This window comes from Nicotiana tabacum, chromosome 10 (genome assembly GCF_000715075.1).
Source record: "Nicotiana tabacum cultivar K326 chromosome 10, ASM71507v2, whole genome shotgun sequence".
NCBI lineage: Eukaryota > Viridiplantae > Streptophyta > Magnoliopsida > Solanales > Solanaceae > Nicotiana > Nicotiana tabacum.
The window spans coordinates 86067556-86139644 of record NC_134089.1 but is presented as its reverse complement, the minus strand read 5'-3'; the positions used below and the strand labels follow the sequence as shown (position 1 = coordinate 86139644).

The window sequence follows — 72089 nt, the reverse complement described above, 5'->3', positions numbered from 1 at the left end:
ACTATGCAGATCAAGCTGAACTTGACTAGGGTGTTTAGAAATCCTTGTAAGATGAACAAGGATGTACTTTTGTTTTTCTGAATTGTAAATTGGCTTCCAGCGAAACCTTTGTGCTGATGCCTAATAGGCTGTACCTTTCGGCTTTCTCCTGAGGAAAAAAAAAGAGGGGAGGAAGAAGAGTAAAACTACTCAACTGTGTCATTTGAATTATCTAGAAGTGCTTGGTTTTTGTATTGTCAGTGTTTTTCTGAACGTAATAGATTCCGCAGGAGTGAAGTGAGTCGCCGAAAGTCGGTCTACCAGCAGAGTGAAGAAGATAATGACAAGCACATTGTAACAAATGGCCATTAATTGCTCAAGGCACTGAATATCAATAGCAAGTTTCAACAAGAAATCTTATGTTTAGTTCTATAGTTGAGCATCAGTTGGTATATACAACTTTGCTGCACTCTTCTCTAGTCCGAGAATGGAAGACAAGCTGCAACAAGAAATTTACCACCTTAGTTGGACATCAGCAGATATATCAAATTTACTGTATATTCCTATTCTTTAACTTATGCTGCGTGCAGAAATTGAGGTTCCTTGTCAAGCTAGTGACCTGCTTGTTTCTGGAGCGGACACGCCGAACCAGGCTGCCTACAGAGCCCGTGCTTAATAGCATAAATTTTCCTCAACAGTTTTGGTTGTATTTGCTGAAATCGGAAAGGCAGTGTACCCGTGTAAATTTGACATTTGACATTTTGTAAATGAAACTTATACTTGATAGTTCAGGATAAATTCAAAGCAATATCGCCATTGACGATTATATTAGCAAATCGAAAGGCAGCATATTGCTAATAGTTGAAATTATATTGATACTCTTTTGAACTGTTAAGATTACCTTTACCTCAATTTGTTTTCATCGCAAGTGAATTAAATACCTAATGTAACATGTTTTGGGTAAAATTACAAGAAGGTAACACGTGTAATAATAACAAATTATGCTAGTGATATGGTGATGTCTGTACCCTTCCGTTGTTGAGTATTAATATTGTGATTCAAGAATATTAATTTGTAAAAATTGCACGGGTCGTCCTATTTGGTCGCTCCTATTTAACTTATACTTATATTTTTAAAAAGTTTTAATTTGTACCCATTTTTTAAACAACTCCAGCCCCCTTTCTCCTCCTCCTTCTGCTCCGTCGTTTTCTTCTTCTTTCTTCTGCTGTTGTTGGTGCTGCTATGAAACTTAAGTCCATGGGATGATTGCTATAAGTATGTTTATCAGATTATTTAAAAATAAATTATAAATAATTACGTAAGTTAGTAGACAATAATTTGTGAATATTTCCACGTACGGGAAGTTTAAGGTCACACTTAGTGATTCTTTTCATGATAATTTTGTTCTTTTCACGTTTATTGTTTCCAAAATTTATGATTTAGATACTGTTGGCAATCTGATTATTTATCTAGTATGTTAGAAAGCTTTTTCAAAAACTTCAGCTTATATAGTGCTGAAATTTTTACAAATGAACTAAATAACTTCAGCATCTTCTGCTGAAGTTTTTGAAAAAGCTTTATGACAAAATTAATGAATCCAGGACAAAAAAACTTCAGCTTATTTAGTGCTGAAGTTTTTATAAATGAACTAAATAACTTCAGCATCTTTTGCTGAAGTTTTTGAAAACTAATGAATCCAGGACAAAAAAAAACTTCAGCTTATTTAGTGCTGAAGTTTTTATAAATGAACTAAATATTTTGAAAAAGCTTAATGACAAAACTAATAAATCCAGGACAAAAAAACTTCAGCTTATTTAGTGCAATTACAAACAAAAACTTCAGCAAATAGAGAACAAAACTTCAGCTACTATGCTTAAGTTCAGCAATTACAAACAAAAACTTCAGCAAATAGAGAACAAAACTTCAGCTACTATGCTTAAGTTCAGCAATTACAAACAAAAACTTCAGCATACTTGGTTCAATAATTTTTGCTGCTTCAGGCCCGTCTACTAGAATGCTGAAGTTTTGCGTGATTGTCTTTACTACTTCAGCCCCGTATGCTGAAGTTACGCAAAAAAATGGGTATGCTTGCAATTTTTTTTTACAAAGCGGGCACAAGTTAAAACGTGACCCAAAAAAACGGATATAAATGCAAATGCCCCTATTAATTTAGGGATCGGCAATAATAGACGAAAAATAAAAGGGAACAAAGAAGAAAAAAGCATCAGATTGAAACTTATAACGGGCAGACCTAATAGTGTTCCTCCAATCGGTTGCGCCGCCTAATAGTTTGGTTGCGCCGTGAATTTTATCTAAATAAGAACTTGTTGCGGCCAAACGCACATATAAGTATACACGATCGTCAAGTAATAAAGTAATAAGATACAGTGTCGAACCCACGAGGAATTGTTATCAAGTATTAACTAGATCAGACTATCCTAATTATCTAGATTTTTATATTATCAATATAATGAAAACGATCCAGGGTTATGGGCTATCTAACATTCCTATTGTATTCTTCAGTTAAATTAACTAATTAATTCATCTAATTTATTGGTTGACAGGGTTAATATTTGCCCATAAGTATTTGTCGAGTTCTTACTTGCCTATTCAAGCTAACCTAACGCCTAAATGTATATGGAATTAGAACTAACAAGAATTCATTTATAATTCCTGTACATCAACCAAGCAAGGTAATTAGGTATATGTCTATCCCAATCGCGAATATGTTCCCCGATGCCCGGGTTCAAGAACGTGCTCTATTCAATCCTATGTGCAATCTAGAATTCCCGCTTTTGAGTTCAATTCTAGATTCGTAGATAGTATTCAATTGATGATCAAGCAATTAAACAATTAAGTGTAGGATTGAGTAAATAAACCAATACGATAAATCAAGAAAGCAAAATCAATACTCGAATAACAATAATCATGAAAGAACCACAACCCTATAACGTGAAGGTTAGATCTACATTGACATAGTAGCCAAATAACAAATCATACAAAGAAACATAAAAATTACTAAGTTTGGCGGAAGAAAGATGAAATCTGAAGAATTCCGGCCTTCACGGCTGCTCTGTGGTCTCCCTTGGTCAAAAGTTACTCTTAAAAACGTCATCCCCTCCAAAATAGGTTTAGATTTATTTTTATACTAGTTGGGGGTATCTTGGGTCGAAATAATCTTGTTCCGGGAGAAATAGGACAATTTCCCATCACCCAGCGCTCAAGGTAGCATGGGGCGCTAGCCAGGCTTTGGAAAAAAACTTGCTTGTGGAAGTTGGGCCACAGGTAGCGCCCCACGCTAGCCTGGGCGCTACACTGTTCACTTTTTTCCTTTTGTTTCCTTTTTTCTTCAAATCGTATACTTTCGTCCCACATTTCCTCTGGATGACTCCTACACATAAAAATTTCATGAATTAGCACAAATTATTACATTACACATCCTAAATCTACAAAACATGAGTAAAATGCAGACAATATGCATATAAATATACATACTTTAAGCCGGATATCAACATCCCATACTTAAACGCTTGTTCGCCCTCGAGCAATGGAACTCTAAACTACACCCCAACAACATACATATCAACAGTGGAGGAGCAATTCATTATTTTAATATACACTCTACCAATGACCATGGTTAATAGCAATAATTAAATGGCAGAATATGCAATCACTTACACTTTCCTTTACTTATGTCATTCTTCAAAGATATTTACAACAAAGTCAATGTGCTCATAACAATTCTAGCCTCAAAAACTGACTCAATGTCAAAATGTACTCATGGCTTGAACACCTAATATCATAGAGAAACCTAATAACTTCACCTATCCCTTATGAAAATTATGTTCCCTCACAACAAGAACAAGAGAATAAGTTGAATCCACACTCAAATCTCATGATCAAATGTACCTTAAGGACTCACATATGTCAAAAAAAATCTCTCTCTCACAAAGAAGTCATATGCAAGCAATTGGTACTATAGGCTTGCCCATAATATAAATCTACTAATGTAGGCTCACTCGATCTAAAATCAATTAGGACTTTTCATGGTTGTAAGTGGGCTAAGGGACATGTTGGATATATTTAGGAATAGTGGTTCACCCTCCTAAGTAGTTTAACACATCGCATAATCAACTTAAAATGCATAATTCCTCAATCCAACTTCAACTTCACAAATAATATCACCCCCAAAAATATTTTCTTTTTCTTGAAGCACTATCGTCATTTACATTTCACCAGCAAAAATAAGATATTTATTCATCTACATTTTTTTTCGACTATTTTTTTCTCTTTTGCAATTTCCACTAGTGGCATATTCTTTTACAAAAATAAGTTTACCTTTCTTCCTTTCATTGGCTCCACCAAAAACCACCACACACTTAGTTCCTTCTTACTTTTTTTAGCGCTCATTTCACAATTAAAGTGTTTTAAGAGGTAAAATGATTTAAAAAGAGGTCAATTAAAAACAAAAAGGGTATATTCTTGTAATGTGGGTGTCAAATAAAAGTCTATACGCTCAAAAGGATTAACTAGGGATAAATTTTATTTATGGTAAGCAATAAGCTCAAAAAGATTAAAAAAAAAGGCTAAAATCATTTTTCACACCGAGCGTCACCTAAATTTTTGCTTTAACTCACATACCGGTAAAGTTGTAGACTCAATTATAATGACATGGATTACACAAAACTCTCACCACACATTTTACATGTCTCACTAAGGATAGTCCCATTCCGACTCTCAAATCAAAGAAAATATTCACGGAGCCATGAGATATTAAGCATTAAGCACAAAGTGACCATAAACCAAGAGAACGAGACATAGGCGTCAATAACATGCTATCCAGATAAACAACGCATCATGGAAAGTTTTAAAACATAAGGAAGATACTACGCATGCCAAAGTCTAAATATGTTACTATCAAACAATTCAAAGGCACCTTGGTTCATCTTTCTCCTCCAATTATTTTCTAAGTCCCACTCTAAAAAAATCTACTATCCGGTACAAACTACATCCCATGGAAAATAACCGAGGCACAAAGAAAAATTACAGGGGATTATTACCATATAAAAAAAGACAAGTTTTTGTGTTTTTCTAATTTCCAAAATTTTCTAGACTTTAATACCTCAAGTAAACTGTCTAGGAGATACATCGTCAGGAATGTTTTCTATTTTTGTATTTTTTTATTTTTCTGATTTTCCACATTTTTAAAAAAATAAGCTACTAAAATTTGTAACAACCCAGCCGATTGTTTTGTATATTGTAGCCTTGTTCCCCCATTTATTGCTTATTCTATGCTCACTTGTTCTTATGTGACTTGTCGGTGTGATTAGTATAGTTCCAGGGATGTTTCGGAATGAGTTGGGATACTTAGTCCTAAGGTTGGAAGCCTAAGTTGAAGGAGTCGATCGGATGTTGATTTATGTGTAAATGACTCCGGAAGAAAGTTTTGATGGTTCCGATAGCTCCTTATTGTGATTTTGGACTTAAGAATGTGGCTAGATATTGATTTGGAGGTCCGTAGATGATTTCGGTTTGAATTGCGAAAGTTGAAAAAGTTGAAGTTTCGAGAGTTGAGAGGTTTCATCGAGAGTTGACTTTGTTATTATCGGGCTTATATTTTAGTTTCGGAAGTTGGCATAGGTCTGTTATATCATTTATAACGCGTGTGAAAAATTTGAGGTTAATCGGAGTTGGTTTGATAGGTTTCGACATCGATTGTAGAAGTTGGAAATCAATTAGTTTTCTTAGGCTTGAACTGGGGTGCAATTCGTGATTTTGATATGATTTGAGGCCTCAAATAAGTTCGTATGATGTTTTGGGATATGTTGGTACGTTTGGATGGGGGCCCGGGCCTTGGTAGTGATTTGGGTTGAAATCAGAATAAGTTTGGACTTTAGGAAATGCTGAAATGCTTCAAGTCTGGTGCGATCGCACCCGTGAAGGATTTGGTCGCAGGTGCGTGACTACAGAAGCGATCATGGAATCACAAGTGTAGATTTTGTTGGTGCTGAGGGGATGCGCAAGTGTGAGGTTTTGTTCGCATTTGCGGGATCGCAGATATAAGAAATGGAGCGCAGGTGTGAAGTGGCGAAGGGCAGGAGTTTTGGCAAAACCAGAGCCCAGGTCGCAGGTACGACCCCGCAGAAGCGGAGACTGGTTCGTAGAAGTAAAGACAGGGGGGCCTTCATAGAAACTGAAGAAGCAGAGTTTTTTGCTGCACCTGCGGAGCCAACCGCAAGTGCAAAAAGCCTGGCAGATTTATAAGGTCGAGGGTTTGAGTTATTTTCTCATTTTTAGACTTTGCAAGCTCGGCTAGAGGAGATTTTTGAGAGGGGTTTCACTAGATTTCAAGAGGTAAGACGCTTTTAATTATTTTTATTCATTAATATTGAATTTTCCACCTAGATTGTGTGTTATTAAGGTGGAATTTGGGGAACTTTGGATTAGGGATTGGAGAGTAAGATTTGAGAATTTGAGTGACGATTTGAGGTGGGAATTGAGTAATTTTGGTATGGTTGGACTCGTTATGGAATGAGTGTTCGGATTTTGTTAATTGTTTTTGAATTCTGAGGTATGGGCCTGGGGTTAACTTTTTTACTTTTGTTAAAGAACCTAACTTTATCATATGGAATCGATTCCTTTAGCTTGTGTTGATTGTATTAAGTTATTTGTGACTAGATTCGAGTCATCCGGAGGCCGATTCGCGAGGCAAGGGCTTGTTGGAGTAGTGATTTGCACGATTTGAGATTAGTAACTCTTCTAAACTTGGTTCTGAGGGTATGAATGCCTGAAATATGTGTTATGTGGTTGGTGTTGAGGTGACGCACATGCTAGGTGACGGGCATGAACCATGGTAATTATGACCCGGTCAATTCTACGTTACTGTGTAGTTATCTAATCTCGTTATTATTTATGTACTCTCCATGTATTAGAGAAATTGAGCTGTGATTCATGTTATAAATCATGATTGGGCTATATACTGGTACTATTGGGACTAACTGAGGTCATTTTTGTTGTTGAATCATTTGTTTAAATTGCAGTTATGTACTCAGTCGCATTCATCATTTGCATATCATATCTCAGTCTCAGTTATCATTTATTGTACATCATGTGATCCTTATTTGGGCTAATTGGCATGCTAGATTTGTGAGCCTGAGAGACTGGAGAGATTATGAATGAGTGGGGTCTGAGGGTCGGAGTGTGAGTGATATTGATGGGATCGAGCTGCACGCCACAACAAGTTTTATTTATTCATGATGGGATCAGGATGCACGTCACAACAGGTATTATTGATTTATGATGGGATCAGGCTGTGCGCTGTAGCATGTTTTATTAGTGCTTGGGCAGGATCCGCCCCTTCAGAGTCTGATATACCAGGAATGAGCGCATGTACCGTATAATGCTGAGTGATTGAGTGAGAGTAGAGAAAGTCAGATTGAGCACTCTAGGAGTGTGAGTACGCGAGGTTATCATTGTGATGCATTACATGTGACATGCATTCTTGACATGTAGACATAGAGATGTAACATTCCTCATATCAGTCACACCTGGCATATATTATTCGTGTTGAACTTAAATTGTTAAACTTGAAAGCATGCCTACATTTCTTTACTGTGCACAAACTGATTATGAGATTTCTCTGAGTTGTTACTGTTATTTTTCCGGTCATATCCGTACTGTTATAATCTAGATTTAGACTATACCTATCTGAGCTCATCACTAGTTTTAGCCCGAGGCTAGTCCAATTACTTATTGATTATATTGGGTCAGTTATACTCATACTATACTCTGCACTTCGTGTGTAGATCCAGGGTACTTCTGGGCACGGTGGTTGCTAGACTTGGAGCATTTCCTACTTGGAGACTTTTGAGGTGGCTGCTTTCGCGTCCGCAGACCTCGACTCTCCTTCTCTTCTTTTTATATAGTACCGTTCTATCATTCCAGATAGTTGTATAGAAGTTTTAACTATGTTAATATCTAGTAGCTCATGTACTCAGTGACACCCGGATTTTGGGAATTTTATATTTGAGTCATAGTATTTCTTATCGACTATTTATGAGAGTTATTACTGTTAAACCTGTTCATCTTATTTTCAATTTAAAAAATGCGCAATTATTTGTGGTTGTCGACTTTCCTAGTGCGGTGATAGGCACCATCACGGTATGTTGAGTTTTGGGTCGTGAAAAAACTACTACTAAGAAGTTAATGTTTTTACTAACAAAAGGAATTCTCCCACCCCACTGTACCTTAAGGAAAGACACCACCCTGCTAGGAACTTAATCCAAAGTACCCCTCCACTCCACCCGTGGAAACCTTGGCATAGCCAACATTACCGTCTTGGCGTGACAATCAAGAATAGCATGATAGGGTGACAACCAATCCATGCCGAAAACAATATCAAATTCTACCATACTGAGCAATAATAGATCAACTCTGGTCTCAAAACAACCAAGAATAACTAAACATGATCGATATACACAGTCAACACTAATGGAATCTCCCACAAGCATGGAAACATAAATAGGAGAACTCAAGGAATTACGAGATATACCCAAATATGGAGAAAAGTAAGATGACACATAGGAATAAGTGGAGCCTGGATCAAATAAGGTTGATGCATCTCTATGGCAACCAGAACAATACCTGTGATGACTTAGTCTGATGCAACCACCTCTGTCCTAGGGGGAAGAGCATAACATCTGGCCTGGCCTCCCCCTCTAGGGAGACCCCTACCCGCCTGACCTCCACTTCTAGCTATCTGTGTAGGTGGAGTGACAGCTGGTGCGGCAACCACTATTTGAGAAGTTTGAGGACCCGGTGGAAGACGTGGAGCAGGAGTGGTCTGTGGAGGTGCACCCCTCCTGAGTCTGGGGCAGTACCTCACTATATGACGAGTATCACTATAATCAAAACAAGCTCTCATAGGACGTGGCTGCATAAACTGGCTCGGGCCTGGTCAACTGGATTTACCGCTGAAAGCACCCCGTGTAGGAGGTGCACTAGACAGTGGCGGTGCATAATGGTCAACCTGAGACCTAGGAGTAGCCGGAATACTACTGGAAGATGGATGTGTTGAATGAACTGGGTGACTTACATAGACTCACCATAAATGGCTGGCACTGGGGCACATGTACCACTATACGTGCCAGAATCTCGAGGCCTCTTAGACTCCCTAAGCTCTCTCCCGACCCCATATACCCTCCAATCTTTGAACGATCTCCACCACCTACTAGTATGGGGTATCAGTCTCCAACTCTAGATCCATGATGAATCTAATACCATAGTTGAGCCCTTCAATAAATTGACAAACTCGCTCTCTGACTGTAGAAACTAAGGATGGTACATGTCTGGACAACTCACTGAACCTGAAAGCATACTCCGACATGGTCGTAGTACCCTGGCATAACTACTTAAACTCGGCGTGCCATGCATCCCTAAGGCTCTAGGGAACAAACTCTCTTAGGAACATCTCTAAGAACTAAGCCCATATGAGTGAAGCTGCCTCGGCTGGGCTACCCAACCCGTACACTCGCCATCACTGATAAGGCTCTCCCTTAAGCTGGAACATAGTAAAATCAACCCCACTCATCTCCACAATACCCAAAGTACGGAGGATACGGTGGCACTCCTCAAGAAAACTATGTGTATCATTTGAAACTAAGCCATTGAAAGTAGGAGGGTGATGCTTGTTGTACCTCTCGACCTGAGCTGCTCCTCCTCAGATGTTGCTGCCCTAACCTCGGGCCAAACTAGGATAACCAGCTGCACTGGTATGACCTCTAGGACCTGGTCAACCTGGACCCGCTGCTTTAAGGTACGGGCTGCCAGAGTTTGTGCTCCTCCCCCAGCCTGAGATGTGGCCGGTGGAAGTGGGATCAACCTTGCCTGAGCTAGAGTACGAGAGATGCTTAGGAACTAGGCGAGAGTCTCCTAAAGTGCAGAAGTAGTAGCAGGCATCTCAGGTACCTGCCCTCCAACTAGAGCTACTAGTGGCCCCTCTGTCGTAGTTCGAGCAGGTGCTATTGGCTGCACCATGTGCCTGTCCCCGGCCTCTCACGGCTCTAGTAGGGGGTGCAGATGTATGATCGTCAGATCCTGTTGTGCGTGTCCTTACCATCTGTAAGAGAATAGAAAGACAAATATTTGGACTTTGAAGTCAACAAATTCGCACAATAAGGAATCAAAGAAGTAAAGCTTTTTCTAATAGTTCTATAGCCTCCCAAAGATAAATACAGATGTCTTAGTACCGATCAATGAGACTCTACTAAACTTGTTTGTGACTTATAACATATATGAACCTATAGCTCTGATACCAACTTATCACGATTCCAATGTCCCTCTTTAGGATGTCGTGATGGCACCTAGTCTCTAAGACTAGGTAAGCCTAACATACATGCAAAATATAACTGAGATAATGATAAAACTCTCAAATAACTCATCAACTATAATAAAAGAACTCCGCAACTCAAAAAAACAAATTCCCAAATTTCGGTGAGATCAAGTCACAAGATCTACAAGAAATTACTGAACATCCCTATACATCAGTATCTAATAAAAGGGAAAGAAAATAATATAGAACTAGATAGAGGGTGACTCTGAGGCCTGCGAACGCCGACATGTATACCTTGAAGTCTCCAAATCTGAACTCAACTCACTGGTGCTTGAACTAGCACTAAAAGATGTGTAGAAGTATAGCATGAGTACACCACAACGATACCTAGTAAGTGGCAAGCCTAACCTCGGTAGAGTAGTGACGAGGTCAGGTAAAGGCCCTATTGATGTGATTCTTTGAGTTAACAAAGAACCAATTCCGATGTGATTCTTTGAGTTAACAAAGAACCAACCAATCAAGATCAAGATCTTAAAACGAAAACACGGTTTGTGGGTCGATTTCAAGAAACAATATATCTCAAGTTTAGGACTCGGAATCTGATTATTCAAAAATGACGTGAAAGATGACGATTTGTTGAAGGAGACAAAGGCTTTCTGCAATAATTCTTGAAACTTACACGAAACAAAAGTTGAAGACAAATGAGAGGGAGAAGATTGACAGCGAAGATTGATAATAATTGAGCAACATCAACCCAAAATTATATGTAACTCGATCGAGATCGACCTGGGATGGTCGGAGACCATGGCAGGGCAGAGGCTTTTACAGCGATACTGTTAACGCGCAGGTTTTCCTAGCGTCATTCTTCTATATCGTTCTAATTATAGGGTTTGGTTTTTCCTATTTTTTTTTTAAATTGGAGGGTTTTCTAATTGGAGGGAATGTAATTTCTTGTCCCAAAAAATTGGAGAGAAAGGTTGTACGGAGGGAAAGTTAAAATAATAAAAAATTTAATTCAATTAGGGATTTTTAGTGGTAATTTTTTTTATTGTCATTAAAGGATATCTTTTACTGGCTAATGGTCATGTGACACTAATATTTCAGCTTAAATAATTCATTAGTGGCAATTACCTAATTGCTGCTAAATGATAGCCGTCAAAGACCTTTTTTGTAGTAGTGTAAACAGAAGGCATCGGAAGATTTTCTGCTAAAAATAAGGTGGATATGATTGATTGTCTAGAGACTAGAATAAAATCACACAAAGCTGATAGAGTCACTATGAAGTTTGGTAGAGATTGGTCCTTTCATACTGAATATAGTCATACACCAAATGATAAAATATGAGTAGGATGGAAGACTGACAATGTGGCAGTCACCATTCTAGATTTTGCAGCTCAACTAATTTACTACCAACTGGGGGATCTTATTTTACAATTCCATTGCTTGATGATAATTATCTGTGGCCTGAATACTGTAGCTGAGAGGAAAGAATTATGGAACCATTTGAAGATGATACACACTACTGTAAAGGAACCTTGTCTTGTCCTTGGTGACTTTAATGTTGTCTTGTCAGCAGATGATAGAGTGAATGGTAATCATGTTCCTTTCAATGAGACTATGGATTTTCAACAAGGCATCACTCCCTTATTATTATAGACACTAAAGTTGCCAGACATAAATTGAAGACTCAATTCAAATTGTTGTCTATATTGCTTGATCAGGAATCTTTTAAAGATGCTTTGCATGAAACATAGAACATACCAGTAGAAGAGCATACCATGTTTGTAGTATGAAAAAAGTTGCAAAAGTTAGAAAGCAACACCAAAGGGATACAGAGAGAATACTCCTCAGAAGAGAAGAAGCTAGAAAACCTGAAACAATAGATGACGACAGTACAAGAGGCTCTTTCTAGTGATATGTTCATTCATCAACTGATAGAAGAAGATAGAAACACCTTGTCACAATTGGATAAATGGATTGTAGTACAATAAAACATATTAAGGTATGAGTTTAGGGCCACATGAATAGACTATGGGGATGCCAATACTAAGTACTTCCATGCCCACATCAAGGCCAGACATGCTCGAAATAAGGTATCATCCATTTATAAATCATTTGAAGACAGTCTCACATAACCAATGATGGTATATAAAGAGTTCACAACTTTTTTCCAAGGATTGCTAGGGAATTCAGCTACTGAGTTGCCTTGTTTTGATGTAGAAATAGCTAGAGATGGCCCTTGCTTATCAATTCAACAGCATCAAGAGGTAATGATACCTGTTACCAGAGATAAAACCACAAAGGTAGTCAAAGAACTTCCAGTTGAGGGATTGATTGATTCCAAGCTGAATATTTTCAGAAGTACTGGGAGGTGATTGGTAATAAAGTAACCTTGGCCATACAACAATTCTTTGAGAATGGAAAACTCTAAATAAACTGCACCACCATCACCTTAGTGCCTAAACTTCCAAGTCCTAGCTATGTCAAGGACTTTAGACCTATTACCTATTATTCTACTATCTACAAGATAATTGCAAAACTCCTTACCAACAGGCTCAAGAATGTAGTGAATTGCTTGGTTAGTAAGTCCTAATATGTTTTTATTGAAGGCAGGATCATTCTGGACAATGTAATTGTAGCACCTGAGTTGGTAAAAGGATACTCAAGGAAAGAGGTGTCTGCTAGATGCATTATCAATGTGGACATTAGAAAAGCTTATGATTCAGTTGAATGGAGCTTCTTGAGAATGATATTACTTGAGTTTGGCATCCCTTTAGAGAACTTGATTATGACTTGTGTCACTACTGTGAGATATACACTGCTGGTAAATGGAGGCCCAACTTCAAAGTTTCAAGCAAAGAAGGTACTAAGACAAGGAGACCTCATGTATCCATATCTCTTTGTCTTAGCAATGGAGTAATTAAATATATCCCTAAAGCAGTTGAGATACAACCCAAATTTTAACTTCCACCCCAAGTGTGATAATCGAGAATTGATTCACATTTGTTTTGCGGGTGATCTGTTGATGTGTTGTAGAGCAGATAAGATCTCAAGCCAATTGATGTTGCAAACTTTCCAATATTTCTCTTAAGTTTCAGGACTTCAAGTAAATTTGGAAAAAAGTTCCATATACTTGGCAGGAGTCTCACAGGAATTCAAAGCAGAAATCATACAGAACTGGCTATTTACTGCTGGTGAACTACATTTCAAATACCCGGGGGTGCCACTTTCTTTTAAAAAGCTAAACATACATCAGTGTATGCCCTTGGTAGACAGAAATGCTGCAAGGGTCAGATGTTAGACAATAAAGTTTTTAATCTATAGTGTAAGAGTACAATTGATTAAGGGTGTGCCGTTTGAGATGCAAACTTATTGGGCTAGGTTTTCTTGTTGCCAAAAACGATTTTAGCTGTGGTTACTAACATCTACCGGACCTTCCAGTGGACAGGAAGTACTAATTTCTCCAGGAAAGCCCTTTTGGCATGGGATAAACTATGTCTGCCTAGATCTACTGAGGGAATCAACATCATTGACATCCTCAAGTGGAATATAGCTACTTTATGCAAATTACTATGGACAGTAACATTGAAAGAAGATAGACTATGGACTAAATGGATACATGGTATCTACACCAAGGCACAAGATCTAATGCAAATGAAAACACCACAACAAGCTAGTTGGCTGGTTAAAAAGATCTTTGAAGCAAGGCAATAGCTAGATGAAGCAAGAGATCTTATCACAATGCTAGAAGGAATTGTTGACAAAGGAAAATTCAACATTAAGAAAGCCTACATATCTCTTATGCCTCAATATGAAAAAGTCTCATGGAAAATTCTGGTGTTGGCTAAGAGCTTACTACCTAGTAGCCAATTCATATTATAGCTAGCTATCCAAAAAAGACTATCCACACTAGACAGACTAAAGAGATGTGAGTGCAGGTTTCTCAGGGTTGTGTGCTCTGTGCGACTGACTCTATTGAAGATCTTCAATATTTGTTCTTCTCCTGCCTATACTAAAACAACATGTGGAGGATCCTAACAAGCTGGGCAGGAACAATAAGACCTAACTAGGAAGAGGAGGTAGCATGTCACTTCAAGAAAGTTAACAATTATAGACCAAATGCATGTATCCTGGGACTCCTATTTGCAGCAACAGTCTACCATATCTGGGAAGAAAGAAATAGGCGCAGGTTCATCAACCAGAAACTAGAAAGCAAGCAGCTCATCAGAGAGATCATAATACATCGACATATGAAAGTGTGACGACCCGGCCGGTCATCTTAAGAATTAATGCCCTGATCCCCTATTAACTGCTTTCCTCATATTTATTCTACCATTTTAATTTGTTGTGATGTTCGGTTTTGAGTTTCGGAGAGTTTTGAGACATTAGTCCCTAAATGAGAGCTTAAGTTTGGGAAATTTGACCGTAGTCGGAATAGTGTGAAGACGGCCTCAAAATGAAATTATGATGGTCTCGTTAGCTCTGTTGGGTGATTTCAGGTTTACGAGCGTGATTGAATTGTGTTTTGGAGGTCCGTAGCTAATTTAGGCTTGAAATGCCGAAGTCGAATTTTTGAAAGTTTCCGGTTCGATAGTGAGATTTTGATCTGAGAGTCGGAATAGAATTCCAGAAGTTGGAGTAGGTCCGTAGTGTTGAATTTGATGTGTGTGCAAAATTTCAGGTCATTCGGATGAGGTTTGATAGACTTTTTGATTGAAAGCGTAATTTGCTAGTTTTTGAAGTTCTTAGGCTTGAATCCGACGTTAAATTGGTATTTTGATGTTGTTTTGAGCGTTCCGAAGGTTGAAATAAGTTTGAATGATGTTTTAGGATTGGCTGGCATGTTTGGTTTGGGTCTTGGGGGCCTCGGGTAAGCTTCGGGTGCTTGGCAAAAGTTGAATTTGGACTTAGGAAGATTTTTGCATTGCTAAACCTGTCATAACCGCACCTGCATGTGTGGGACAGTAGGTGCGGCGCCACAGAAGTGGCTATTGGACTGCAGAAGCGGAAATTTGGTCCAGCTCTAGGAGCCGCAGGTACGAGAAAGGTAACGCACCTGCGAGACCGCAGGCGCAGAAAGTCTGTCGTAGAAGCGGAAAGTTGATTTAATGAGAAGTCGCAGATGCGACCTTGGCTCCACAGAAGCAGGACCGCGGGTGCGGTCCCAAGGCCGCAAATGCGATTTAACTGGGCAGAACATATAAATACTTGCTTTCGCGAATTTGAATTATTTTCACCTCTTTTCAAACGGGAAGAAGCTTTGGGGAGCATTTTCAAAGGAGATTTTCAGAGGAATTCATTGGGGTAAGGTCTTTGGTCCCTAAACTCGTTATTGGGGTGATTTTTATCATTATAAACATGAAAATTTAAGGAAAATCAGTGTGGGGGTTAGGGCTTGACTAATTAGAGACCTTTGAGTGATGATTTGAGGGACCATTTGAGGTCTGATTTTGGTACTTTTGGCAGGACTGAACTCGTGGGAGTGTGAGGATTTTCGAAATGTAAATTTCACCTAATTCCGAGATGTGGGCCTGAGGGGCATTTTGGTCATTTTACCTAATTTCGCGCATTAGCTTAGAATTTAATTGTAGAATTAGTTACTTGAAGTGTTATTTACGTTATGCAATTGAACTGAATAGATTTGGGCCATTTGGAGTCAAGTACTTGTGACAAGAGCGTGGTTTCGGGTTGATTTGAGTTGGTTCGAGGTAAGTGGCTTGCCCAACCTAGTATGGGGGACCTTCCCCTTAGGATTTGGTATATTTGATAATTGAAATTCCTTGTACGTGAGGTGACGAGTGTGTACTTGAGCTAATTGTTGAAAATTCGGTTTTCTTTAAGTAATTTCAATTGTGTTCATTTTTCCTGTTTTATACTACTTGCAATTTAAGCTTGTTGTTAGCTTAGAAAAAGCATCTTTAATTGACTTGATTGCTTATCTACTTAAACCGCCTTAATTGTATGATGGGAAGCATGTTAGGTTAGAATTACCTGTTTTACTTTGTACAAAATTGAGCTTAATTGAGTATTCTTTGTGTTGCTGCTGTGTGTTATTACTTTGGGACTACGGGACGGCATCCCGGGAGATCCTTATACGTATTTATGATTTGAGCTGAGGTGAGGGATACCGAGAGATCCGTGGTACGTATTTTGAGGATACCAAGAGATCCCTAGTATATATATTGAGGATACCAAGAGATCCCTAGTATATATATTGAGGATACCAAGAGATCCCTAGCATATATTGAGGATACCAAGAGATCCTCGGGATACCAAGAGATCCTTGACATATATTGAGGGTACTAAGAGATCATCGGGATACTAAGAGATCCCCGGTTATTATCCTTGTGAAGAGTGGTATTTTCTTGTGATTGTTTTATCTATGTTCCAGTTATTGCATTCCTTATTATCCTGCATTAAATTCTTACTGTCAACTTTCAACTGTACTGGTTATCTTATTCTGTCATCCCTTATATTTTATTTAATCTCAGTAGGGCCCTGACCTTCCTCGTCACTAACCGACCGAGGTTAGGCTCGGCACTCACTGAGTACCACTGTAGTGTACTCATGCCCTTTCTGTGCATGTTTTTCATGTGCATATCCAGGTACCTCCATGCAGACTTTCCACGCTTGAGATGAGGCATCGTAGAAACTTCGAGGTATATCTGCCGCATCCACAGACTGAAGAGTCCCTTTTCTACTCTCCCTTTTGTATTAGCCCTTCCGTACTTTGTATCCTTGTTAGATATTTTGGAGCTAGACATTGTAGACTTTTAAAGGCTTGTGATCATGAGATTTCGGGTTTTAGGAGATGTGTTTAGCTTTCGAGAGTTATTATTGTGTATGCCAAGAGGCACTTTAAATTACTGTTTTATTTCACTACTTCGATTTTAAATTATTTCTTCCGTAAATTGATTTATTTTTCTGCTTTGTTAGGTTTACCTAGTCGTAGAGACTAGGTGCCATCACGATGGTTCACGGAGGGTGAACTGGGGTCGTGACAAGTTGTCATCAGAGCTCTAGGTTTATAGGAGTCATGAATCACACGCCAGTTTATTAGAGTCTCATGGATCGGTACGGAGACGTCTGTACTTATCTGCGATAGGCTATGTAGCTGTCAGGAAAATTCCACCTCATTTGGTTTCCTTGTCATGCGAGACTTTGACATCACAATTCTTAACTTCTGTCTTTTATTCTCTCATAGATGGTGAGGACACGCGCTACCCGAGATGATCAGGCACCGATGCCCCCTACTACAGCCGTTAGAGGCCAAGGATGTGCACATGGTGCAGCCAGAGCACCTGTGCAAGCTGCCACCAAGGCACCACCAGCGGTTCCAGCCGGAGTCCAGGCACCTGATACGCCTACTGCTACTACTACTCTAGCACTTCAGGAGACTCTGGCATAGTTTATGAGCATGTACACCACTTTGGCTCAGGCAGGGTTGCTTCCCCTTGCTGCAGCTACATCTTAGGCCGGGGGAGGAGCACAAACTCCCGCTGTCTGCACTCTTGAGAAGCAAGTGCATGTTGACCAGGTCCCTAAGATTATTCCTGTATAGCCTGCTGTCCGAGATCAGCCCGAGGATAGGGCAACGGTTTTCGAGAATGAGCAGCTGAGGCTTAAGAGGTTCAAGAAGTACAAGCCTCTTGTATTCAGTGGTCTAGCATCGGATGATGCTCTGGGATTTCTATATGAGTGTTACCACATTCTCCATACCATGGGTATATCAGGGTCGAGCACAGTCCGGATGAGGCTGCTTCACTGACTTGGACTCAGTTTTCAGATCTGTTCCTGAGAGAGTATATTCCTCAAAGCCTCAGGGATGCATGGCGCGTAAAATTCGAGCATTTGCTCAAGGGTGCTATGACTGTCTCAGAGTATGCTGTCTGTTACACTAGTTTGACTAGACATGCACCAGCCTATGTTTCTACTGTTCGCGAGAGGGTTCGCCGGTTTCTTGAGGGCCTTATTCCCAGCATCAGGTCTAGCATGGCTCGTGAGTTGGAGATAGATATTTCTTATCAGCAGGTCATAAGCATTGCTAGGAGGATTGAGGGTATGCATGCTAGGGAGGGAGAGGAGAGGAAGACTAAGAGGTCTCGAGAGTCCGGCCATTATTCTGGTGCCTGTGCCCCAGCTGCAGGTCGTCATGGTAGGGGTTATATGAGTCACCCTATTCATTCCGCACTTCCAGTAGCTAGTGGTATTCCAGCTCCTCCTAGGCATCAGGAGCCTTATTATGCACCTCCGGTATCTAGCGTGCCTCATGTGCGGGAAGTTTTCAGAGGTTAGTCCAGCAGACCTAACCCGAGCCAGTCACAGCTGCCACGTCCTCCCAAAGCTTGTTTTGAGTGTGGTGACACACGCCATATGGTGAAGGATTGCCCTAGACTTAGGAGAAGTGCGCCTACACAGACTTCTCAGCCATAGCCAGCCCCGTAGAGTTCTCAAGCTATGGTTACAGCTCCAGTTGCTACCCCACCTACTCAGCCAGCAAGAGGTGGAGGTCGAGGAGGTAGAGGTCGCCCTAGAGGGGAGGCTAGTCCCGATAATATGCCCTCCCTGCCCATACCGAGGTTGTTGCCTCTAGTTCTATCATCACAGGTATTATACTAGTTTGTCACATAGATGCATCGGTTCTATTTGATCTAGGCTCCACTTACTCTTATGTATCTTCTTATTTTGCTCCGTATTTGGGTATACCTCGAGATTCTTTGAGTTCCCCTGTTTATGTTTCTACTCTCGTGGGAGATTCTCTTGTTGTGAACCGCATTTATCGGTCGTGTTTGGTTGCTCTTAGTGGTTTTGAGACCATAGCCGATTTATTTTTGCTCAGCATGGTAGATTTTGATATTATCTTGGGCATGGACTGGTTGTCTCCCCATTATGCTATTCTTGATTGTCACGCCAAAACCGTGACGTTGGCTATGCCAGGTGTGTCGCGTGTTGAGTGGAGGGGTGCTTTAGATCACACTCCTAGTAGAGTTATTTCTTTCCTTAAGGCTCAGCGTATGGTTGAGAAGGGTGTGATGCGTATTTAGCTTATGTGAGAGATGTCAGTATTGATACCCCTTCAGTTGATTCAGTCCTAGTAGTACGATATTTTCCTGATATGTTTCCAGCTGATCTTCCGGGCATGCCACCTGATAGAGATATTGATTATGGTATTGATCTGTTGCCGGGCACTCAGCCCATTTCTATTCCTCTGTATTGTATGGCTCCTCTTGAGTTGAAGGAGTTTAAGTATCAGTTACAGGAATTGCTTGAAAAGGGTTTTATTCGACCCAGTGTATCACCTTGGGGTACTCCTATCTTGTTTGTGAAGTAAAAGTATAGTTATATGCATATGTGTCTTGATTATCGCCAGTTGAATAAGGTTATTGTGAAGAACTGTTATCCTTTGCCTCGTATTAATGATCTGTTTGACCAGCTTCAGGGCACACAAGTGTTTTCTAAGATTGACTTGTGCTCAGGTTACCATCAGTTGAAGATTCGGGAGCCAGATATCCTGAAAACTGCTTTTAGGACTCGATATGGTCATTATAAGTTCCTTGTTATGTCATTTGAGCTGACCAATGCCCCAGCAACCTTTATGGATTTGATGCACAATGTGTTCTGGCCGTATCTTGACTCGTTCATCATTGATGATATTTGGTGTATTCCCGTAGTCGGGAAGATCATGAGCAGCACCCGAGGATAGTTCTTCAGACCTTAAGAGAAAAGAAGTTATATGCTAAGTTCTCGAAATTTGAGTTTTGGTTAGATTCCGTTGCGTTCTTAGGCCACGTGGTGTCGAGTGAGGGTATTCATGTCGATCCGCAGAAAGTAGAGGCCGTGCAGAGTTGGCCCAAACCATCCTCAGCTATAGAGATCCGTAGTTTTCTTGGCTCGGTGGGGTATTACCATCGTTTTGTTGAGGGGTTTTCATCGATTGCAGCCCCTATGACCATATTGACCCAGAAGGGTGCTCCGTTCCAGTGGACCGAAGAGTGTGAGGTGAACTTTCAGAAGCTCAAGATAGCTTTGACTACAACCCCAAATTTGATACTGCCTACAGGTTCAGGGTCTTACACGGTCTATTGTGATGCCTCGAGGATTGGCCTTGGAGCGGTGTTGATGCAGGATGATAGGATGATTGCCTACGCGTGTCACGACCCAAAAATCCCTCCGAAGGAGTCGTGATGGCACCTAACCTCTAAACTAGGTAGCCTAACATTAACTGAAATAACATTGAAAATTACCAACTTTAAATGAAATTTTTCTAAACAATTTACAATTCCCAAAACCGGTAGTACAAGTCATAAGCCTTTCTAGGAGTAGTCATACAACATAAATACATCACTATTCCGAAACAAGGGAACATATGGAAATAAGCTCAATTGAAGGTGGCTCCAAGGACTGCGAACGCTGCAGCAGGTTTACCTTGAATCTCCACCGCAACGAACAGCTACTATCGATCAAATACCTGGATCTGTACACAAAAATATACAGAAGTGTAGTATCAGCACAACCGACCCCATGTGCTGGTAAGTGCCTAGCCTAACCTCGGCAAAGTAGTGACGAGGCTAGGACCAGACTACCAAATAAACATGTACAATATAGCGTACAAAAATAATAGGAAGCAGATAACAATGATGGCAACACTGATCAACCAGTGATATAATTAGCAGGCAACATGAACACCATAAATGCTTCTCAACAAATAATAAATACAAGTGCAATCAATTAATCAAGTCCTTCAAATATAAATCTTTCGCCTATAATTCCTTCAAGTAATAATCTTTAAGATAATATGCTTTTCAATAAATATGTTTTGAATATATTTCCTTCAAATAAATATCTTTCAAATAAGCATCTTTCGAATATAATTCTTTCGAGTAAAGGTCACCTTGTGATGCCTCATTTCATAATCATAAATAATATAGGTCTCAGCCCACTTTCATATTTTCACGACATCTCGTGCCCATATTTATATCACAACCACATGGACAACTCACGTGCTATTAAATAAAACCATAATATTTTCCCTAGCACCTCGTGCTTATATCATAATCTGTCATTAATAAAAATCATCATATTTTTCCCGGCACCTTGTGCCCACATGTTTCTGTCTCACATTTCGCAACAACCTTCTCATGTTACTCAATTCATAGGGTCCATAACCCAATACAATTAAGAATGTTCAAAGAGCCTCATTTACTTGATATAAAGTAGAGTACAACTTCCAACCCAATTAGGAAATCAACAAGAAAAGATGAAATTATTTTTAGAAATCATTCGATAAAGAAAATACCCTTTTTCCATTAAAGTACAATATCGAATGAATCATTACCTCTAATACAAGAAATCAATAAACCAAAACATGGTAGAAATTCCTTTTAAAGTAAAGTACAACCTCAAACGGTTTAAGGGGATATAGTTGGGGAACTAATTGAATTAAGGGTGTAACAATTATTGAAGTTTGAAGTATTGGAATGTATATATGTGTATAATGCAGTGAGATATTGCAAACACTGTAGGTTCTAACACAAAGGATCACAACAATAAAGGAATTCAAACAGTTTAAACACTTGAATTGATAACAACAAATAAACACAGCAGTAGAAAGTGCATGGCATCACCCTTCGTGCTTTTACTCTCTCTCACCAAAATAATACACGGCATCACCCTTCGTGCTTTATCGCACTTCCTCACCAAGACAATACACGGCATCACCCTTCGTGCTTTGACGCTCTTCCTCACCAAAACAATGTACGACATCACCCTTCGTGCTTTATGCTCTTCCTCACCCAAACAACAATCATAAGGCAGATAGGGTAAGGGAATCTATAACCTCGAAATAAAACCAAGTAACAACAGAAAATCAGTAAATAAACGTAAATGACAACATAACTCAATTATCGGCAAGAATCAGGGAAAATCAAGGACAAATGCATGGCATCACCCTTCGTACTTTTACTTTCATCCTCACCACAAGAATCAATATAAACTGCACGGCATCACCCTTCGTGCTTTTACTCTCATCCTCACCATAAAATCAATATAATCGGCACGGAATTGTACATCGTGCGGCACGGCATCACCCTTCGTGCTTTAACACTCTTTCCTCACCATATGAATAATATAAATGTGCACGGCATCACCCTTCGTGCTTTATCGCTCTTCCTCACCCAAGCAACAATCACAAAGCAACTTGGGCAAGGGAAAATCAAAAATATCACAATAAAATCCCAGCAAGGGAACAATAGTACAACAATCAAATCCCAGGAAGGGAAACAATAACATCCCAGCAAGGGAGAAAATATCGCGATTCTCTCTTTCCTTTATTCTTTCACGTTTACTTCACAACTCAATTCACAACTTGAGCCAATGCTCTATAATGTTTAACAGTTCTATTCTCAACTTGAGCCAATGCTCTACAATGTTCAACAATTAAATTCTCAACTTGAGCCAATGCTTTACAATGTTCAACAATTCAATTCTCAACTTGAGCCAATGCTCTACAATGTTCAACAATTCAATTCTCAACTTGAGCCAATGCTCTACCATATTCAACAGTTCAATTCTCAACTTGAGCCAATGCTCTACCATGTTCAACAATTAAATTCTCAACTTGAGCCAACGCTCTACCATGTTCAATTAATAATAATACTTCCACAAGTCATATACCTCAATAGAAATTATCATATAGAGCATATCCAATACGAAACGGAGTCACATTAATCAAAGTATAAGACTCACGGGCATGCTTGACACCAACGTATAGATACTCGTCACCATTCCTATACGTCGTACTCACCAAATAACATATAACAAATAGGACATAACTCCTAATCCTTCAAGCTAAGGTTAGACCAAACGCTTACCTCGCTTTGTAACCAATTCAAAATTCCAACAAGTCTTTGACTCGCGAATTTGTGCCCGAAATTCTCAAATCTAGTCATAAATAATTCGATTCAGTCAATAAAAATTATAGGAATTAATTCCATATGAAATTCTACATTTTCCATTAAAAATCTGAAATTGCACTAAAAATTCGCCCGTGGGGCCCACGTCTCGAAACCCGACAAAAATTACAGAATATGAAACCTCATCCAACCACGAGTCCAACCATACCAATTTTACTAAAATCCGACATCAACTCGACCCTCAAATCTTCAAATTAAACCAAGAGAGTTTTCAAGATTTTCCCAACTAAAATCACCAATTAAATGCCAAAACTAGTAATAGATTCGGGTAATCTAATCAAAATTAAGTTAAGAACACTTACCCCATTGTTTTCTATGAAAATCTCCCAAAAATAGCCTTTTCCCGAGCTCTAATTCGACAAAAATGGAAAATGGGACAAAGTCCCATTTTCAGAAATAAACGTTCTGTCTAGAATTCAGAGTTACTGTTCACGACTATTCACGGGGTACTGTACACGGTACTGTTCATAGGATACTGTACACGGTATTGTTCACGGGGTACTGTTCACATGCTGTAAAAGAAAATTTAACAGCCTTTTTATATCCGTTAACCTTCCGAAATCCACCCAAGGCCCTCAGGACCTCAACAAAATACACCAACAAGTCCTAAAATATAATACAGACTTAGTCGAAATCTCAAATCGCATCAAATAATGATAAAACCGTGAATCACACCCCCATTCAAGCCTAATGAAACTAAGAACATTCAACTTCTATATTCGATGCAAAAACCTATCAAATCAAATCCGATTGACTTCAAATTTTGCACACAAGTCATAAAGACATAACGAAGCTATGAAAAATATTAGAACTGGATTTCGACCCCGATATCAAAAAGTCAAATCTCCGGTCAAACTTAAGAAATCTTTAGCCTTAGATTTCTAGATTCCGTTAAATGGCGATAATTTGATCTAGGGACCTCCGAATTCGATTTCGGGCATATAACCAAGTCCCAAATCACGATACGGAACTACCAGAATGGTCAAAACTTTTATCCGGGTTCGTTTGCCCAAAATGTTGACCGAAGTCAACTTAGTTGAGTTTTAAAGCTCTAGTTCACAATTTAATCCATTGTTTTCACATAAAAATCTTCCGGAAAATTATACGGACTGTGCACGCAAGTCAAGAAACTATTGATACTGCTTTTCAAGGTCTTAAAATACGGAGATAATTATTTAATTTAAAGATGACATTTTGGGTCATCACAACGCGTCCAGACAGTTGAAGGTACATGAGAAGAATTACCCTGTCCATGATCTAGAGTTAGCTTCCATTGTTCACGCCCTGAAGATCTTGCGCCATTATTTAACGGTGTTCCCTGTGAGATTTATACAGATCATCGGAGCTTGCAGCACCTGTTCAAGCAAAAGGATCTAAATTTGCGCCAAAGGAGATGGTTAGAGTTTCTGAAGGACTGTGATATCACTATTTTGTATCATCCGGGCAAGGCCAATGTGGTGACCGATGCCTTGAGTCGCCGAGCAGAGAGTTTGGGGAGTTTGACTTATTTACCAGCATCGGAGAGACCTATGGCGATGGATGTTCAAGCCTTAGCCAGCTAGTTTGTGAGATTGGATCTTTTGGAGCCCAGTCGGGTTCTAGCTTGCGTGATTTCTCGGTCTTCCTTATTTGATCGTATTAGGGAGCGTCAGTATGATGACCCTCATTTGCTTGTCCTCAAGGACAATGTTCAGCATGGTGATGCCATATATGTGAATATTGGTGATGACGGGGTATTGAGGATGCAGGGTCGAATTTGTATGCCCAATGTTGATGGGCTTTGGGAGTTGATTCTGGAGGAGGCCCATAGTTCGCGATATTCCATTCATCCAGGTGCCACGAAGATGTATCAGGATTTGAGGCAGCACTATTGGTGGAGGTGGATAAATAAAGATATAGTTGGATTTGTAGCTCGGTGCCTCAACTGTCAGCAGGTGAAGTATGAGCACTAGAGATCGGGTGGATTACTTCAGCAGATAGAGATTCCAGAGTGGAAGTGGAAGCAGATCACCATGGACTTCGTAGTTGGGCTCCCACAGACTTTGAGAAAGTTCGATGCTATTTGGGTGATTGTGGATTGGCTGACCAAGTCCGCTCATTTCATTCATGTGTGTACTACCTATTCTTTGGAGCGCCTGGCAGAGATTTATATCCGGGAGATTGTTCGTCTGCATGGTATTCCAGGTTCCATCATTTCAGATAGAGGCAGCTAGTTCACATCACGATTCTGGAGGGACGTTCAACATGAGTTGGGTACTCGAGTGGAGTTGAGTACAACATTTCACCCTCAGATGGACGGGCAGTCGGAGCGCACTATTCAGATTCTTGAGGATATGCTCCGTGCGTGTGTGATTGAGTTTTGAGGGTCTTAGGATCAGTTCTTGCCATTGGCGGAGTTTACCTACAACAACAACTTTCAGTCCAGCATTCAGATGGTACCATATGAGGCTTTATATGGTAGGCGGTATAGATCCCCAGTGGGATGGTTTGAGCCAGGTGATGCTATATTATTGGACACAGACTTGGTTCAGGATACTTTGGAGAAGGTTAAGGTGATTCAGGATAGACTCCGTACAGCCCAGTCCAGACAGAAGAGTTACGCGGACCGAAAGGTTTGTGATGTTTCCTATATGGTTGGAGAGCGGGTTTTGCTTCAGGTTTCACCTATGAAGGGCATTATGAGATTCGGGAAGAAAGGAAAGTTGAGTCCGAGGTTTATTGGTCCTTTTGAGATATTGCGGCGTATTGGGGAGGTTGTTTATGAGCTTGTCATACCTCCCATCTTGGCAGGAGTTCATCCGATATTTCATGTTTTGATGCTCCGGAGGTATCACAGAGATCCGTCGCACGTGTTGGATTTCAGTTCAGTCCAGTTGGACAAGGATCTATCCTATGTTGAGGAGCTAGTGGCAATATTGGACAGACAGGTGAGAAAGTTGAGGTCAAATAACATTGCATCAGTGAAGGTTCAGTGGCGGGGTTAGCCGGTCCAGGAGGCGACCTGGGAGACCGAGCAGCATATGTGCAACCATTACCCTCATCTTTTCACTACTTCAGGTATGTCTCTATGCTCGTTTGAGGACGAACGAATATTTAAGTGTAGGAGGATGTTATGACCCGACCGGTCGTCTTAAGAATTAATGCCATGATCCCTTATTAACTGCTTTTCCCGTGTTTATTTCTGCTATTTTGATTTGCTGGGATGTTTGGTTTTGAGTTTCGGAGAGTTTTGGGACACTTAGTCCCTAAATGAGATCTTAAGTTTGGTAAATTTGACCGTAGTCGGAACAATGAGAAGACGGCCTCGGAATGGAATTTCAATGGTTCTGTTAGATCCGTTGGGTAATTTCAGGTTTAGGAGCATGATCGGATTGTGTTTTGGAGGTCCGTAGCTAATTTAGGCTTGAAATGCCAAAAGTCGAATTTTTGGAAGTTTCCGGTTCGATAGTGAGATTTTGATCCGAGGGTCGGAATGGAATTCCGAAAGTTGGAGTAGCTCCATAGTGTTGAATGTGATGTGTGTGCAATTTGTGAGTTTTTTAAGTTCTTAGGCTTGAATCTGATGTTAAACTGGTGTTTTGATGTTGTTTTGAGCGTTCCGAAGGTTGGAACAAGTTTGAATGATATTTTAGGATTGGTTGGCATGTTTGGTTTGGGTCCCGGGGGCTTCGGGTAAGTTTCAGGTGCTTGGCGGAAGATGAATTTGGACTTAGGAAGAGTTTTGCATTGCTGAACCTGTCATAATCGCACCTGCGTGTGTGGGACCGAAGGTGCGGCGCCGCAGAAGCGACTATTGGACCGCAGAAGCGAAAATTTGGTCCAGCTCCAGGAGCCGCAGGTGCGAGAAGGGTAATGCACCTGCGAGACCGCAAGTGCGGAAAGTCTATCGCAGAAGCGGAAAGTTGATTTAATGAGAAGTCGCAGATGCGACCTTGGCTCCGTAGAAGCAGGACCGTGGGTGCGGTCCCAGGGCCGCAAATGCGGTTTAACTGGGTAGAACATATAAATACTTGCCTTCGCAAATTTGAGTTATTTTCACCTCTTTTTCAAACGGGAAGAAGCCTTGGGGAGCATTTTCAAGGGAAATTTTCAGAGAAATTCATTGGGGTAAGGTCTTTGGTCCCTAAACTCGTTATTGGGGTGATTTTTATCGTTATAAACATGAATATTTAAGGAAAATCAGTGCTAATTTGGGGGTTAGGGCTTGACTAATTAGAGACTTTTGAGTGATAATTTGAGGGACCATTTGAGGTCCGATTTTGGTACTTTTGGAATGACTGAACTCGTGGGAGTATGATGATTTTCGAAATATAAATTTTAAACAATTCCGAGACGTGGGCCGAGGGGCATTTTGATAATTTTACTTAATTTCGCACATTAGCTTAGAATTTAATTGTAGAATCAGTTACTTGAAGTGTTATTTACATTATGCAATTGAATTGAATAGATTTGGGCTATTTGGAGTCGAGTACTCGTGGCAAGAGCGTGGTTTCGGGTTGATTATTGAGCCGGTTCGAGGTAAATGGCTTTTCTAATCTTGTGTAGGGGATCCTCCCCTTAGGATTTCGTATATTTGGTAATTTAAATGCCTTGTACATGAGGTGACGAGTGCGTACTTGAGCTAATTATTGAAAATCTAGTTTTCTTTAAGTAATTTCAATTGTGCTCCTTTTTCTTGTTTTATACTACTTGCAATTTAAGCTTGTTGTTAGCTTAGAAAAAGCATGTTTAATTAACTTGATTGTTTATCTGCTTAAACTGCTTTAATTGTATTATGTGAAACATGTTACGTTAGAATTACCTATTTTACTTGATACGAAATTGAGCTTAATTGAGTATTCTTTGTGTTGTTGTGTATGTTATTACTTTGGGACTACGGGACGGCATCTCGGGAGATCCCCTATACGTATTTATGATTTGAGTTGAGGTGCGAGATACCGAGAGATCCCTGACACATATATTGAGGATACCAAGAGATCCTCGGTATATCAAGAGATCCCTAGTATATATATTGAGGATAACAAGAGATCCTCGGGATACCAAGAGATCTCTAGCATATATTGAGGATACCAAGATATCCTCGGGATACCAAGAGATCCCTGGTATATATTGAGGGTACTAAAAGATCCTCGGGATACTGAGAGATCCATGGTTATTATTCTTGTTAAGAGTGGTATTTTCTTGTGATTGTTTTTATATATGTTCCAGTTATTGTATTCCTTATTATCCTGCATTAAATTCTTACTGTCAACTTTTAACTGTACTGGGTATCTTATTCTATCATCCCTTATATTTTATTTAATCTCAGTAGGGCCCTGACCTTCCTCGTCGCTACCCGAGCGAGGTTAGGCTCGGCACTTACTGAGTACCATTGTGGTGTACTCATGCCCTTTCTGTGCATATTTTTCATGTGCAGATCTAGCTACCTCCATGCAGACTTTCCACGCTTGAGACGAAGCATTCGTAGAGACTCTGAGGTATGTCTGCCGCGTCCGCAGACCGAAGAGTCCCTTTTCTACTCTCCCTTTTATATTAGCCCTTCCGTACTTTGTATCCTTGTTAGATATTCTGGAGTTAGACGTTGTAGACTTTTAAAGGCTTGTAATCATGAGATTCCGGATTTTGAGAGATGTGTTTAGCTTTCGAGAGTTATTATTGTGTATGCCAAGCAGCACTTTAAATTACTGTTTTATTTCATTACTTCGGATTTAAATTATTTCTTTCGCAAATTGATTTATTTTTCCGCATTGTTAGGATTACCTAGTCGTAGAGGCTAGGTGCCATCACGATGGTTCACGGAGGGCGAACCGAGGTCGTGACAGAAATGACAGAAGATCCACAAGTGGAAGAAAGAGTTAGAACAGTTAAATAGTTACCATATATAGTTCAAGTGGAATTAGTGAATATAGTTCAAGTAAAATTAGTGAGTACTTAGTGAAATACAGTTTTAATTGTAATTGAAGAATGACTCCATAGTCTAGGCAAGTCATTTTTTACATATTGAGTTACTTGGTTAAATAAAAAAATTATAGTTTAACCAAAAAAAAAAGTCCTTTTTGGTGGGATAACTGGCTTAGCTCTTGGCCTCTTGCTCAATTTTTTCCAAGTACTTATCATTAAAAAAAAGGTTAGAGTTTCTGAATTCATCATTAATGGGGCTTGAAATTTTACTAAATTGCATATTGTTCTTCCAAATTACTTGGTTAGTCGTATTGCCACCATTGATATTTTGAAATATAACATTGATTTTCCTATTTGGACCCCAAATCAAAGTGATTTTTTCACTACTAAATATTCTTGGCAAGTACTAAGAAAGACTAGAAGTCTTAATTTTACTGCCTCCAAGATCTGTTCAAAAAAAAAAAACCTTACAAGATCTCATTTTTATGTTCAAGTTAATGGACACCAAACTTCCTACTTACGAAGCATTGCAAAGATTTAAAGTTCATGGACCCTCAAAATGCACTTGTTGAAAAGCATGAAACATGAAGAGCGTGGATCATCTGTTCAAAGAAGGAGAGTTGGCTGACACAGTTTGGAAATACTTCTCCAATAGTTGTGGTATTACTATCAGACAAGGAGGAATAAGAGATACTCTTATTACATGGTGGATGATCAAGACAAATAATAGAGTTCATATAATTCTTATTTACTGTCAATCTCTGTTCATTTGTTGGGAAATCTGGAAAGCCAGATGTAGTCACAAGTATGATGACATCAAAAGTTTTTTAGGTAACATCATCAACAGAATTATTTATCAAATTAGAATATTGTTGACCGCCCAATTTCCTCAAGTCAATCTACAATATCAATGGGCCAATACTCTTCTACATATTAAAACATTTAAACCCAGGATAAATATCAAAAGTCTTAGGTAGAGTAAGCCTAGCCCTGATAGATTGAAATTGAACATTGATGGTATAGCAAAGGAAATCTAGGAAATGCAGGAGGAGGTGGTATTCTAAGAGATGATAATGGTCATCTAGTCATGGCATACTTAGAATACTATGGAGAATGCTCTAATAATGTAGCTGAATCCAAAGATATTCTTTACGGAATCCAATGGTGCATTACAAATGGATTCAGGAATGTGGATATTGAATCTAACTCTATGATCATTATCAACATGATCAATAATAAAAACAATTTCAAGAGACATATTCTGCATATCACAAGCCAGATCAATAACTTAAAGAAACAAGGCAACTTCAAGTTCCCAGATTGCTATGGAGAAGTGAATAATCTTGCAGATTATTAGCTAATTTTGGTGAGAGACAAAACAAAATACATTCTTTACACAAGATTTGACCCCACCTAATGGGGCTAAAAACTGATTGAAGAAGACATGGAAAGAATCTCAAATTTCAAAATACGAGCGGAAAGGATGGTCTTTACTTCGTATTATAGTTAATTAAGCTTGAAGTTTTTTGTTCGGGCATATGTACACTGCTCTCCTTGTAACTAAGGATCTTAGAAGTTTCCCAAGCTTGATACCTAATCCCATGTATACTGCCACAGGAACCTTTTTGTACAAGGATGAATTATTCATCCTTCTTATTTTGTAGGGTGACTTGGACAAAAATTCAGTACACCGGCTATTTAATATTGTTACAATCAATACATAGATTAGGCTATGCCTAATCACCACACAAAAAAGAGAATATTCATTTTCTCTCTTTTGCGTTTCTCGTTTCTGTGTAGTGAATGATGAAATACAATTCCTAGGCTTCCTCGCAGGAGCCGCGAGATTAGGGATGTGCATTTGGATCAGATATCTGAAAATCCAAATCGATCCGCCTTATTCGGATTTTCAGATCGGATATGGGTTAGGTTTTTTAAAGGTTTGGATATTCGGATTGGATTTGGATTTGTATAATTTTGATTGAATCCGATCTGAATCCGACTTATGTGGACATGTATAAATATTAGACTTGCATTTTAAGGTTAAGTCTTCTCATTTCATTCTCTCTCTTTAGACTCTTCTTTCTTAGTTTATATCAATGTCTCTCTCTCTATCCTCTTTTCAAATTGCTCTGTCCGCTTCTCTTAAGTCTTATCTTTGTGTCTCTCATTCTCAGTCTCTTCTTCCTATGAAGAGACAACGACGCCTCTTCTTTATTAGACATATGATCGAAATTTCAATTTATTTTATTTTGCTATGAAACTTTTATTTTTATCTATTGCTATGAAATATATTTGTTCCCTTTCAATTTAATAGAATGGTGAATAACAATAGCCTTAAAAAGTGTCGTAGCCGATTAGTTTGTTAGTAAACTTAATAAGCCGTACAATCCTATTAGAAAATCTGAAATATTTACCTGATCTAAACTTTAAAATCCAATCCGATCCAATGTAATTCGAATTGGATTCAGATTGAATTTTATAAAATCCGAATTTATAATCCGAAATATGCTTAATCCGATCCGATGCGACCGATGTACATCCCTACCTGAGATGCAGACAACAAAGTGTTAATGACCTCGAATATTATGTAGTAAAGGAAATTAAATATTTTTAATATCTTAAAAAGAGGCGTGAGGCTGGGCGTTTTACTTAATGTAGGGCGAGATGTAAGCCTCGAGACACGAACCGTAAGCCACACAGATCTTTAAGAAGTTTTAATTCATAAATTAGGATTATAAGACTAATATCTAGAATTCCGGTTTTGTTCTTTTATTATGAGTTATTATACTTAATATTAAAAGGTTATTTTTGTAAAACGACATTATATTGATGCTTTTATAATAATATAGATAATTAATGTAATACTTTTAAAGTTACTATGAAATATAAATCAACTATAACGTCTTAATTTTCAAACAATTAAAAACTATGGTTTCTTAAAAAATATTATCAAACAATATATTTTACCTCCTAAAAGTAAATACTTAATAAATTTCATCAATATTGTAATTTAAAATATTACTCCTCCATGAGTAAATCGAAAATTACTTTTAAATAACAAAAGAGAAGTCAGTGGAGTTTAGAGCAGGTCACAGATTCAGGCCTAGCGGAAAGAGTGGTGATAATATCTCTAAATTCAAGACGAAGGCCTTCTATGTTAAAATCAGAGAAGCAAAGAGGCCAGCCTGCAACAGCCAATTCATCAGCGAGGAGTTTAGCCTTCTGAAGGTACTGAGTGATCGAAAGATATGCTTGTTTGAGATTTTGGAATTGCATATAAATGTTAAGAATCTGGGTGTTCGAGGGGGAGGATAAGGCTATCGCAAGTGCATCCCAGATGTCCTTGGATGAATTTAATCCAATGACAATAGGTAGAGTCTCTTCTAAGAGAGAAGAGATTAAGAGATATATGATGAGTTGATCTTGTTGAATCCAACGGGTGTAGAGTAGATTTGGCTGAAAATTAGTGGATCCTTCAATAGGAGATAGGGGTGAAAGAAAAGGATTTGTTCCATTTATGAAACCTTGAAGATTTTGTCCTCTAAGATATGACAGTAGTTGAGTTTTCCAAAAGAGATAATTGGCGTTGGTGTTAGTTTAATTTAGTCAAAGTGGTACTGAGCATGGTTTTGAGTGTTGGAACAAGGAGATGGCACGGAGTTGTTTGAAGATGAACAGGTTGGGACTATCAGGGAAGAAGTTACCATTGTGTTGTGAATAGAGACAAGAGACATGGTGCGGAGAAAGAAGAAAAAAACAAGAATGAACCCGGCTTAGTCTGATACCATGCATGTCAAACATAATACACGGCAGAATTCAATAATTGGAAGACCATGCTTGTATTCTTTATTTCACGTAGTTTATATAGTACAATGTACATGAGATAAGCTAAGAGTCCAATAGGTGAAAGTTGCTACAAGAGATAATCCAAAAGCGTCTTAAGCGGCTAGACTACAATTCTAAGTCATTATCATAATATTTGAATATACATGATAAGATTAAGATGGTCTAACAGATCATAAGTGACACCATTTCAGAAACTCTGAATTAGAAAGTTCTGTGTCAGATAAAGGTGCTCTTCAAAGCTGAACCGACTGATGCTAGATCCATCAATATGATGTTGAAGCTCTTAAATATGAAGAACATGAAGGAAAAGATAACTCAATTTCATGTAGTTAGAATTATCTAGGCAAAAAGGAACCAAATCTTTAATATTAACCGTGTAAGGATTGTTAGGAGGTTGGGTAGCCATAAGTAAATAAACAAGAAGAAATAGTTTGGGGAGAACAATTTGGATAATATAGGAATTGCTTAGCTGAAATACGATAAATATATATGATCATCAAGGCTTTATTTTCTGATACCATGATATAAAACCAAGGCACACCCTTTATGGGTTGTTATTTATCTTTATATAGTGCTACAAAGTACAAGTAGGATATCTACTGAATCTTATTGGAAGAGTCCAACTCAAATACAATAATAACAGTGGCTTGTTGGAAGAGTCCAACTCAAATACAATAACTGAATTGTAGCAATTTCTGTATCATTCTTTCTTTGTGTGTCTAGTCTAGGTAGGGTGACTGGCCTTGAGAGTTGCATAATTTAACAACTCTTTATTTTTCTCAATCATTTTCATGTCTTCTTCACTCAAAGTAACCCAAGCTTCTACTCCACCATCCTTTGGATCTAATAATATTGTCGCATTCTTCACTTTTGCCTTAATTGTACCAAACAAAATTGGCTTCCCCCACCCAAAATGTACATCATAAAATGTGTAACCACACCAGCTAGTAAATCGATAGAAATCCACATCCTTTATGCCACTCAGCAAGCTTAAACCGTCCCTCAACAACTCTAGGGTAGTTTCCACGGCCTTATCCCCCTTCAATCTCTTCACATAGTTATTATCCAACTCGAATAACCCTTTTCGTATTGAAACCACCATGCTAGCTATATCTTCCTCACTCTCATGCTTAGATGCTAAAAGTAACCATGCGAAGTTTCGAATATGGTGAGCATGCATTGGAGGGTCAACTCGTTTCCTCAAGTTTACCGTATGAGTTAGCAAAGATGGCCTTTTGGAGTTTGCTGTTAGGCACTTCCACAAAATACTTGTCACTACTTCTACACGCGAAGGTATTGGTATCTTCTCACTTGACCCCTTAATCTTGAGATTTCCAATACCAGAAGAGTTAAAAACATAAATGTTGGTACGACATGGCTCACGAGATATAACGGCTTCAGCATCTGGTACGTGTCGTACGAGCGTTGCAATGGGAACAAGTTGTGTGAGCGCAAAGTTGGGATTGTCTTGGCGTGCCAAAGCAGACCAGTCAGTTAGGAATGTGAATACAGAAGAAGCATCAAATATTTTGTGGGTAGCTGAAATTCCGATAACCAATCCTCCACATTCGAATAGGTAACTTTAACGAGAAGCAAAACGGTCGATCAAAACGACTCAAAGGTAAGTGGAAGAAAAGATTTTGTAATTGTTTTTTCATGAGGGTTACTCATGAGAATGTCTTCCTAGCGTTGATTGTGCACAAATGCCTCGATAAATGGCACACCTTCATCGTTGCATCAACTGAAGTATTGTTTTTTCCAAGTCTTCCTGCCAAAGGGTAATAATGAGCAAGAACTTGAGACAAGGATTTCTTCAACTGCTTTAATCTTGTTGAATTGATAGCATTTGGGTTTTGGTTATCCTCACCAAGAGCTGGAGGAGGGTAATATAAAAGTATAGAGATATAATTTGAAGGAGAAAACTGATCGAGAGTGGAATAATCATAGGATTTTAGGTGATTGTGAGTGGGAGAAACAGGTTTGATGAATTCTTGGGAGATTAATTCCGTCATTTGTTTCCTAGTTGGTATGTTACGCCCTTTGGTTGCAGCTATGACTGCACGCATGAGATGATTTTATAGCGATAAATGCATCGTACTCTTTATTTCTAATGTTTCAAACATTTAGGTGAAGTCAAAAATTGTAAGCTGCATAATCAAAGTCTTGCCCAACCATTTAGGACAGCTTCCTGATATGTTTGGCAATTGCATTAATCATCAGCTATTGCATAAATATTTTTCTCCCATTGTGATGATATGCAAAAGGTGAACTATCTATACATGTATTATTTTAAAAGCAACGCTAAACGTTGACAAGTATCATTTTACTTATAAAAATAAAGTTTACATTTGACAAAAATATCATTTTTTTTAATGTTTAGAACTCTAAAATAAACTAAAGTTTTGGCCATTAAATCTGTTCAATTTGAACTATGAAATCCCTTCCCTAACTTTTAAGATTTATTGAAATTAACTAGGTGTCCTAATAATTTACACACACATTGTACCTTTAATTTACAAAATTTCATTATTTCTTCATATTCATTAGTACTTTGAAGTTTTACTCAATGAAATTAATTTCTTTTCAAGAAAGTCCACGTCTCCCATTCCGATTCATTATTTAACAAAGTACAAACAAGTTTTATATATCTATATTACTATAAAAGCATGAATACAATATCGGTTTACAAAATCTATATTATTATAAAAGCATAAATACAAAATCGATTTACAAAAATAACCTTATAATATTAAGCATAATAACTCATAATAAAAGAAAATAATCGAAATTCTAGATATTAGACTTATAATCCTATTAATTTTAGGTTACTACTCATACTACCTTCAAATTAAATACAAAAGGACTTGTCGTTATTTTGGTGAGTGAAGTCTAATAATGAATTTGACCCATTTACTTATCCACGTGATAATGTTTACAATTTGGTTCCAATAATGATAGAGGAATAAATTTTGAGTCCGAATATATTTATAACTCTATATTTATTAACTAGAAGAACTCATAGGGAAAGGACATAACTGTAATAACTTATTTTTTGTACTACAATACCTTCTATGCTAATTTTTAATATTTAAAATTAATACAATCTTATCTATTAAATTCTTATTTAAAATATGTGGGAAGGTTTAATAAAATCAATTTCATAAGAATCCTCCGTATTGGCAATATATTACCACTATATAATCTCCAATACAAAGAAAAAATAAAAGCAATATTAAATGGAATGCATAAAGAGTTGAAATTGAGAAGAAAAAAAAAATACCCCCACGATAATATATGTTTTTATTATATTTGAACTATTTTCCTACTCAAATAATATTTATTAATCAATTTTTCATGTAATATTGAAAAATACTCAATTATTAAACAACAATTAAGAAAATATTTAAGAATATAAATGTGTGAGAAAGAGAAAAAAATAGTTGGTGAGAGTCAACACCACTAATGATTCTACAAACATAAAGATCTAAAAGTGAAATGTCATATCAATCGTTTACTCTTTGAAAATAAAATTTATGGTGGATAAAATTATACTAATTAAGATTAAATATTCAAAACAAGAGATGAACTAATATTAAGATCTGAATCAACATAGAATAAATTATTTTTTATGTTAAAACCAAATAATTAAATCTTTTAGTTAATTATTTAGCAAGAGAATCCAATTCATCATATGACTAAAAAATTTATTCAAGTTAAAAAATATCTTGGGGCACATAAATTTATTCCATAAAAAAGAGCGTTAAACACAAAGTAAAAAGGTTAGTATATTATTAAGAATCAAAATGCTATACAAGTGTCTGAGGAAGCACAATCAAAGCTAAATCCCAAACAAGAACGAGTTTTCAAGACTATATTATAAAGTGTCGACTCTGGTATATCAAACAAATATATCAAAGTAGAGCAATGGTGATAAATTTATAAGGAAAATAAAATTGATAATAAGGGATGAAACACTTATGGCTTAGTGTCAAACGATCGAAATAATTGAGCAGAATTCTAGAGATATATTGGATGTTAATGAATCGTTTGATGAAAAATTAATGGTTTGAGAGGTGATTTCTGTCAAGTACTACCAGTAATTCTAAAATCGACAAAAGCAGAGACTGTAAAAGCTAGCTTGCCAAAGTTATACTTCTTGCCACAAACGAAAAATATTCAACTAACAAGAAATATAAAGTAAGAATAGATTCAATATTCAGTGTCTTCTTGCTTCGTGTCGGAAACGGAGAAGAGCATCAAATAAAAGATGATTTGGTTCTTCCTAAACACTTGGTTATCAATCCCAATGGTAATAATAGTGCATTTAATAAGAGAAATATTTCTATCATTAGATTAAAACACAATTTGTGCAAATCGCATAATAGAATTAAAAAGATATCTTAGCTAGCATAAATGAATATGTTGATAAACTAAATAAAAGGTTGATTGCATAATGTTATAGTAAAAACAAAATATTTTTCAGTTTTTGACTCAGTAGAAAATGATACCAATAATTACTACAAAGAATAATACTTAATTACTTTAATACAAATAACCTTCAACCATACATGTTTGTTGTCAAGTTTCTTATTTCTTATGTATGTTATTGTCACCGTATATATAATAGACTTAGTTAAAATTGATCTTCCATTGTATATAGATTAATTTTGAAGAAAAATATGCATGTCATGATACTGAAAAACTTAGATAAGCCGAGTAGCTTATGTAATAGCACACAAATGATATATAGAAATTTTGACAATAACGGCATACATGCAAAAATTATGGTATTGGTTAATGTGTTTCTAAGTATATTCTTATCCCTGAATTCAACTTTCGTCTTCCGAAACTAAGGAATATAATAAACAAAGTACAAGGACAAACATCCTAAATATTGGACTATATTTATCACAATATGTTTTCTTGCACGAATAACTGTATGTTGCACTTTCAAGAGGGATATCAAGAGGCAGAGCAACCAGCGCATTAGGAGGAAACATACACAAAAAAATGTTGTCCACAAAGAAGTGTTCGTTAAGATACCGTCACATTAAATACTTTTAAACTTTAATATATAATTATCTAACTAACATGATAAAATTAATCATTTGTGTAAGTTTTGATAATGTCCTTTTATTTTTATTTCATGTATTATGCTATTGTAATAGTATTTTTCTTCATTTAGATGATTGTTGTATTATTATACATAAAATTTCTCTTATTAATTAAATTTCATTGTTCCTTCATATAAATAAATATTTAATATATATATATATATATATATATATATCTATATATATATATATATATATATATATATATATATATATATATATATGATAATATTTACAACGTCCATCATGCGAGTATTGATACTAGTATGTACTTACAAAGTTACATGTAATTAGGGAAACGATAGTTTATTTACTCATTGTCAATGTGTGTGTGCTTATAGGACTATCATCTCTTTTATTTGCCTCATTTTTTAAAAATGTTTTATAATTTTTTCTTACACGCTCTCTCTCTCCTGTGTAATATTTACAAATTTAATTGAGTAAGATTTTTTATTTTTATAATCGATTCATGTGTGGTATTTTTACGTATTTCGGTGATTTTTCATTCTGCTGTAAATGTGCATGACAATTAATTGCATATGTTCTATTCATGTCGTTTTAGTGAAATGTAATAATATGCGGATAATATAAGGCATTTGAATATTGAGGACTTTTGTGAGGTAGAATTTCGAGTTAGTTAAATATATTAACCTTCATCATTTTTAGGGACTTGAATTTTTTTTCCTTTAATTTTGCTTAGAGATTAAATGCATTATTAATTATATTTATTTGACTTCTAAGAAAAAATATGCTCATTCATATGGATGCATACTGTAACGACCAGACCGGTCGTTTTGAGCATTTGCATTCTGTTCAGCTGTTTGAAGTTTTGAGTAGCTTCATATGATGTATTATGACTTGTGTGAATTGTCGGTTTTCGTTTTCAAGTGATCCGGAGTTGATTTGGGATAATGATTCTTAACTAGGAAGCCTTAAGTTGGTTTAGTTGACCAAGTCTGATTTTTGTGTATTTGACCCTGGATCAGAGTTTTGATAGTTCCGTTAAGTCCAGATGTTAATTTTGGACTTGGGCGTATGCCCGAATTTGCATTTGGATATTTTTTTTTTGAAGATTTTGGCGTTACTTGGCGAAAGTTGGCAATTTGAAGTTTTGAAATGTTAATAAGTTTGATCGAAAGTTGACACCTAGAACTACGGAGGTCTAGTTCAGCATAAGGTTCAGGCTATGACTTCCGCACCAGTTACTTCACCACTCGCTTAGCCAGCTCGGGGTGGGGCTCAGGCAGCTAGAGGTCGCCCTAGAGGGGGAGGCCGATCAAATGGCGATTAGACTCGATTCTATGCTATTCCTGCCAGGCCAGAGGTCGTTGCTTCAGATGTAGTGATCACACGTATTGTTTTAGTGTGCTACAGAGATACTTTCACATTATTTTACCCTAGTTCTACTTATTCCTATGTATCATCCTATTTTACTCGTTATTTGGATATGCCCTGTGAGTCCTTAGTTTCACCTGTTCATGTATCTATGACGGTGGGCAAAACTATTGTTGTGGACCGTGTATATCGGCCGTGTCTAGTGACTATTGGGGGATTGGTGACTAGATTTGATCTCTTATTGCTTAGTATGGTTGATTTCGACGCGATTTTGGGTATGGATTGGTTGTCTCCATGTCATGCTATTCTGGATTATCATGCTAAGATCGTGACATTAGTGATGCTGGGGTTGCCAAGGATCGAGAGGAGAGGTTCTCTAAATTATGTTCCCCACGGGGTGATTTCTTATTTAAATCACAACGGATGGTTGGGAAGGGGTGTATGTCATATTTGGCCTTTGTGAGGGATGTTGGTGCTGATACCTCTACTATTGATTTTGTTTCGGTGGTGCAAGACTTTCCGAATGTGTTTCCTGTAGACCTGTCGGGCATACCACCCGACAGGGATATTGATTTTGGTATTGAATTAGTGTCGGGCACTCGGCCTATTTCTATTCCTCTGTATCGTATGGCACTAGCAGAGTTGAAGGAATTGAAGGAGAAACATCAGAAGCTTATTGATAAGGGTTTCATTAGGCCTAGTATGTCGCCTTGGGGTACGCCGATTCTGTTTGTGAATAAGAAGGATGGTGCTATACGGATGTGCATCAACTATAGACAGTTGAATAATGTTACAATTAAGAACAATTATCCTTTACCGCGCATTGATGATTTTTTAACCAGCTTCAGGGAGAGAGGGTGTTCTCTAAGATTGACATGAGGTCTGGGTATAACCAGTTGAAGATTCGGGACTCCGATATTCCTAAGATGGCATTCAGGACCCGCTATGGTCACTATGAGTTCCATGTGATGTCTTATGGGCTGACCAACACCCCAGAAATATTCATGCATATGATGAACAATGTATTCCAATCCTATCTTGATTCATTTGTCATAATATTTATAGATGATATCCTAGTTAGCCAGGAGGAGCATGCACATCATTTGAGGATTGTACTTCAGAGATTGAGGGAGGATAAGCTTTATGCCAAGTTTTTCAAGTGTGAGTTTTGGCTCAGTTCGGTGGCGTTCTTGGGGCACGTGGTGTCCAGTGAGGGGATTAAGGTGGATCCAAAGAAGATAGAGGTGGTTCATAGTTGGCCTATATTCCCTTGTTAAACTACTAAGATTTAGATTTTTCTCGGCTTGGCCGGATATTGTCGTCGCTTCGTGGAGGGTTTCTCGTCCATTGCAGCACCTTTGACCAGGTTGACCCAGAAGAGTGCTCCATTTAGGTGGTCAGATGAGTGTGAGGAGAGCTATCACGGCCCGAAATTCCCACCGTAGGGACCGTGATGGCGCCTAATATTTCACTTGCTAGGCAAGCCAACGATAGAAATCATTCAGCCAAATTCTTAAGTTTTTCAATGATAAATATCAAATAAGCCATAACAAGGTAAAAAGAAAAATGCGAAAATCCATAACAACTTTAATACTTATACACAACTACCTAGAATCTAGTGTCATAATCCACGAACTACTAAGATTTAGCTACAAGTAAGGTGTCTGAAGGAAATACAACTGTTTTCAATACAAATAAAACAATAAAGGAAATGCATAAAAGGGGATGGCAGGGCCTGCGGACGCCAATATGACTATATTGGGTCTCAAACAGATCAAGCCAGCACCTAGACTCAGGTTCAACTCAGTCCGGTACCAAAATCTGCATAGAAAATGCAAAGTGCATTATCAGTACAACTGACCCCATGTACTGGTAAGTGTCGAGTCTAACCTCGGCGAAGTAGTGACGAGGCTAAGACAAGATACGTTCATAAACCTATGCAGTTAAACAATATACGAGCATAATAACAACTAATAGAAACTAAACAGATAATAATGGGAGGGGAAACATGCTGAGGGGAGTACAAGATAAAGAAAACTGTAACAGTAAAGAAACCACAACACATAATATGCTTTGCACCAATGAAAGTATAAAACACAGTAAAGACAAGTGCACGGCATCACCCTTCGTACTTTTACTCTCAACCTCACAATAATAATTAACAAAAATAGCACGGCATCACCCTTCGTGCTTTAACTCTCATCCTCACCATAATAACAAAATAAACGACACGGCATTACCCTTTGTGCGTTAACACTCACACATCATGGCACGACATCACCCTTCGTGCATTAACTCTCACAAAACATTGCACGACATCACCTTTCGTGTTTTAACACTCTCCCTCACCAAAATAATGAACAATAACAACAGAGAGATAGAAATATCAAGAAAAAGCCTTACTCAACATGTAGTTCCACAATACCAACCTCAACTTTGAGTCAATACTCAATCAATACCGAATTCCGTAAAACATGATAAGAGTTTCTCAACATATCGGATAGCTAGTCTAAGCATGAACAATATAATTAAAGAATACAACAGTTACAAGAATAAGACTCACTTGCATGCTATGACTCGATAACGACGCATAGGTGCTAGTCACCTCACCTATACGTTGCACTCAACATCCAAACACGTATCAAATAGGCAAATAATACTTAATCCCTTAGGCCAAGGTTAACCACGACACTTACCTCGCTCCAATGGCCAAACTCACAGCTCAATCACAGATTTCCCTTCACACAAACCTCCTGACCAATAGAATATAGCAATTTATCGACCAAACGATTCAAATAAAGCCTTAGGATCTACCATTATTGCAAAGAATTCAATTTAGGCCATTTTTGAAAAAGTCAACACCCGTGCCCGCTTGGTTCAAACCCGAAATTTGGATCAAAACCCGATTACCCATTCACCCCAAGCCCGGATATATAATTAATTTTGAAATCCGACCTCAATTTATGGTCTAAATCCCAAAATTTCGAAATCCTTAGTTTCTACCCAAAAACCCCCAATTTCACCATGAAAACCTTAGATTTTTGGTTGAATCTTATAAAAAAAAAAGTAGTGAAAGATTGAAAGAAATTAGTTTAAGATCACTTACAAATGATTTGCGGAAGAAAAGTTCTTTGGAAAATCGCCTCTTGTGGTTTAGATTTTGAAAATTTGGGAAATGAATCAAAAATCTCGCCTAAGTCATCTTTTGTTCAGCTGCAGGTATCGCATTTGCGAATAAGACTTCGCATTACGAATGAACAGTATTTTCACAACCGCCATATATGGTTCGCAATTGCGGATGAACAGTGCTTTCGCAATTGCCATTAAAGGTTCGCAATTGCGAATGAACAGTGTCGCACCAGAAACCAGCAAAACCCAAACTTCTCCGAAATGATCCGAAATCACCCCGAAACTCATCCGGAACCTCCCGGACACAAACCATATATGAAATTTCAATCATAAAATACACTACGGACCTGCTCGTGCACTCAAAACACCAAAAATAGGTCGTCTTAACCCGATATTGACCATGGTCAAACTCTCAAATTTCTTAACTTTACTAGTCTCTCAACCAAAGATCCAAAAATACACCTAAGCCCCTCGGGACTCCAAACCAAACATGCACACAAGTCTTAAAATATCATACAAACTTGCTCGTGCGATCAAATCACTAAATCAACACTTAAAACCACGAATTTAGCACCAAATCAAATGAAATTCTCAAGAACACTTTCAAATTCCTTTTTCACAACCAGACGTCCGAATCAAGTCAAACCAACTCCGTTTCTCACCAAATTTCACAAATAAGTCAAAAATATTATATTGGACCTGTACCAGGCTCCGAAATCAAAATATGGACCCGATACCAACGAGATCAAATATCAATAATCTCTTAAAAACAAATAAATTTTCAGACTTTCAATTTTAAACAAAAATTCATAACTCGGGCTAGGGACCTCCGAATCCGATTTCGGGCATACACTCAGGTCCCATATTTAGAAACAGACCCACTACGACTTTCAAAACATGAGTCTGGGTCTGTTTACCAGAAATGTTGATCGAAGTCAACTCAAATGAGGTTTTAAGCAAAATTCCTTATTTTATCAACTTTCAACATAAAAACTTTTCAAAAACACATCCATATTGTGCACGCAAATCGAGGATGGATAAAATAAGGTTTTTAAGGCCTCGTAACACATAATTTGATTTTAATTCATAAGATGACCTATCGGGTCATCACAAAAGCTTAGAGAAGCTCAAGATTGTCTTGACCACAGCTCCAGTTCTACTTTTTGACTAATGTCAAGCTCTTATATAGTGTATTGTGATGCTTCTCGGATTGGTATAGGGTGTGTCTTAATGCAAGAGGATAGATTGATTGATTATGCTTCGTGCTAGTTGAAGCCCCATGAGAAAATCTACCATGTTCGTGATTTGGAGTTGGCAGCCATTGTTCATGCATTAAAGATTTTGAGGCATTATATCTACAGTGTGTCTTGTGAGGTGTTACGGATCATCGGAGTCTCCAGTACTTGTTCAAACAAAAGGATCTAAAGTTGAGGCAACGAAGATGGTTGGAGTTGCTAAAGGACTATGATATTACCATTTTGTATCATCCCGGGAAGGCCAATGTGGTAGACGATGCCTTGAGTAGAAAGGCGGTGAGTATGGGTAGCCTTGCATTTCTTCATGTTGGTGAGAGACCTCTTGCATCAGATGTTCAGGCCTTGGCCAATGAGTTTGTGAGGTTAGATATTTCGGAGCCCGGTCGGGTTCTAGCTTGTATAGTTTCTCGGTCTTCCTTATATGATCGCATCAAAGAGCGTAAGTATGATGACACCCAATTGCTTGTCCTTAAGGACACGGTTCAACACGGTAATTCTAAGGAGGTTACTAATGGGGATGATGGGGTGTTGAAGATGCCTGGTTAGATTTGTGTTCCCAACATGGATGGGCTACATGGATTGATTCTTGAGGAGGCCCACAGTTTGATGGAATTTTATTCATCCGGGTGTCGCAAAGATGTATCAGGACTTGAGGTAGCACTATTGGTGGAGTAGGATGGATAAGGACATAGTAGGGTTTGTAGTTTGATACCTAAATTGTCAACAGGTGAAGTACGAGCATCAGAGATCGGGTGAATTGCTTCAGAGGCTTGAGTTTCCAAAGTGTAAATGGGAGCGCATCTCTATAGACTTCGTAGTTGGGCTCCCACGGACATCGAGGAAGTTTGATGCTATTTGGGTGATTGTGGATCAGTTGACCAATTCCGCGCATTTCATTCTTATTGGGACTACTTATTCTTTGGAGTCGTTGGTTGAGATCTACATTTTTAAGATAGTTCGCCTTCAAGGTGTGCCACTGTCCATCATTTCAGATCAGGGCACGCAATTACATCGCAGTTTTGGAAAGCAGTGCAGCGAGAGTTAGGCACACGAGTTGAATTGAGTACAACATTCCACCCTCAGACAGACGGACAGTCCGAGCGCACTATCAGATATTAAGGATATGCTTCGTGCTTGTGCCATGGATTTTGGGGGTTCTTGGGATCAGTTCCTACTGCTTGTAGAATTTTCCTATAACAACAGCTATCAATCGAGCATTCAGATGGCTCCGTATGAAGCTCTGTATTGGAGATGATATCGGTCTCCGGTGGGTTGGTTTGAGCGGGGTTAGGCTAGACTATTGGATACTGACTTGGTTCAGGATGCTTTTGACAAGGTTAAGTTGATTCACGATAGGCTTTACATGACGCAGTCTAGACAGAAGAGCTATGCTAATCGGAAGGTTCGTGATGTTGCTTACACGGTGGGATAGAAGGTATTGCTCAGAGTTTCACCCATTAAGGGTGTGATGAGGTTCAGAAAGAAGGGCAAGTTGAGTCCTCGGTATATTGGGCCTTTTAAGGTGCTTGAGAGGATTAGAGAGGTGTGGCTTACAAGCTTGCATTACTGCCTAGTCTGTCGAGTGTTCACTCAGTGTTTCATGTTTCTATGCTCCGAAAGTATGTCGGTGATTCGTCTCATATTTTGGACTTCAGCACGGTTCACTTGTATGGTGATTTGACTTATGATATAGAGCCAGTGGCCATTTTGGACTGGAAAGTTCAAAAGTTAAGGTCAAATAACATAGCTTCAGTGAAGGTACAACGGAAAGGTCAGTCAGTCGTGGAGGCTACTTGGGAGACCAAGAGGGAGATGTGGAGCAGATATCCAAGCCTATTTGAGACTCCATGTATGATTCTAGACTCGTTCGAGGACAAACACTTGTTTAAGAGGGGGAGGATGTAATGACCTGGCTGGTCGTTTTGAGTGTTTTAGCCCCATTTTCCCATTTACTGCTTATTCTATGCTCAATTGTTGTTATGTGACTTGCCGGGGTAGTGTATTTTGGTCTGGGTATGTTTCGGAATGAGTTGAGACACTTAGTCTCAAGGTTGTAAGCTTAAGTTGAAAAGGTTTCCGTATGGTAATTTTGGACTTAGGCGTGTATCCAGATATTGATTTGAACGTCCGCATGTGATTTTGGCTAGAAATGGAAAAAGTTGGAAAATTAGAAGTTCGGAGAGTTGGAAAGTTTGACCGTTACGAGATTTTCAAAGAAACTCAAGAACATGCAAATTTACAATCGGACGTCTGAATCACGTCAAATCAATTCCGTTTTGCACCAAATTTTGCAATCAAGTCATAAATATTGAAATGAACCTATTTCAAGTCCGGAACCTATTTTGGAAGATTAACAATTGGTGAATAGATTGAAATCTAATAATAAACAGTTATCGGTTCGGGGACAGATTACTCAATTTCTTTATTGGATAAACTGTTAACCTGTTAAAAATTATTATATCCATATTTTTACCCCTATGTATATCAGTATCTTTTCTACTATTTGAAACCCTAATTTCATATTTTCCTAAATCTCAACAACACAACAACATTATCTATTTCTCTCAACAAGCCTTAGGATATAACTACACTAGTCATACTTATAAAAGAAGCACCGATTTAGCGGCTTAGGCTTCAACATCATCAAAATTTATTTTTGGGGTAGGAATGAGTAGATCTGGACAGTTTTTGATACATTTATGCTCAAATTAATCATTTAACTTGGTAACTGAAGCAAAACGATATCCAAATTTATGCTAACTGAACTTTTATTACTGATTAAAGATACTCGGCTTGTATTTTAGCTAGATGATTATAAAAGAATTAAAGAAGAAGAAATTGTCATTAACAATAAGAGTTTTATTAGCCTACTAGAGTGTAGTTATGATTGAATCGTCTATCTATTGTTTACTGTCTTGCTTATGTAATTTTCATTGTCTAATTCATTGTAATAGTTCTTGAATAATATTCTTCTTGTTATTATTGTTGAACATTTCATTATTCTGAGATATTCTTTTATTTCATTATTTTGAGATTTTCTCTCTTCTCCTCAAAATAATGTCACGATCCCAAATTCCCTCCGTGGGATGTCGTGATGGAACCTAGTCTCTACGGCTAGGTAATCCTAACAAATAGTAATAATTTGATAGAACAATTATCAAAATGCTAGAAAACCTTTTGATACAAAACATAATCTCAACAGAACACTCCCCCAAAATCGGTGGAACTAAGTCATAAGCTCTACAGTGTATAACTAGAGTAACTACCACATTACTGTCCAAAAGTAAATACAACAGTATATGAAAATAAGGGAAGGTGACTCCGAGACCTGCGGACGCCGAGCATGCATACCTTGAAGTCTCCAATAAAAACAACTAGCAGGAAATCTCTAACGATCGGCACGAGAATATGTACCTAGATCTACACAAAAAAGTGCAGAAGTGTAGTATAAGTACATCACAACGGTACCCAATAAGTATCGAGCTAACCTCAGTAGAGTAGTGACGAGTCCAGGTTAAGACACCTACTAGGATATAAATAAACAGTATGAAAAATAATAATGATAAATAATAGAAAGTAAGAAATAACTGAACAAAACAAGAAAATAACCTGAATAGATACTGAAATCTATACATGGGAACACGTAAATGAAACAACTGAAGAAAAACCCAAGTGGTCATATATGGACAACAACTGCTAAAATAATAAGAATGAAACAACAAGAAATATTTCCACCAAAAACTCTTTGCAACATGGAATTAAAAGTAAGAATCACAACGAGGTACTGCCTCGTGTATAATAAAATCAAACCCAGGTACTACCTCGTAATATCAAGAATCACAACCAAGGTATCGTCTCGTATTCACATTTCTCAATTTCAATCACAATCTTTCCTTATACCGCTGCGTGAGCCTTACATTTGAAATAGGTTTTGAAAACATTTTTTCCGAAATAGCTACATGCACTTTAGACCACCTTATGATGCCATGTGGCTTCACATAGTTCCTCTATAACCAACACACACATAAGTCCCACCTCTTACCGCTGCATGCACATTAACCCCAAGCCTTATACTGCCGCATGCGCGTCAATATCATATCACAATAACAATTTGCACCACAAGTGTCCATATATCATAACTTGCCAACACCAACAATGCCAATATTTCCACAACAATAGCCCATGGATCCACGACAACGTATACAAGAATATCAATGACAACAATGAATGAAAAATTCTCAAAAGATAGATGTTTCAACAATAACCAACATCGCCTCAACGTATTAACGACTTTCACAACTTCATCACCAAATAACTCGACAATGAGAGAAATAATGTATAACCATGATATTAGATAAGACTAACTCATAATAACATAGATAATATATAACAATGAGTCTCAATAATGGAAATCAACAAGTAAGGGGATAGCATGAACAATTACTTCAAGGAACAAAAATCAATAAGGAAAGAGATAACACGAACAATAACTTCAAATAATGATAATTATCAATAAAGAGATGGCATGTAATAATTAAAAGAGGTAACAAGTTCAACTAAAGCATGAGAGCAATTTAGCAAGTAGGATGCAGAATACTAAACAAGTCAATTAATTCATGTAAGGTAAGTTTAACACAATTAAGGACAAATTGACTACCAGAATTTAGGACAAGATATGGTATTCCAATTAAATCATGGAAATAGTCTAAGTAGCCCAAATCGGTCAAATACCACGTACAACCCGTGTATCCACTCGTCACCATGCGTATACGGATTTTACTTAGCATAATTGAAACAAGTACTACCAATCCTAAGGGGTAGATCCCCCACACGAAATTAGGTAAGACACTTACCTCAATTAGGATAATTCAATACTGGAAAATAGCTTTTCCCCTAAAATCCGCCTCCACACTGCTCAAATCTAACCAAAATCGATTCAATATCATAAAACAATACCAGAGAATTCAATTGCAATAGATAAGGTTAAGATATTTATACTTTTTCCAAAAAGTCAACTAAAGTCAACACGAGGCCCGCCCTGTCAAAATCCTAGTCCAATGGTAGATTCCGTCTACCCATGACCCCCACGAGTTTATACATTTGATTAGTTTCAAGATCCGAGTGCAAATCGACTCTCAAAACTCAAATTCTTATTTTTCCAAAACTTAACAAAGTTTCACAAATTTTCACTTTGATTCTCATGATTTTTATGTTAAAATATAAGACATGTTAATGGAATGCGATTAGAAATAGATTAGAGTCACTTACAAAGGTTTGTAGGTGTGTCATGACCCGAAATTCCCACCATCGGGACCGTGATAGCACCTAATATTTCACTTGCTAGGAAAGCCAACGTTAGATGTAATTATTAACCAATTTTAACAAGTTTCAAATATGACATCAATAAAGGAAAACTGAATAGTCTGAAACAATGTAAATAAACTAATAAGTGCAGAAATCCAAATACAAATTCTGAAACTGGTGTCGCGAATACATGAGCGTCTAAGATGCTGCAAATAGTGGTCTAAAATAAACATAACTGTTTGAATCAAATAAACATCTAAAGGGAGTAGAAGGGGACTTCAGAGTTGCGGACGCTATGCATCCATACCTCAAGTCTCCTCTGGATAGCTGGATCGAAGCAAGTCTACGGAATGCCGCTGGGACCAACTATGGTATCTGCACAAGAAGTACAAAGTATAATATGAGTACTATCGACCTCATGTACTCTGTAAGTTTTATACCCCATATTTTCGCACGTAAAAGTATGTCATAAGTAAATTGATATAAGCTCCGAAATGAGATATTACATTCCGCATTTTTGTACGTTAAAGTTTCGCCATAAGCTAATAACGTAAGTTTGGGAATGAGATTATTTTGGGATTATAAGTATTATGTTATTTCAAACAAGTGATAAGTTAATTTGCGAAGGTGATAGGGTAAGAAAATCGAAGAAAATGAGTTCCGTCGAAATTTGGCAATTTGGGGATAAAATGCGGTCTAAGCTATAATACCCGTATTCATGGACTAGTACCATACAAGGTACCACATAACCATGATAGTAAGGTATATGAAGTGTACTAAAAGCGAGTAGTATTTTAAGTAATTTGAGATAATTCTTAAGTATGTGGATAATTTAGTAATTATAAATTTTTAGTGGGATATTAACTAAATAATTAAGCTAATTAAGTAATTAAGATTTGGATAAGTTTAAAGAACCTAAATGTGGCAGCCATGAAAGCCAACAAATTTTGACTCATTAGTCACAATGCAAGGTAGCATAATTTGGGCATTCTTTAGCCAAGTCACCACACAAGTGGGGCCCACAACCAAAGACATAAAGACCTCTCATAATTTACTGTTCATCTCTACTAGATAATAGGCAAAATTCGGCAAGTATCCAACAAGACTTCTCAAATACAAAGTAAGATATCACATGATTTGAATGGCAACGAAAGTTACTTCAACAATTCACACGAAATTGTATCTTAGCCATGTGAGATTGTGCAATTTTAAGGAAGTACGGTGCAATCTTTCTCAAGAATATCGTATTGATTTTTTCCTACTTCGATCCGCCGTTACGTGGTATCGCAATTGACGTATGTTAGAGGGATTGTCAAGAGAATCGGCTCAGATATGTTAAGGCTATCCCTTCTTTTTTTGGCATGATCTATACGACACGAACGAAACGAGCGAATGCACAACTTCCATAAATAACTCTATTCATAGAAATACTAGAGATGTTTATGTTTTTGATTTCACATGTGTCATATTATTCTATCATTTGTTCATGGGTCTCAAAAATACGCGTAAGTTGGTAAATTTTATTTCATGGTATTAATCAGAGGCATAATGATCTTATGACGTACCGAGAGATTTTATTAACGTATCTTATATGCATTTCATGCATTTATACATGCACATTGACTCATGACCAAATGGCGTTATATACGCATATATATATATATATATATATATATATATATATATATATATATATGTATATGGGATATGAGAAAGGTTATGGCATTATATATATTTATGAAACTATAAGTATTTCATAATTTACAGAGTTATCCAGACTTACAAGTTAAGTAAGCTTATATATATATATATATATATATATATATGTATATGGGATATGGGAAAGTTGAGTCATTTACTCTATATTATATATGGGATATGTATTTCATAATTTACAGAGTTATCCGACTTACAAGTTCAGTCATTTACTCTATATTTCTTCCATATCTGTTATGTACTTATTTATGTGCCTTACATACTCGGTACATTATTCGTACTAACGTCTCTTTTGCCTGGGGACACTGCATTTCATGTCTGCAGGTCCCGATAGACAGGTCGAGAGCCCTCCAAGTAGGCTATCAGCTCAGAGGAAGATGTTGGTGTGCTCCATTTGCTTCGGAGTTTCTTGTTTGGTTAGTATGATTTAGACGTGTATTGTTTGGTGATATGTCCCGACCTTTATGAAAATTAAATATTCTTAGAGGCTTGTAGACAGATCTCATGTACGTAAAAGATTGTTTGGCCTTGCCGGCCTATGTTCAGTATACGAGTGATTATTTTGGTCTTATAGGCCCGTATGTCTTATGTATAAATTGGTATCACATGTTGTATTTTACTTATCTCATGGCAGCCTTCCAGCTCAGTTATTTTAAGGTTACACGCATTTATGCTATTTATAACAAGCGATAAGTAAGTGCCGTGACGGATAAAGGGTAAACGAATCAAAGAAAATAAGTTTCGTTGAAGGTTGTCGATTTGGATAAAATACAGTCTGAGCTTCAATACCCGGCATTTATGGACTAATTCCTTACAAGGTACCCCATAACCATGATAGTAGAGTACATAAAGTATATTAAAAGTGAGTAGTATTTTAAGTAATTTGAGATAATTCTTAATTATGTGGATTATTGATTAATGGGGGAACTAGCAAATTAATAAAAATTAGTAGGTAATTAATTAATTATGGATAAGACCAAGCTAAGACTAACGTGGAAGCACCCCTCCTTTTTCATTTGATGAATCTTGCAAGAGATGTAAATGTGTCACACTTGAATAAATTAGGTGACACCAAGCTAGAGATGTGGGCCCACCTAATAATCAAGGATAACATTCCTAATTCTCTTCTAATCTCTTAAGAAAAGGGGCATAGTAACATTAAAGAGTTCAGCCAAGATTCCTTATTCTTTCTAATGTTATTTCTGTTCTCTTAAGGAAAGAGTTCAACAAAGATCATTTTCCAAAATCTCTTTACATAGCAACATATTGTTAAGTGCTTAAGGAAAGTTTCGGCCAAAATATTCTTTGCATAGCAACGTGATTTCTTCGAGATTTTCATACGACTTATTCCGTGTTTTGTCACAATTAATGTATGTTAGAGGATTGTCAAGAAAATTGATTTGGGTATGTTAAGGCTATCCCGTATTTCTTTTGGCATGATCTATACGACACAAACGAAACAAGCAAACACACAATTTCCATAAATGATTCTATTCATAGAAATACTAGAGATGCTTATGTTCTTGATTCCACATGTGTCATATTATTCTATCATCTGTTTATGGGTCTCAGAAAAATACGTAAGTTGAAAAAAAAGTATACTTCATGATACTATTCAAAGGCATAATGGTCTTGTGTCATTCTAAGATATTTTATTGACGTACTTCTTATGCATTGCATTCATTAATACATGTACATTGACCCATGACCAGATAGCGTTATATACGTGTATATATGTATATTATATGTATATGGGATATAGGAAAAGGTTACGGTGTTATATAAAAACCACCTGATCAGCTGGTATAGGTTGATGATTTTGCCCATAGTGGCCGAGATGATATGATGGGATGCCCTCAGAGACTTGATGATGTTATGAACATATGTACCTATGCACAACATAACATTCATACGCATATGCATGACACTATGAGTATTTCATGATTTACAGAGTTATTCAGATTTACATGTCGAGTCTTTTACTCCATGTTTCTCTTACGTCTATTATTTACTGATTTTTATTCCTTACATACTCGGTACATTATTTGTACTGATGTCCCTTTTGCTTGGGGACGTTGCGTTTTGATGCCCGCCGGTCCCGATAGATAGGTCAAGAGTCCTCCAAATAGGCTATCAGCTCAGCGGAAGATATTAGTGCGATCCATTTGCTCCGGAGTTGCTTGTTTGGTCAGTATGATTTAGACATGTATTAATTGATATGTCGGGGCCCTGTCCTAGCCTTTTGACGTTTATGTACTCTTAGAGGCTTGTAGACATATGTCATGTATATGAAAGATTGTATGGCCTTGTTGGCCTATGTGCAGTATACAAGTGATTATTTTGGCCTTATATGCCCGTATGTCTTATGTATAAGTTGGTATTACATGATTTATTCTAGCTATCCTACGGCAGCCTTTCCATCTCATTTACCTATGATAGTATGATACGAAAAGGTATATTATGTTGGTACTCGGTTGAGTAAGATACAGGGTACCCGTCGCGACCCATCAGTTTGGGTCGTGACAGAATTAACTTACCGGGTCATCACAAGAATAGATAGGTTCGTAAATATAATAGTTACGACTGTTTATGAACCGTTGCTTAGGGATGTTTGGTTTTTTGTTTTTCTTTAAACTTTATTTCTTAAGTAGAATCTTCATGTTTTTTAGAAGGGTATTTTGGTAATCTAATTTTTAACTTTTGAGGTTCCTACTTTTATAATAACTAGTTTTTACGTACGTGCGTTGCACGTAAATTTTTAGGCATTCAAATATATGAAAGAATAAAAAGTTAAACTACTAAAAAGTATATACAATTGACATGGATACTATGCAAAAATCTTTTAAATGCTAAAACATAATGCTTTTGCGCGCGCGTACATATATATATAGTGTTGATAGCTTTGGAGACCCCAAAATATTTGGAGTTTGCTATGGCAGCAGCTATTACGAATTCTTGAACCAGTTGATCTTCAATATACATAATCTCATTGTTATATATATATACATATACTGGTGTCTAAGATGGACGAATAATTAGTCTTTATCCAATAGGACTTATAATTGAGGTACATAAGTCTTCTTAACCTTTACCCTAAACTTTGACTTGAAGTCTTTAGACAAAAAAATTAGGATTCTATCTTGTACAATACAAATTCGTGGGGGGTTGTTGATGTTCTAAAAGAATTATTAGAAATCTATCCTTTATAGCATGCGGCGGCGACTAAGTTGAGTTCAAAAAGAATTATATTCAACATTACAATTATAACCAACGTTACATTGCTTCATAAAAAGATATTTTAGCTTCCCAGGGATATAAAAGTCTATTAATATTTATGTGGATATTTTTGTCACTCAATATTTAATATTTTAGTATTGATGCTTTTATAATAACTAGTCTCTATGTTCGTGCGATGCACGAATATTTCTTGTTAAATATTATAACGCATACCAAAAGTAAAACACTTTCAATTGCATATATATTCTAAAATTATTTAATAATCAATTCCTTAAAATAAAAAATAACAAAGTATAACATATAGTGTAAACAAACTCATTAATTTTTTTTTTGACGCAATCAAAAAACAAAATGAAACTAAACATTTTGAAATCACATAGTTTGTGATTTAAGTTGTTAATCCATGTTAAGAATGCAACGGTACTTTTTTTGTGATGCAAAAATTTACTTTAGTTCAGCTTAAATGATTCATGTTAAGGAGGTCAATTTTAGATTAAGATTTACTGTATTAATGATAATAATAAACTGATTAATTTTAATAGATTTCCAATTTAAATTGAATGAGGAAGTCAAATAATCTGCGTTCTGCAAGAATACGTCCACAGTTGCGGTTAGATGACAAATGTCGTCTCTTCGTTTGATTCTCATATTTATGAAAAATAATTACTTAGTACTTTTATAAAATTTGCTTAAACGGTAAAAGAAGTTTGAGCACATATATATTCTATTTTTTAAAATTATAATACTACCAAGTTCTCGTTGTTAAATATTCTATTGTATCAGGCATCTCCAAATTTTAAGGCACTTCTATTTGTTTTATCCAAAAATAAAAAATAAACTTATATTTAAAAGCATATCTATTTTTATGATTAGTTTTCTTCCATCCATAAAGTTCCTCAAAATCTAAGTCCTAATATAATGAAATTAACAACTAATAGGATCAAGTAATCCCAAAAGTAAGTTCTTTGTTTTAAATTTTTTTCAATGGAATTTGTCTTAGGGAAAGTACTTTATGACAAAATAACAAATTTCAATTCTTTCACAATAAAATTCCAAATTATCAATAAATTGTTAACGTAGCAATGATTTACCAAGTTGCTAGACAAAAAGGATATTTAAAAGCAAACAGAATCTAATTCTTTATAGTAGTTATTAGCATGTACATATAGTTCTTTAACGCAATTCTAAGTTGTTTGAGTACCAAATCAATTTTCAAAAGCAGTTCTTATTTGGGCTTTTTTCTTTGCTTTGATAAAAAAAATTCCAACTGCTTAATTTGTTAGCAATATAGTTAATGTAAAAAATATAGAAGTCTTACATCTGGAACAGGATATGACTATTATTGAATTTAGTACATTGCTGATTCACCAAAGTTAGGCACACTTTTAGTTGATTTTTAAAATTAGGTAAGTTTAAATATAACAATTTTATCCGACATTTAACAGTTGATCAATATTTTGAGGATAACTTTGTATATAACTTTTTTAGACTATAAAAATTCAATAATAGACGAAATTGTATATTCTAATAGACAATGAAATTTACGTTTGTCTTGCACTTCATATTTCTTTTTCGAATCAAGCGAGTGCCAAATTCTTTGCGGTTCATGATTGTCGTCTATGGTATAATTGGTAAAGTTTTGTATATTACTCATCATACCATTGTAGTGTCTATAGCCTTGTAATTTTCAAATTATTGTGGAAGCAAAAAAAATCATGAACAATAAAAGCTCAAAATAGGTCTCTTTTTTTTTTTATTAACTGCGTTTGAAAATCTATCTCATTCCTTTTGATAGATGATAGTCCTAATTCTTATTTGAAAATACATAATTTATTAGACGTATTTTCAATTGAAAGAGGAGTACTTATTAAGGTGGTTCTTTTTAATAAAATTAAACAAATAATGGCTCTTGAATTTCTTGGCCTAATGTTTCTAGGGAAACAATAACGTGCAATTTGATACAGACTCTCGGATAACTTCCTATTTAATAGACTCTTATTGTAATGACAATTATGGCCTTCACCAGTAGAATTAAACTTCAATTGTTCAAGGATATTTTCATATACCAAACATTATTATTCGTGCTTTTATAATAATATAGATACATATATAGATATAGATAAAGGATGGTAAAATATATAGGTTCGGTTGGTTCAGTATGGAAATCACGAACAACAACAACAACCCAGTAAAATCTCACTAGTGGGGTCTAGGGAGGGTAGTGTGTACGCAGACCTTACCCCTACCCCGAAGGAGTAGAGAGGCTGTTTCCGAAAGACTCTCGGCTCAAGAAAATAGAAAGACAAAAGGGAGACAATATTAGTATCACCACATAAATCATAGGAAAAATAGTAACAACATTAAATTCAGAAGAAAGATGTAAAGCAAAAGCAATATGTAGTAAATAGGTCATGCATTGAAAAGCGTAATAGTAAGACACAGTATTGCCAATAGCTATCTTAGACAAAAATTCTACCAGACTAGTCTCATAGAGGTACCAAATAAAGCAAGACTCAACTAAATCCTAACCTACAATCCTAATACTTGACCTCCACATTTTCCTATCAAGTGTCATGTCTTCGAAAATCTGAAGCCTCGCCATATCCTGTCTGATCACCTCTCTCCAATACTTCTTAGGTCGTCCTCTACCTCTTTTCGTGCCCTCCACAACCAGCCGCTCACACCTCCTTACTGTGGCATCTGGGCTTCTCCTCTGAACATGCCCGAACCATCTGAGTCTCGTTTCCCGCATCTTGTCATCAATGGGAGCCACGTACACCTTCTCCTGAATACCATCATTCCTAATCTTATCCATCCTAGTGTGCCTGTACATCCACCTCAACATCCTCATTTCTGCTACTTTCATCCTCTGGATATATGAGTTCTTAACAGGCCAACACTCAGCCTCATACATCATGGCTGGTCTAACCACCGCTTTATAGAAATTACCTTTGAGTATCGGCGGCACTCTCTTGTCACATAGGACTCCAGATGCTAACCTTCACTTCATTCATCCTACCCCAATACGGTGTATGATCCTCGTCGATCTCCCCTCCCCCATGGATAACCGACCCAAGGTACTTGAAACTGCCTCTACTTGGGATGGCATGTGATTCGAGCCTCACATCCACGTCCACTTCCCCCGGCTCAGCGCTGAACTTACATTCTAGGTATTCCGTCTTCGTCCTGCTCAGCTTGAAACCCTTAGACTCAAGAGCCTGTCTCCAAACCTCCAACCTCTCGTTAACACCGGCTCGCGACTCATCAATCAGAACTCTGTCATCGGCGAATAGCATGCACCATGGCACCTCCCCTTGAATATGGTGTGTTAACGCGTCCATCACCAGGGCGAACCCCATTACAACCGGAAAATAGTCAAAGTCGCCTCCAACTGTCCTAACCCGAGTCTTAGCCCCATCATATATATCCTTAATCGTCATAATGTAGGGAACCGACACCCCTTTTGCCTCCAAGCATCTCCAGAGAACTTCTCTAGGAACTTTGTCATACGCTTTCTCTAGGTCAATAAACACCATGTGCAGACCCTTCTTCCTCTCTCTGTACAGTTCCACCAACCTCCTAATAAGATGTATAGCTTATGTAGTGGAATGACCCGGCATGAACCCAAACTGATTGTCAAATATAGACAATGTCATCCTCACCCTCGCTTCAACCACCATCTCCCACACTTTCATGGAATGGGAGAAGATAAGAAAATGTTTGAGAAAACCACAGAGCTGCTAACTTATGCAACTCTGAAAGCTAGACTCCCTACCTAGACGCACAAAGAATCATACAAGACAACCGCAATTCTACATTGGTCAAACTGACCTAAGGAGTTCGGTCTTCTTTTTGGAGAAAAACCGATTTATTACACTGAACCTCATATACCCCTGCTTCAATACATAAAAGAAGATTGCCTACATATCTTTTCTAAAGGTTTCTTGCATGGGAAGAGAACCTTACAACATTTAATGCCCATGGAACTTTTCCACGTTACAACCTAAAACTATTTGTCAGAATATCAGGAAGCTGAAGCAAAAACACCAAATAAAACGCTGCTGATATATAGTATAGTATTAGAAGGAAAAACAAAGACCAAAAAACTTCAAAGAATTGAATTATAGGACGTTGTGTAGGGGATATGCCCAGTAAAAACCAAAGTCAACATCTTTAACTTTCTTATCTTTAGAAAAGGCAAAATTTGTAAATTTACATCTGAGGTCCAAGCGGCAACCTGCTCATAAATTGCTGATAAATCGATGAGCCATTAGAGAGATCCAATCCAGGATCTGACATAGGTTCCGCTTTGGGTTCTTCCTTTGGAAACATAAATCCCCCATCATGCATGGGTCGCGGCTGTCCCAGATATGAATGGACAGGAACCTGCTGTTGCGACTTGCTTTGGTTAGGGTGAAATCCAGCCATTGCTAGACTGGCTAGGCTTTGCTGGTTCATTCCATAGCTAAATCCTGGGCTAGGTCCAAATGAGCCGAGTGAAGGTTGCCTGTCAAAACGTGCCATGGCATTCTGAAGTTGTGCAGGCTCAGGCCTATGTAAATGGCTTTGAGCAGGAGGAGCAGTTACTGGAGCTGGAAGGGTGTTGGAGGTCCCTGAATTAACATGACTACTGTTGCGAGCTGCAGGAACATCGTGGTTGTGCTTCCCTTCGTAGGTGGTAATCACAGACTTGAGGTCATGCGAGGCCCTCTCAACGTGCTTCCTGACATTGCAGCCAGCACTGGTGCACTTGTAGTAACTCCTGGCAAAGAGGAAATCAATCAATTTTAGCAAACAAACTTACAAGTAAAAATTGGGGATTCTTACGAATTTTATGAATGTGATATACCTTGGATTTGGATTCCCTTTAACAACCTTTTGCCCGTACTTGCGCCAACGATATCCATCATCAAGTATGTCCACTTCACTTGTAGTTTGCACCACAACCCTTGGTTCCCTGATGGCTCTAGTGGCACCACTCATATCTGTAGAGTAAGTCTCGAGCTTCCTGGATTATCAAGGAGATAATAACAAATACGTAATCAGGTCAATATGATAGAATCTTGGAAATTTTATTCATTAAAGTTAACGATGATAATAGAAACCTTCTTTTAGACTCAGACTCATCTCCTTCACCGTCATAACCTTGTGATACACTGCCATGAGTCCCACGATCATCTTCATCTTCATCATTTGAAAAAGTCGACGACACATCTACTGCACCCCCTGATTCCAACTGGGTGTTATTTTGAACAGGAAAAGAGGCTGATCCATTGCAGTATGCAGAGCCCAAGTGAGCTGACGAAGTTACGTCAAGGTTGTTGTTCCTCCAATCAAGACCTCCAGCATCAGGTGCTTTCTGAATGTTTGCCCGACCCAGATCACCATTAGAACCACTTACACCTTGCTCTGCACCGTCTAGCTGTAGTTCACCAAGTGAATTTGTGGATCCAAGGGCTGATCTACGGTTTGGCGGTGGTTTTGGGTGATTGTGGGCTCCCTTGTATATAATCTCAGTTATATGACCCTCGTGAGATCGCTCCACTTTCTTCTTGACCGGACAGTTTGGATGCGTGCACTTATAGTAACTCCGAGGATACTCGCTCCCTTTAACTTGTTTCTGCCCATACTTCCTCCAATTATAACCATCCTCGGCTGGGGCACCAACAACATTTGGATCTCCACCCACTCTTTGATCAATTTCCTCATCTTGTGGCTCATCAAGAGGTGGAGAATGTTCCACATTACTACCAACTGTCTGAAAGTTCGTTGAGTCTGGTGTGACATTACTATCTCTGACATCCTTCTCAGCAGAAAATCTAGGGAAATCAGATGATTGATTAAGTCCCTTCTCGTTCTGATTCTGCATTTGTGTAGCTTCCATACAGTGAGATAGAAGAGAGTTCTGCGAATGAACTGAAACCTTAATGTTTGGAAAGCATTGCTGAGAAATATTGGACGAGTTAACCTGCAACCAAGACTAACAAGCAATCTCAGAAATTGGAAACAGGCAGAAAATCTGTGCAGAGTGCATGTGAGTGAATGTGAGAGTTGTGAGAGTGTGTGATTACTCTGCTGGTCGCGCCAGGAAACAGAGATGAAGCAGTCTCTGGAACTGGCTTAAAAGAAAAGGACGATGAATTGATACTCTCTAAAGCATTCTCTTTCCTCTTATCAGGATCCTCCATCATAAATGTCGAGTTTCTACTCTCGATGCCTGAGGCGAATTGAAATTTTCCAGTTGTTGGAGATGGTTGCACCTGCAAAACATTGTTTGAAGCATTTACATGAAGGAGAACCTTCAGTTTCAGAACTATGAGAGTTCTCGTAAGAAGTACTACTTTACAAGTACCCAATACAAGTAACAATCGCATCTGGCCAAAAGCAAAATGATTCAAGCAAATTGTGCATTTTAATGATATAGTATTAGAAACAAGATCTTGCAAGATTAGCATCTTAACAATCTAACAGCTGTCCTGCACAAGTAGCTACAAATCTTGAAGTTCTCTTCTGAAACTTAAGTAAGCCGATTATTATGAATACTAAAACATGATATCTGGACCATGATGTGAAACTAGGACTCTTCAACTTCTTAAGATTCTGACATTTGGTTTTGCTTTTGCAACATAAAATGCAAGAGGAAGATGGACAAGGATGAAAGATCTAATTGCAGAACAAACTTTGCACAGCAGCAAACTTGAGGTAAGAGACCGTTGGTCAAAAAAATATATCATAACACTAATGCTACAAACTCGGAAGACGAAATCTTCCATAGCACAGAAGAGAATTGTATGGAGTTCCATAAAATGCAAGAATTCACTCCATATAAAAGAGAATGCTTGTGAGTCACAAGTTGTGACAGTAACACGTCATAAAAAGGTCATAAAATAAGTAAAAAAGTTTACTTTTATTTATGAGCTAGCTGTTTCAAGTAGAACATGATAACGACTAACAACAAATAGCTATCTAAGCAAGTGAGCTGATATCCTTATACAGCTTTATAATATTACTTTCTTTCTTTCTTTCTTTCTTTTTTTATGAAAGAAAGAAAGAAACTGAGAGAGTATTACTTAATTTCTACAAGTTGCAACAAAGAACAATCATGAACTCTTGATAAAAGATCGACGAAATTCGTAAGGTAGAACTGTTAAAATTGATACAAATATGTGTTTTCACAACTCCTCTTGACACATTGCAGACTCAATAGCTTATGTATTTAAACGTGTGTGCCATATTCTTCCATTTGTTGTTGTCATCCCTCTTAAACTTCCAGCATTATAACATAGATCAGAAATAAGCAACCTAAATCTGGGAATTCAATTATGTGATGGGGGGAAAGTACAAAAATTTAATCATCAAATACATACCAGTGAATTTGAGAGGAAAACAGGAGACTCCAGCAGGGAAGTTGGACTAAGACCAGGAGGAATAGTTAAATAAGGAGAACGAACGCCCTGATTCTGCGACAGATCAGCAGGTCTAAGGCTCTCCGTGTTAAGTTTTGGGGCGTTAAAACCAGCTCTAGCTGCCATTCTTTCCAAGAGTCCTCCGCGAGAGCTCATTTTCTGGTCAGACTTCACTGTCATTGCATCAGTTTGTGCTCCATCAGAATTGCCAACATGCTCTTGAGGCTCGGAAGCTAAGTTTCCACGTTTATTCTCATTTGGGAACTCAAAAGTTGATCTTGACCCAATATCATCACCTAGCAGCGAAGAGAAAAACGTTCTTGGACTTGGACTTGGAGGCATCCAATCTCCCATAATGGCAGCATGGTCATCGAACCCACCCATCAATTGCCGGCACTGTTAGCATGAAATTAAGGAGCAGCATGAAATGAATATATGTCACAAAGATTTTAAACTGCATCAAATGTTAAAACAGCTACGTTAAAATTTACTGATTGCTTCTTAACAATATCAAAGGAGAGATACTCAGAGGCCTTAAGGCTACTTCTGCCATCAGACACTTAACTGTCCACTCAATTTCACTCTAGGTATTAAAACATCTCCCTGAAGAAGAAAAAAAGTAACTTCCCCTTTTCCAACAACAATCCTAGTATAGTCCCACAAGTGGGGTCTAGAAAGGATAGTATGTACACAGATCTTACCCCCTACCTAGAAGGTAAAGAGGTTGTTTCCGGTAGACCTCAACTCAAGCAAAGATGGAGAAAGCAGAAGTAGCAAGCAATAACAACAATAAGATAATAAGAAAACGAAGCGGAAGGAACATGTAATAGTAGAAATATAACAATAATAGAACTAGTACTACCTGGTATGCGAAAGAAACATTCTCGACTATCTACTAGTCGTTCTACCTTAATTATCGACCTCCGCACCTTCCTGTCAAGGGTCATATCCTTGATAAGCTAAAGCAACGCCATATCCTATCTAATCACCTTTACCCAATACTTCTTTGGCCTACATCTAACTCTCTCCTTTTCCAATTTCTAGGAAATAGCAAATACTCGTGAAGAAGATGGATTGTTGCAGTAGATTCTCTTAGGTAACTTCGCCATTCATCAATTAAATCTAGTAATCAGAAGACGACAGCAAAAAAGTATTCACAAGATATGCCTTCATTATACCCTTTTTTTTTTGTTATAAAAAAAATCCATCAAAGGAGAAGAAACACCCATAAATTAATTACATTCCAATAAAAGCAGAATTTTGATCCATCCAATTTCTAGAAGCTTACTTCTCCTGCCTGTGACTGATTATAGAAAGTAAAGTTTGCAACTTTACTAAATCTTGAAACACATCAGGATCTAACAAATAAGGAAACAGCAAAAAAAAAATCAAGAAAGAAAAACACAACAACATCGTACCTAGAACGAACTGAAACCATAAACCATGAGCAGTGAGACAAAGAAACATAATAGAGAAACAAGGAGGATAAAAACCCAGGAGGAGAATCAATCATTAAAAAGTGATGTGATGATCAAAGAATAATAATAAGTAATAATAACAAAGGCAAAGTACCTGAACATATAACATAAAAAAGACAGTCAAAGCAAAGAATGATAAAAATGAAGAAAGACCCTTTAATTTGGCCCTGACCTCAACAGATGAGATGAGATTTTCTTTTCTTTTTCCCACTCCACCAAAAGTCTTTCGCAAAAGCAATCCCCTTCAACTTGCTGTCAATTTCCTCTCTCTCTCTCTGTGGAAAAAATAGCTTAGCTTGGTCACAAGATTATCATTGATTAGGCAAAGAAAATAATATATATGAATAAAAATTGAAAGTGGGGTTTGTTTTTTTTTTTGGTGGACCTCTAAATGTTTTGGAATCTTTTGAAGAAGAATTGAGGATTTTGATGAGACTTTTAACACACACAATTATGATTGCTTTTTCTACTCTCCTCTTGTCTAATACAATTCATTTCATTATTGTTTGCTTTTCCAATTTTTCTTGAGATTAATATGCTGGGCTGGACAAGAGAAAGGTAACAAAAACCCGGTTCTTCAAATGGGAAATATTATCCAAGTTTGACCAGCCAATGATAGACAGCCATATGGAACGGGTAGTTTGACTGTTCGGCCCAATTTTGGGTATAAAATGTTGTGATAAAACGGACAAACGGCAACTATAGTAATTGCACCGAATTTGTTTTTGGCAACAGCATTTTTTGCATTTCTACAAGTACCTTTTTCTCAATTTAATATTTTTAATATTCGTGCCGCGTAAGTTAATCTGAAACAGTCTCTTCGTCCTTCCCGGATAGGGTTATAAGCTGCATACGTCATAACCTTCCCAGAACTTACTTATGAAATTATACTAGATGGTTGTTATTGTTATTATTTTGTCGGGTAAGTTAACGGATAAAGCGTCTACTTCTAAAATGCCAATTTAACATTTCTTATTAAGCCCCGTTTGTCCTTAAAAAAAATTCTTTTTTAAAAAAAATGTATTTGTCTATAAAATTTTACAAGTTTTTAGAAATTTTTCGAAAATAAGTTTATCAGAATTTTTAGAAAAACCACTCACAAATTGTAACATTTTTTCAAGTAAAATAGATGTTCAAACATAATTTTAAATTTCAAATAGTATTTTTCAACTTAACTCCAATTTTTATGCCCAGATGCCTGCTAAGAGTGAATAAATATAAATCAGTTTAGCAAGTATTAGTATTACTGATAACGGTATATGTACTAATACAAACAGCTATTTAATACGTTCCTCTATTAATAATCATCATATCATATACTATATTATGAGCATGAAGATCAAAAGTTGAATATGAAAGACCAAAATAATCCTATAAACTTAAGTGACTATGATACCCTTCAAAAAATTATACCTTCATAAATAAGTACAAAACCTTTTGATTCCCTCAACCTTTTGCAATTAATATTTCAAAATTCTTGTATAATTTTGCATAACTATGGGGGAAGAAAATTGTTAGAGTATGGTTCTATTATTATCAGTCGCTTCTTACTTAATTGTTCACAAAATTTTACAAATATTTAATTCTTCTATTCTTTAAAAAAAATATAATGTACAAATAAGTATTAGTTTCTCTTGTTATTTGTTGCACGGATTATTTCGTTGAAACGTCAAAATGGAACAACTTCCAGAATAATATCTACAAATAAATATTAGGTGAAATATACGATCATATTATATGTTTGTAACTCATAACAATTAAATTAATATAATTATAAAACACTCTTGTCTAACTAAATATAATTATTGATTTTCGCAGAGCTATTCAGTCAATTTGAGTTCAACACTACATCTTTAAAACTATTTATTATTTTTAGCTTGTATTTTTCTTTTAAAATTTTGGTGTAATATTTTACACGTTTTAATAATATTTTAATTTTTTTTTACTGCTTGTAGGAAATAACACGTCAAATGCACGTATCAAAAAATTAGTATAATCGCAAAGTCTAAAAGCGATAGATTAAGCGTTAAGATAGCAACTTTTTCATAAATACAGCATGGACAAACTATATTCGTCCTATTCACACCTGAAACCTCTCTTCAGGTGTGTTATTTTGCATGCATTCTTATGAGCTATCATTTGAAATTAGTAGTTGGAATATATAGAAAGTTCTCTACCCTTTCAGGCATATTATTCCAGATTTAAACCAGTCAACGAATAATTAAGAAGCACTCATAATTTTTTTGCCATATTTAACGTTTTGGATGAAATCTTAGATTATAAATTTTATGGATGATTGATGAATAGGAAGGATTCTTGTAATAGGATGGTACTCTTCAAATGGTTAAAGTTTTTGGAATCGATCTTTTGATGAAAATTTGCAGCTATATATATATAAATTAACAACCTTTGTCCTTTATATATTGACTTTTATAGATTTCGTATATGCTTTTTCCCCCCTTAAGTATGATGAATAGGGTAAGCAATTAGAACTTCTCTCTGGAAACAAAACAAAATTACGGGTACAGTTGAATTTATACATAATTTATAGATAAATGAATCAATTTGATCCCAAAATGATAAATAAAATTAAATAAGAATATTAGACTTAGTGCTAAAATCAAGATAAGACAATAGAGAGCTTGGTTCCGGGAGCAGAGCTTCTGAAGGCAATAATAACAATGTTAAGAAGCAAAAAAAAAAAAAAGTGTTATTGAGCTTTGAACAGTATATATCATAAGTTTGTCAGAAAATTCGTGTCCCTATGATGGTTGTTGGAATTCTTATTTATAGTGACACCTAGGGAACAAGGCCCTAGGATCAATCCCCTCTTAAATGATAATTATGGGGGTCATTGAAGAATGTGTAACGACAAGTATGAATGTCATATTCTCTATAACGGATTATGTATTTAATAATGTAGAATATTCTTCATTGGATGCTATGAGGTGATAGGTATTCACTTGTCTTCATGAGCAACATTCCCCTCAGGGGCTTCCCGACACCAACTGAGACTGCTGCCCCCAGTCTTGACTTTCACCTGTCTTGCTTTCCATTTGTTTCTGGTTCCACGTGTCACTTTATTATACGAGCATTTAATATGAACCGATTTTACCCTGTACAGATAGTCCCCCTGCTTTCTGGTGGCACATCCTTGTGTCATCGGGAAGTTGGTAAAGATACCTTTCTTGGCGGGAAATTTACTGACTCTCTTTGAAAAGTTTTAGATGCTTGATTACACGTACGTCTCTCCGCATTTAATGTTCGAAACATGCGTCATCCCACGATTCAGCAATACTTTCATCGCTTCTCGAGGTAATCATGGCCACGATTTTAGCCATATATTCCTTTACTTATACGCTTCCCTCTTCTTCTTTTTGTACTTCATAATTTCTTAAACTCTCTGAAACTTTCATTATTCAACTCACACTTGTTTTCAACTTCCTTTAATCTTCTTCTTTAGAAAAAACCCCTTACTTTTTTCTCATAACTATGGCATGTTCTTTCAAAAATTCTAATTCTTCAAAGAACAAAGAAAACATTGATGATGATGTTCCTACTACAGTGAGCCGCATTATCCTCAGAAGGCTTACTATAACTAAGGACTTCGAAGAGAAGTACCCTACTGCTATTCCCCGCATATGGGCTATAGGTGTATATCCTTCTTCCATTCGTCCTTCCATCATCCCTCCTGTGAAGGAAGAATGTGGTTGTTAAGATTTGAACATTATTACTCCTGACCTAGCGGAGTGAGTAACCTTCTCCAAGAAAATTTTTACGTACGTTTACGCGTATCCCTTCACTTTGGGCTCGTTCTCATTGAGCGGGGGCATGATTCCGCTATCTTGGAGTTTTGCTTCTGTTACCAAGTCTGTTTGGCAGAAGTGAGCTTTTCTATGTGGCGGACGGTCGCTTGTCTTTGGCGTCTATGCCATGAGATAGGAGAATAGCTCTCCCTGGCTCGACTGATGAACCTTTATTCCCTCAAGATCTTCCGTGGGGGAATGATAAACTTCAGCAAACGTGGTCACCATGCTTTTCTCAACAGCATGGACAATGACAACGACCGTGGTTGGATGGAGCGGTTCGTTGTAATTGCCACCAGGGATATTATCCCGGCCACAACTCCATCTTTTTCCTGAATTATGAAACCGTACTCGTAAGTTCAACGTCTATCTTTCCATCAGATGAAAGGTTGTCCCTTGCTATTATTGATCCTTCTTCTTTCATTATTTCAGCAACTCGATGGACACCATCAATAGTTGAAAAGCTGGACCAGTGGGTCCAGAAGATTTTGGACGTCACTACGCATGAAACATGTCGGTGGAAACAACTAGCCTTTAAATATGGGTAGAAGGCCAAAAATCATGGTTGGTTGAACTTATCTTATTTTTACTTACGTATAGGAAAACTGCTAACTTTTCTCTTTTGTGGAATTTAGGTCTTCCATAAGGATCTGTAACTATCCCCGAGGGGGACGTTTTGGTCGATCCTACTGATGCGGCGAGGTTGCTGCAAGAGGCTTTCACCCGAACAGCTGTTAGGGTATGCCTCCAGTGCAAGTGCTTCCTCTCAGAGTCCCCGACCTGAGAACAACCAACAAAAAAGGATATGTTCCTCCATAACCAAGGGCAAAAATAAAAAGGCGAAGAGCGCCACGCCCGAGCCAGCCTCAGACACTGTGGTGATCGATGGTGATGGAGGAGCCAGTGATTAGGGGGCTTCTCTACATGGAAAATGATGACCTTCATCAGTTCAACAGAATGCTCAATCTATTGAGCTAGTTACACCAATCGAGGATGACGTCCAGGCACTCTGGGGGAATGTGATATAGTGGAAGATGCAAACTCTCACTTCTGAGTCCTACTCGTTGTTCCCAGTACCTTGAGGCTGGGTACCGAGTCTCTTCCGTATTCGGTTTATGAGCAACCAATAACTAGCACTGCTTTTGTCGCAGTTGCTTCTCAACCTACAACGCCATCGGCTTCATCTCCTTCTTCGCCAACTTTGACTTGGCCACCAGCAACTTCTACATCATCTCCACCGGCCGCAGTCGTTCGAGAGGAGAATGCCCCTCTTCCCAGTCCCCAATTCATGGGAATTTAGGACATAACTATTCGGCCCCTTCCGAAGATCCTAAATGGAGGAGGAGTGTTTCCTCTCGATTTCTACCGGATGCCATCTGCTATCCCGGCCGGTGGAACTTGCTAATTATCATGCCCGATTGAAGAAGTTGTTGTTTCTGCGGAAAAGCATGCCCGATTGGAAGACAGGCATAAGAGGGTCATAGAGCATAGTAAAGTTTTTAACTCTACTATCTGTGACCTTGATGTCAGCCTCCAGGCCGCTAGATCTGAGCAGAATAACTTTTCGACTGAGGTTGACCATCTTAAGGAAGAACTTCAGCGCCGAGCGACTTCCCTCATTGTTGGAAAAACATATTCTATGTATAGCATGAGGAGAAAACCCTTAAAAGAGGCCAAATGGGTGTCATTGACTTTGATGCCGAAATCGCCAAGGCCCGTGAACTGGAGTCAACTACCCGTAGGGGTCTCTCGATCCAACCTGATGCGATTGACTCTTCTGGTCCTGTTCCGGTTTCTTAGGTACCAAAGAAGAACCTGAATGGGATGATGGTTAAGGCCAAGATCTTGAGCCGGCGGTAGACCCGCTTACTTCTCCTAGGGATGTTGATGCTTCTCTTCCCCCAGATTCCGAGGAAGCAATAGCTTAGCTTTTTGCTTTCTTTCCACTTTACTTTTCCTTTCCATATTTTTGTACTTGTGCTGCTTGGCACATATGGTGTATATGGAAGTGCTTTTTCATTTTAGTATTGCACAAGTTTTTCTCTTCGCGTCGAATTATGCAAGGCTTCAGGTACACTTTTCTTCGATAGCTTTTGGATTCTGGGTAGGAGCTCTTTCAAAATCAACCCTTTACTGTGAGGGTTTCATAAGATAGGATCCTCTTATGATTATGGTGTTTTTGAAGAGGGCGTCTCCTGTTCATTCTGGCACTAGCATTTGAATTACTTGTTTAACTTTCAAAAGATAAAGTTAATTCATCGTTCGGACAAGAAAAAAGATAAAAATAAAAGGACTATACTTTATTCCTTCCGTTTTCAAAAGTACATAAGCATGCGTTGTGCTAAAAAGAAATTGCCATTACTTGTGGCTAACTTGTACAACTTGTTTCTATAGGGTTGGTCGCGCAGTCCCTGATCCCGATGATAAAACTTTGTTCCCGAATTTTGTAGTCCCGGTTGATGTGGTAGTCATGTTTCCCTATTCTCATATCATCCCCCCTCCCCCAGTGTTCGAATGCGAAGAATGAGAGTTTGAACATTGGAAGTCTTGCTCCTTTGAAGATTCCACTAGTGAATGGTTGGATAATCTTTGGTTTGATAACAAGCTTCACTTCCTGTTAGGAACTTTGCTACAGATCAAAAGATTACCTAACCACCCCTAGTGACTTGCACTCGTGAACAGTTGGGTTACGTTTGGCCCGATAGCAAGCTTTGTTTCCCTGTAGGAACTTTGCTATCGAGCAAAAGACTATCTAACCGTCTCGTAGTGGCTCATTGCTTGCATGCCTTATCATTTAAAGGTCTTACTTCTATTGACGATGTTTCTTTCGTAGTATGCTTTCCGTTACTGTCTCGTTAAAAATCTTGCCAGAAAAACCTAATTAGGATAAAAAATTGGACGAAGGGAAAAATAGTGCAGCACATACTTTCAGTATAAGCGGTGCTCATAAACAATAGTATCTTTTGAGGTGTACCACATTTCAGTTGCTTGGCAACTTTACTCCATCTTGATTTTACTATTCGTATGATCCTTTCCCGGTGACAGCTGAAACCCGGTAGGGGCCTTCCGATGTTGAACCTAGCTTTCCTACGTTGAGCTCCCGGGTGTTTTAAGTTACTTTCCTTAAAACCAAGTCTCCTATTTTGAAATAACGGAGGTTAACTCTTCGGTTGTAATATCTTTTCATTCTCTATTTTTGGGTTGCCATCCTTATATGCGTCAAGTCCCAACATTCGTCGAGCAGCTCTAATTTGACCAATAATGCTTCGTTATTTGTTTCTTCATCTGCCCGGAAGTATCTCAGGGTAGGTTCTATCACTTTCACCAGGATCAAGGCTTGTGCTCCATATACGAGAGAGAAAGGAGTCTCCCCCGTGCTTGATTTGGTTGTTGTTCGATATGCCCATAATACTCCCGGCAGCTCTTCAGGCCATTTACCTTTGGCTACTTCCAATCTTTTTTCACCTTGTTTATTGATTTTGCTTGATCGTTTGCACTCAGGTAATAAGGTTATAATGTGATTCTTTTGATTTTCATGTCTTCAAGGAATTTGGTGACCTTAGCGCCTATAAATTGTGGCCCCTTATTGCAGGCTATCTCTTTTGGTATCTCGAACCTGCAAATAATGTTCTCCCATAGGAAATCTACTACTTCGCGCTCGCCGATTTTCTAGTAAGGACCTGTTTCAACCCACTTAGAAAAGTAATCAGTTAAAATCAAGAGGAATCTTACCTTACCCGGGGCCGGCGGTAGCAGACCGACTATATCCATTTCCCACTTCATGAATGGCCAAGGTGGTAGAATCGAGTGCAATAACTCTGCCGGTTGGTGCACCAACGGTGCATGGCGTTGACACTTATCACATTTTTAAACATAAACCTTAGCGTCTTGTTCCATCTGGGGCTAGTAGTATCCTGCCCTAATTAGCTTTAATATCAAGGAATCCGCACCCGAGTGATTTCTGCAGATCCCTTCCTGGACTTCCCTCATGACATAGTTAGCTTCGGAGGCTCTCAAACACCGGGCCAACGGGTCTTGGAAAGATCTTCTATACAATTGACCTCCTTTGAAGCTATATCGAGCTGCTTTAGTGCGCAACACCCGATATGCCTTAGGATCTTCAAGTAATTTCCTATGCTCGAGATCATCAATGATCTTGTCCCAGAATTGGTCGTGTTTACTTCATAATAGCCATATACTTCCAATACCAAATGCATAAGCTGCACGGCCGTATCGGAGTCTGTTCCCTTTACTTTTGTGGACGATCCCAGATTGGCTAGTTCATATGCTTGCGTGTTTTCTTCCCTAGGGATGTGTATAATTGACCATTCCCTGAACCGTGCGAGCAAAGCCTGGACTTTCAATATATATTGTTGCATGCATTCCTCTTTGGCTTTGAAGATCCTGTAGACCCAATTTACTACCAATTGGGAATCACATTTTATTTCTATGACCTTGGAGTCCAGTCCCCAGGACAACTCGAGTCATGTAATCAAAGCTTCATACGGCTTCATTATTAGTCAGAGGAATAGTTCTTATGGCCTGCCTTAGGGTTTCTCCCGAGGGCGTGATTAGCACTATGCCAAGCCCGGACCCTCTCACATTGGAAGCTCCATCCATGAACAAGGTCCAAACTTCTGATGTCAATTCCGACACCATCACTGCTTCTTTGGTATCCAAAGGTAGCAGTCCCAGACTGAAATTGGCCACAAAGTCAGCCAAAACTTGTGACTTAATCATAGTTCTGAATTTGTACTCTATGTCAAATTCACTCATTTTGATTGCCCACTTGGCCAGCCTACCTGAAATTTAGGTTTATGAAGGATATTATGCAGGGGAAAGGTTTTCACCAAACCTATCGGATGACACTGTAAATAAGGCCTAAGCTTTCGAGCAGCGACCATGAGAGTTAAGGCTAATTTTTTCAAATGTGGGTAGCGAAGTTTTCTCCCCGTCAAAATTTTACAAACATATCCTCACGGACTAAAATGACACTTACCGCTACCTCCGAGACTGCTATGTACATTAGCAATTGTTCCTCTTCCTTCGGTTTCAATAATAATGGAGGGATCAATAAATACCTTTTCAAATATTTCAGAGCGTGATGGCATTTCGGAGTCCATTCGAAGTTATTCTTCTTTTTTAGAAATGAAAAGAAGTGATGACATCTTCCCGAAGACCGAGAAATGAATCTGCTTAAAGCAGCCAATCTTCGTGTCAACCTTTGAACCTCTTTTACACTTGATAACTGGTCAAGGATGTATTCGATGGCTTTAAT

The 72089-nt window shown here is 37.7% G+C and overlaps 2 protein-coding genes and 1 pseudogene across 10 annotated transcripts in view; 1 reads left to right on the top strand and 2 right to left on the bottom strand.

The window, feature by feature from the left end:
- LOC107760449 (chloride channel protein CLC-f) overlaps positions 1–891 on the top strand; it is a 10100-nt gene extending 9209 nt beyond the window's left edge. For both annotated transcript variants that reach the window (XM_016578497.2, XM_016578496.1), the window contains exon 9: positions 270–891. In XM_016578497.2, the coding sequence (XP_016433983.1) occupies positions 270–351 (82 nt within the window). In that variant the 3' untranslated portion in view covers positions 352–891. The remainder of the gene's footprint in view (positions 1–269) is intronic.
- Positions 892–33555: 32664 nt separating this feature from the next.
- LOC107817491 (epi-neemfruitin B 7-O-acetyltransferse L7AT-like) lies at positions 33556–35270 on the bottom strand (annotated as a pseudogene).
- A 22947-nt stretch (positions 35271–58217) lies between these two features.
- LOC107817492 (putative WRKY transcription factor 2) lies at positions 58218–63508 on the bottom strand. Of its 8 annotated transcripts, none has more exons than XM_016643335.2 (7): positions 63391–63508; positions 63178–63280; positions 61489–61923; positions 60193–60381; positions 59227–60101; positions 58971–59129; positions 58218–58883 (listed from the first exon to the last, which is right to left on the bottom strand). In XM_016643335.2, the coding sequence occupies exons 3-7, from the start codon at positions 61909–61911 to the stop codon at positions 58334–58336; spliced, it is 2196 nt and encodes a 731-aa protein (XP_016498821.1). In that variant the 5' UTR covers positions 61912–61923; positions 63178–63280; positions 63391–63508; the 3' UTR covers positions 58218–58333. The 8 variants fall into 8 exon arrangements, with proteins under 8 accessions (XP_016498821.1, XP_075079146.1, XP_075079145.1 ...); XM_075223045.1 differs by having other exon boundaries at positions 59227–60089; XM_075223044.1 differs by lacking the exon at positions 63391–63508 and having other exon boundaries at positions 59227–60089; positions 63178–63387.
- Positions 63509–72089: the final 8581 nt, after the last annotated feature.

What these genes read in the sequence shown, in the direction of transcription:
- LOC107817492 (XM_016643333.2), bottom strand. An exon ending in TTTTCCTCTCAAATTCACTG is followed by an intron (nt 60,382 to 61,488) that starts GTATGTATTTGA and finishes AATGTTTTGCAG; the next exon opens with GTGCAACCATCTCCAACAAC. An exon ending in TTCCTGGCGCGACCAGCAGA is followed by an intron (nt 60,102 to 60,192) that starts GTAATCACACAC and finishes ATTGCTTGTTAG; the next exon opens with TCTTGGTTGCAGGTTAACTC.